The sequence below is a fragment of the Panthera onca genome, chromosome A3 (genome assembly GCF_046562875.1).
Source record: "Panthera onca isolate mPanOnc1 chromosome A3, mPanOnc1 haplotype 2, whole genome shotgun sequence".
Classification (NCBI taxonomy): domain Eukaryota; kingdom Metazoa; phylum Chordata; class Mammalia; order Carnivora; family Felidae; genus Panthera; species Panthera onca.
In genome coordinates, this window is record NC_138341.1 from 123,229,702 (window position 1) to 123,301,790 (window position 72,089).

The following is a 72,089-nucleotide window of genomic DNA, read 5'->3' on the forward strand; positions in this document are numbered from 1 at the left end:
AAGTAAAATGGTCAAGCGTTGGTAATCATCATCGACTAAGAACAGAGATACTTAACTTTGAGACGATCGTAGGTTAACACTCAGTGCCACCAGAGATAATGTGACCACACATCCCAGCCTGACAGACCCCAAACAGAGCTTGCAGGACATCAAAGATACTCAACAAATATTAAATGAATGGATTAATTAAAGAATTAAACCTTAGTAGCTACTCAACAATGCATTTTCTCCCCTTTGCTTATAAAAGTTCACAGGAAAATCAGCAAAATGGACACAGTGAGACATAGATCAGTGATGAGTTCATTGCAGTTACTTAGATCCTAGACTCTTGGAGAGGGATGATGGTGGCAGGGATTAGGGAGAGGGTAGTAGAAATGGAGAGAAGTGGACAGATTTCAAAGATAATTAGATGAAATTAGTAGGATACGCTGATGGACTATTCATGGTGTCGAGTCCCATCTTGGACACAGTGCATCTAAGGAGCAACCCAACCTTCGAAGGGTAACATGCACCTTCAGTTTCCCTCCAGCACTGATAACATCTCTTCTTGGGGCTCTGTGTGCTCGGCTCAGCCCTACACCAGGGTAGTGCCCATTGGCTGAATGCCCCCAGAGGGTTCCCTGCTTCCATCCCGTGGATTTTCAGGAAGGCTCTGGTGACTCAAATGTTAGTTTGCAGGCTGTCAGGCGGACTTTGAAGCAGCAGGTTGGCCTAAGCAGAGAGAGGAAGGTCTCTCCCTCTCACCTCTGCATTGTCCAACTTCTGACAATTCAAGTGGCCTGGATAAGAATGTTCCCCAACCTCACCACTAGGCTTCTATCCTGACTGGATCCCCAGGGGGATCCACGCTAGAGCCTGTCTGTCACCTGCAGGACAGGGGCTGGTGCCAATTACATAAAACTATGAAAGGGTTCCTGGCCCCCAAGTTGCTAAGGAAATGCTCTGCTCTGACAGCATTGGCACGCGTCCGACAGCCAACGTCTGCCTTCACATCCCTTAAAACGGAACATAGAGGAAAACCCTTCTGTGAGTGGAAGCTTGACAGTGCGAGTGAAAATTATGCAAAAAGTGATTAGCATAATCAAATCTTTGTGGGTCACGCTGGAAATGCCTTTTCTTCAAACATGAGTCTTGCTCTTGGGTCTCATCCATTCTTTTTCTGTCTTGAAAAGTGTGGAAATGTTGGCTTTATCCAGATGGACTCACTGACTCTGGGTGGCTGCAAATGGATTCCCCAAAGGCTGTGCACAGTTGGTTTTCTTTCAGCTTTTCTTAATTTTCATTTATTTTTCTTCTACCCTCACCTGGCACTGGGCCAGTGCTTTTGGGTTGAATAAATTTAAATGTCATTACTGATAATAGGAAAATCATGCCCACCTGTGAGCCATGCCACACACTATAACTTTCCAGAAGAGGGGATTATAGGCCATCAACAGCCTCCCTCCCACTTATCCATCAATCCATCAGCCACCAGTACACCAAGTCCCAGTTTAAGTTTCGTGCAGCTCCAGGGTGCCTCCAATTATCTCAATGACTCTTGCAAACTTCTCAAAAATTTCTCAAAACAAATTGAATTTTCATTCAGTATCCAGTTAAAAATAAGTTCATATCATGTGAGACTTCAAAGCAGAGTTTCTTTGCCTGGATTGGACAGGTCTATGGAAAGAATTCAGTGATCTTTGAACTTAGGCAGGAAAAAAATTACTCTTTTTTCCCACTGAAACTTAGTATTTTCTTCCATTATGAATATGGGCAACAAACCACAGTAGTATGAGAAGGACAAGGGGCGCCTGGGTGGCTCAGCCGGTTAAACGCCTGACTTCGGCTCAGGTCATGATCTCATAGCTCATGGGTTTGAGCCCCGCATCGGGCTCTGTGCTGACAGCGTGGAGCCTGGAGCCGCTTTGGATTCTGTGTCTCCCTCTCTCTCTGCCCCTCTCCTGCTCACACTCTCTCTATCTCTGTCAAAAATGAATAAACATTTTAAAAAAAGAAGAAGAAAGACCTGGGCTTTCACCATTTAAACCCATGGATTTTTTTCATATCACCTAACAGTTGCTATATATGTCACATATTTTGAAATATTTACATTCAACACTACTTACAAATTTTTTTTATCATTTATTTATTTTTGAGAGACAGAGTGAGACAGAGCACAAGCGGGGGAGGGGCAGAGAGAGAAGGAGACACAGAATCCGAAGCAGGCTCCAGACTCCGAGCAAGCGCTCAGCACAGAGCCCGATGCGGGGCTCAGACCCACAAACTGTGAGATCATGACCTGCCAAAGAAGGTCACTTAACCAACTGAGCCACCCAGGCGCCCCTACATTCAACACTATTTCAAATTCTCCTCTAGGTTGATAGTTAAAGCATTAATAAAGAAGCACACTTACCAAGATATCACAAAATTGTTTTTCTTAACATTTGTATAACTATCTTTCAATATAATTGGTTTTCTTTAGATTCCCATGTATTTGTTACGCATTTAAAACCTTTATATTGAGCAGAGATCCATAGGCTTCACCTGGCTATTGGTGGGGAGGGATCCATAGAGAAGAACAAGTCTAGGAACTCTGCTGTGGAGGGGGAGAAAAAGGGGCACGAGGGGAAAAATTTTTAAGTTAACAACCATGGACAGAGAAGCTGTTAAGATGCCATCTTGTTCTGAGCTTACTCAAAGGATAAGATGTCCAAGGATAAAAGCAACAAGATTCCACCTCTCTTCCACCCCTCTTCCTAAACAACACTTCTCAAACTTTAATCTCGTGTGGTAAAGAACTGGGGCACTTGGGTGGCTCAGTCAGTTAAGTGTCCGACTTCGGCTCAGGCCATGATCTCACGGTTTGTGAGTTGGAGCCCCGCATTGGGCTCTGTGCTGACAGCTCAGGGCCTGGAGCCTACTTCAGATTCTGTGTCTCCCTCTCTTTCTGCTCCTCCCCCGCTCATGCTCTGTCTCTCTTTCTAAAAAATAAATTAACATAAAAAAAATAAAATCATGAGGTAAAGAATTAAGCCTTGCCCAAGGAGAGATTCTGGCCTTTGTTCCTGGCTCCTAGGAGGTAACCTCCAAATCCTTAAAATTTCCTGGGATATAGAGGTGAGAATTTGGAGGTGGTCTGTTATGCAGCTATAGGTGACTGATATACCCCTGAACACTAGTGCATACCCCACCTGACTGAACTTTCTGCCCCTCTATCTTCTGTAAGTCAGTCCCCCAAGACCCTATCCCATGTTAGAAGCAAACCTTGTGCCAGTTCCCAGCCCTCCCCCTTCACTTTCTCTGTTTCTATTTTGATTCTCATTAACTGTGTGGTCTTGGAAAAAAATATTTAACTCCTCTGAGCTTCACTTCTGTAGAGGTGTTGGGCATGTTGGGAACACAAACACACCTTCATGTTTATAAACTCTCTAGGACAATTCTCAGTATGCAGAGGATGTTCAACAAATGGTAGTGGATCAGCCATTCCAGATGGATTCCTGAGAACTAGTGTGAGCATCACTGCACTGAGGCGCTACAGGATGAGCCAAAAGCTAAGATGGATGGATGATGGATACACAGGGATCTGGTTGGATAACTGAATAGATGAATGGAAAGATGGATGGACAGAGGAGGGATGGAGGGATGGATAAATTAAGATGTGTGTACCTTTGGAAGGGCATATAAACAGATGGTTGAATCATTTATGGGTGGAGAATGGAGCCCCTCATCCCTGTGGACACCCAACTACCTCACATTTGCTTCTTTGCCTCTTCCTTCTAACTCCCACTCATTCCTCGCCTTCACAATCAACTCCTGGGTTTATTTTAAGTGTCCTATTGAACAAATCACAAAACCTAAATTGGCTGGTTGAGGGTTTCTAGCATTCTAATTGTGAAGCATGCTTCTGAATGACTTAGGAGCTGAGGGGAGCTTGAAAAAAGCCCAAGATGCTGAGAGAAAATGAGAAACATGACATTTTGAAAAGGAAGCCAATTTTCTTTAACTAAAACTGTTGCCTCTGTAAACCATATTATAAATCCAATAAATTCACATAATTCTATGGTAAGTCCTTCACAAAAGAGAGAGAGGAGGGGAAAGGAAGAAAGAGAAAAAAGGATAAGAAAAATGTTGCAGATTTCCAAAGCCTTCCACCCTTTAAAAACAATTGCTTTGAACCTTATCATAGTTATTAAGAGTTAAACTACCTGAATTCAAATACAGGCTCCATCAATTCCAAGTGGCATAACCTTGGGTAAATCATGTACCCTTTCCATGCCTCAATTCCTTCATTTATAAGATGCAGATGATAATAATACCTGCTTCATTGGGTAGCTGTGAGGATTACTGAGATAATATAGGTAAAGCCCTTAGAAATGTTCCAGGTATATGGTAAATTCATGGTAAATGTGAGCAAATATTATTACTATTACTCCCACATACAGTCACTAGGTGAAGAACACAGCAGTAGGCAGGACTTGGGTGACCTAGATGCCCTAGGGAATACAAATGAACTTGTCACTGCTCTGAAGATTCTTATCATCCCCTACAGCTTCACATATTGATATTCTCTGCCCTGATTATCACCCCCAACCATGATCCTGACGTCATGTAACCCAAGTATGGATGTGGATTATGTGGTCCAGTCTCAACATAATGTTCTATTGAAAGAAACAATCCAGGAACCAAAAAATAATTTAAAGTATTCAAATATTTGCTCAGCATCTCCAAGAATTTCAAAGGGAGACATGCATTAACACACAATAAGCATCTTTAAAACCTCCTCTCACTGCTGCTTTCAATCTCTCACACAGCATCTCCCCCGAAATTCACCCTCTCTCCTCACTCTCAACCTCCCAGCCATGAGGCTTTTCTATTTCTTACCCCTCCATGTATTCCCATATTAGCTCTTCACCACGTAACCCATCTCAACCATCTGACAGCATTAGTGCCTTCTGCCCATTTCCTACTTTACCTGGATTCTGAACAACAAAGGTGAGCTCAGGAGGTGACAAAGAAGGCCAGAATTCTTACCAGAGAATCAGGGAAAGTTAAAAATACTCATTCATAACTGTTGTCTCTGCTACACCAAGTTCTCTGAAATCTCCTGCCTTGGCTCAAGCTATTTCCTCTGCCTAGAATGCACTTCAATTCTTTTGAGAGGCTTTTGGTTGGATCTGCATCTGTGTTGTAACAGCTGGGAATGAGGCTGGGATGGAGAACAAAGGAGGTGTGAGGTCTAGTCGGGGCAGTCTGACTAATCTCCAGTCTGGTTTGGAAAATGCAGAATGTGCTCCCACATAGATTGGGTGACCCCTGGCTGAGCATGTGGTCCAGGAGACACAATGGCTAGTAAAGAGTTGAACTAATTGACCCCCAAAAACATAGGTCTTATGGCATTTAGGACAAAAGAGCCCCACGATGGGGACAAAAGGGAGGACTGGGAAGTAGGGCAATGTTCACCCACAGTGGTCATAGCCACCAAATACCACCCACTAGTCTCGATGAGGCAAGAGCCTCAGACTCGGAGGGTAGCACAAGATTCTCCAGACCAGCAGGCCCATGGTGGCATCTCTGTATCTTTACCTCCACCCCCTGCAATGTGGAGCCTGTTTCCCCTAGACCAGACCTTTGGAAAAACACCTTAGCAAGTTCATCTTTCACACTGTAGTTTACAGTTTTCAGTCTACTTTTACCTTTGTCCACATGAACCCATGAGACCACCAGGAGTGGAATCCCAGCTCTGGCCATAGCTCCATTGACTTTGAGCACGTCACTACCCCTCTCTGGGGCTCAGTTTTCTTACCTGAAAAATGGGAGTGTATTAGGATAAATTGAGCTATGCTGCATAACAAACAAGGCTCAAAACTCAATGCCTTTATACTACAACAACTTATTTCTTGTTCATAATATCCAAGGTGAGCCTGTGAAGAACTCTGCTCAACACAATCACACAGACTGAGAGTCTGTACCCTCTTGTAGCTGAACCATCTGAAACACAGGCATCTATATTCATATGGCAGGAGAAGAACTAAATTAGAGCAGGCTTCTAACTACCTCAGAAGTGACATGCATTACTCCCACTCATATTTTATTGGCCAGAACTAGTCACCTGGCTCTGCCTAATTCCAAAGAAACCAAGAGATATAAGAAAAAAAATGGATCTTTAGTAAGCAATACTGTCTCTGCCACAAGGTAGAATAATAATACCTCCCTTACAAGGTAACTCAAAGGATTAGATGAGCAATTATATTTCAAAAGGATTTTAACATTTAAACCTCAGTAAAATATTTACTGTGCAGCTTCTATCTGCTAGGCCTGATGCTCAGCGCCAAGAATATCCTCATGGAGCTTACAGACTAGTGCGTGAGACAGACAAAAATCAGATAATCCCACCAATGAGAGTGTAAGGAAGCACTGAGACAGGTGCACTGACAGAGAGAGATCCATGGTGATGTAACAGGGAGCCCAGAATCATCTGGGGGTCCAGGAAGTATTCTCTGAGGTCATTGTTGAGTTAAGATCTGAAGGATCAGCAACCATTAAGTAGACAAGCAGTTAAAGAGAAGGTACAAAGAGCACTGATAGCAGAAGAAATAGTATAGACAAAGGCCCAGTGGCAGGAAAATTCCAGCTTGCTTGGAGGACTGAAAAAAAGTCCAAGAGGCTTGAGTCCTGAGACCAAAGGGCAGCATGGCATGAGAGAGAATCATTGAGTTCAGCAGGGGCCATACCTTGCAGGCCAGGACAAGGATTTATCAAACTGTGATAACAGTTAATTGTGGTCATTGTTACCACTTTGCAGAAGTAGAAACTGATCCCCTGAGAGGCCAGAAGACCCAGTTAGAGTCACACAGCTATCAGAGGAGGAGCTAGAAACCTGATTCAAGTCCTAACTACTGTGTGGCCTCCTCCAAAAGCTTCAGGGCAATTCAGGACTAACATCCTTCTCCCCCATCAGGAACAACCCTAGATCCTTCCTGGGGCGCATTCAGCCTCCCAGCCAGTGATGCATGCCAATACACAGTGTTGGCCTGGGCTGGGCCAGCCCCACGGATGGCAGCTAGGATGGCTGAGGCCAAGAGCTGGGAAGAGACCACAGAGACCTCAGGCACTTCCCTTCCATACCAGCTGCACTGCTGTTGCACCACAGGGCTTTAGGCAAGTAATTTCCCCCTTCCAGCCCTCAGTCCCCCAATCTCTGAAATGAAAACATTGAACCAGATGGTCTTGAGGTCCCTTCCAGCAACAGGAGGCTTAGGTGTGTTTTCCAGCTGAGTAATGAAGGGGGAAAGTGAATAGGCTCTGAACCCAGTCTTTATCTGGAGAACCGCAATTTGCCAAACAAGAAAATCAAAGGGAAATTGCAAAGATGATGAGGGATGAACCTTTTTTAGGAACAACAACCTAATCACAAGTCACTGCTAGAGAAGAAATGTCACAAAAACCTTGATTTGCAGCTTTAGGGAGCAGCATGCCATGGAAGACAGGCAATTAACAACGTGAGAAGCTTCTCAGAGGCACAGATGAATCATGGAAGGCAGTGCCTATAGGCTGGAAAGGATGCCAGACAGCACGTGATCAAAATCCTAGTCTGATTCATAAAGTCCTTGTGGAGCTGCTCCAGCAAGAAGCCAGTCTGAATCTTCCTGAACTCCCCTTGTAGTAGGAAGCTTCATACCCATTCCCCTTTTGGACAGTGGCCAGCACAGTGCAATGCACACAGAAAGAGCTCAATACATAATTTTGAATGAATGAATGAATGAATGAATGGCCCTGGTGCTGCTCAAATAACTCTCTTGATATTTTCACCCAGGAGTCCTGGTGCTACTCTCCGGAGCACGCTTGGTGTCATGACTGTCTATCTTAGGAAGGGAGCACCCAAAGCAGACCCTGGTTCTGGAGGTGCTTTTAGGAACCTCTAGCTGGAGAGTGGGGAAATAATTTAGGGAAAGGAAGGAAGCTAATAGGGGGACATTAATGAACAGGTTACCACTGTGGGGAATTTTGGCTTAAAGATTTTTGCTTAAAGAAGATGATAGGGAACCATGCTGGCCAAGATGGGAGCCACGAGCCACGTGGAGCTATTGAGGACTTGAAGTGTGGCTAGTTCAAATCGAGATATAGAGTAACTATAAAATACACACCAGATTTTGAAGACCTAGTATTTAAAAAAAGTAAAATATCTCATTGATGATTTTTGTATCATTTATGTATTCAGGGGACAACATTTTGAATATATTGGGTTAAAATATAGTATTAAAATTGATCTTACGTGATAATTTCTTTTTGCCTTAAAAGAACATAGGTGGCTCACAATTATGGCTCACGTTATATTTCTATTGTTCGATGCAGACATAGAACATACCTTAGAGTTACTCCTCCCAAGGGGTGAGAGAGCTGAACTTCTACCGGCCAGTTTCTATGCATCATCGGTTGAGTGCTGCTCCCAGGGGTTAATTTCCCCGGCATTTCAACATGCCCCACGCACCAGCAAGTATCTGCAACCAGAGAAAACCCTCAGGCGGAGTTGCAGGATCTTGCCATAGGAAGCCACCAGCATGCGAGTGTAGGGGATGTGGGCGGAGTACCAGTAGCACCTGCTGTGCTGTGCCTTTCATCACAACTAATACACACCCCCAGGAAGCGGTAAGCCAAATTCCCTATTACACCATTATTACTCCTTCTTGCTCATTCAGTCATTCACGCATCTAGACAAAAAGCATCTGTACTATGGGAATGCTGGCACACCAAGACAGCCACCAGCAGTCTTATTTTATCAGTGCCTCGGAGGAGAAAAGAAAAGGAGGACGGCTCATGCACTGTTAGCAGAGCTCGGGGGGTGCTTGGCGTTGGGCCCTGGATCAAGGGAAGGAGCAGGGACTAACCTCAGAGGTGAAAGCATGAAGGCTTGACCCTAAGTGGTGCCCTCTGGCCCAGCCCAAGGGGAACTTGGTCTGAGAAGCTCTAAGGTTTAATTGAATGAAACCAAGACAAGTTCCATTCTCCAGAGAGCCTAACATGACAGCTGCTAGGCATGGCTGGGGAGACAGTATGCCTCAACCACTCCGTTGGTGGGGGAGATATTCCTGCCCTAAGGTCATGGGGATGGACGGCTAATCTACCACACTCGACACTGGACAGATACGCTTGACGGCAATGTGTTGATCACACATACGGCCCAGGTGAGGAGGACACTGCATGTCACACAAGGCCACATGGGCATCGTATGCCAGGACAAAGTGCGCCACCAAGGGCTGTGGGTGGCAGGCCTGTATTCTCAAGAGAGCGCGGTGACCCTTGGTTCCCACGAGAAGATGTGATTGGCTTCCTTGAATAACCCCATGATCTGGCAGGGAATTGAAACCTGCTATTCAGGGATAAGAGGGAACTGCACCCGGTCCCCTTGAGAAGGAGGGTTGCTCAGCAAGGGTACCTTAACTGTGGAAGCAGAGTGGAAAGGGGAACTTGCAGTCAGGCCAGGCAAAGCCTCCCAGTTTCACCAGATGTAAACACAGCACACCACACTGTGCCTTAATTTTAATTAGTGCGCCCCAGGGATGACAACAGCAGTAGCCACAAAACTCATCTGGGTTAGTGGTGTCAGCTCAGGTAGCCTCCACATGCACAGAATGTCAGACCCCCCCATTCATTAATACTCAGTGCTGCCCAAAGTGGGCTCAGTGCTGTGCTTCAGCCTGAGGGGCGAGTGATGGAGATGCTCCGTTATGGGCACATTGCTGACCCTCCTGTCTCCTCCTAAATCTCCCAGCCCCAGCTAGGTCAAACATCCCCACCCCCGGCTATTTGAATCCCTCGCTTTCTTTCCTACCTCTTGCATTTGGCACAAACAGACATTAATACATCTGCCCTTTGCTCCTTTAAGAAAACAGGCCCCATAACCCAGACATTTAGTTTTGCCCTACAGCACTGAACATGGAAGGAAGCTGGCTGTCAGTAATAAGGGTCCAACCTGGGACCCTGGCTTCTAGACCCCACCTCCCATCCTTCCATCTTGTCTGCTCCCGGTGACTTAGCACAGCCAATCAGAGGGCTGGGTTTGCTTTCTGCACTGGCCTTTCTCAACTTCTATAATCAATGCCTGGCTTGAGACACCATCTAGACTGAAGCCACAGAGAGATGCACTTTGTTCTGCTCTTAATGTAGCCCAGGCATCCAGCTAATAAGAGCTTCAGAACACTGCACCTCAGAGAGATGACCCCCTGAGGGCATATGCGAGACCCTATGTGGCTACTACTCTGCTTGGGTGGGAACTCCAAGCTACCAGTGCTTGAAACCCACCCCAGGTACCTCCTTCCAGCTGCATTCTGGAGGTCAGGTCCCACGCAGACCCACCGTCCAGTGCTGATGGGGAGTGATGTCTGGGAACCAACTTGGGCCCCAAGCATCTGGAAGCATTCCTAGAGTCTGGCCAAATCTGTGTTGTTTACCAGAATGCCCCGGCTGGTAGCCTTATTAAATCCAATTTCCATCACAATCTAGCAGTTAGGTCAGACCTGCCACTCTGGGCACCCGGGGACCATAACCCCACAGTCCAAAGAGGGGTTGAGAGACTCTATAAACAAGGCACTAAAATTAGGCTTCAGATTCCTGGAGAAGCAAACAGCACTGCCAAAGCTTTGCCGTGACCTATCCAGTGGGCAGCCTGCTAGGAACTTAGACTATGCTTCTGTTTCTGGGATCAGGGTTTTCTCTGCTTCAGTCAGAAGTCACCTTCTCTTGGGGCACCTGGGTGGCTCAGCCAGTTAAGAGTCCAACCTCGGCTCAGGTAATGATCTCATGGCTTGTGGGTTCAAGCCCCGATGTAGGGCACTGCGCTGACAGCTGAGAGCCTGCAGCCTGTTTCAGATTCCTCTTTCTCTGCCCCTCCCCTGCTTGCACTCTGTGTGTGTGTGTCTCTCTCTCTCAAAAAGAAATAAACATTAAAGAAAAAAGAAGAAATCACCTTCTCTTTCCTGGGAAGGTGGGGGGTGGGGCTCGTGCAGAGAGTGACCCCTCTGAGAAGGAGAAGAGGCCAGTTTGGGAGGTTCTGATAACTAGTTTGCTGGGGCTGGCACAGACAGGATGGCCCAAACAGCAGAAAGTGAATTCCTCCCGGTTTGGAGACTAGGAGTCCAAGATCGAGGTGTCAGCAAAGTTGATTTCTGCTGAGGCCTCTCTCCTTGGCTTGCGGATGGCCTCCTTCTCCCTGTGTCTTCACATGGTCTTTCCTCCATGTGTGTGCATATCTATGTCCTAATCTCTTCTTTTTTAATGTTTATTTATTTTTGAGAGAGAGAGAGAGAGACAGAGCGTGAGCAGGGAAGGGGCAGAGCAAGAGGGAGACACAGAGTCCAAAGCAGGCTCCAAGCTCTGAGCTGTCAACACAGAGCCCAATGCGGGGCTGGAACCCATGAACCATGAGATCATAACCTGAGCTGAAGTCGGACACTTAACCCACTGAGCCACCCAGGCGCCCCTGCTATGTCTTAATCCTTTAAGGACCAGTCCTAGGGGATTAAGGCCCACCCATATGACCTCATTTTACCTTAATTACCACTTTAAAGGTCCCATCTCCAAATACAGTCACATTCTGAGGTCCTGGGGGTTATAACTTCAACATATAAATTGGGGGCAGGGGGCACAATTCAGCCCATCCCTGACCCTTCCTCTTTCAGAGTCAGCAAGGTCAGGATGCCTCGTACAGGGCAGGGTTTTATTTTCCTAGGAGACCAACAAGCCCCACCATGGAGTAAAGAATCAGAAGAATGGCCTCTGTGTAAAATGGCCTAAAGAAGAGGGGGCAGCACCCCGAGAAGGAGACTGAGTAGAGGGGAAGATGAGGGCATTTGGATGGGGGCAAGAGATTAGGTCACAAGGTCAGAGCATTGATGTGAGCACATTTCCCTGGCAGTGTGTGTCCAGGAAGGATGACCGGCCCATGAAGAAGCTTGCAACATAACAAGGGATATTTAGCTTTCAGAAGAAGGGGACGGGATTCCTATCGTCACCTCCCAGCAGAAGGGTAACCAGTGTGCCCCAGAGAAAATATTGGACCCGTGGGTATAAACCAAAGAGAGGTATCTTTCAGGTACAGGAAAATAAAAACATTCTAGGCATTGAAATGTTCAGCCTTGGAGTAATCTGCTGCCACCAGTAGCGACCTCCCTTCACTCCAAGTATTTCATTCGGGCTGGAAGATCATCAGGGCACTTAGGGAAGTTTTCTTGTAACTCCCGAATCCCTGTGATGTATCAGATAAGAGGCTGAGACTACATAATTTAGCTCACAGACTGCCCTTGTGGTCCTTCAGGCTGCTATAACACCAGCCCCTCTCTCTTTCCACACTGGATGAATTTAGAGTAGCTAATGACACATAATTCTGGCACGGAATTCATGACATCCATCCAAAATGTCCAAGCTACTTACTATATATTCATAGTAGCTACTACTGTAAATCAACAGATCTTCACACACACACACACACACACACACACACATACACACAACAGCAAGACAGTTTACCTAAAAAGTGTAAAAGAACTTCTGGGCCCTATCAAGAAATTAAGTCTTTTGGAAGAATTTGGCTGTGTGTCTATTGGGTCAGAAGTACAACATCACTTGGGGCGCCTGGGTGACTCAGTCAGTTAAACGTCTGACTCTTGATTTTGGCTCAATTCATGATCTCAGGGTCGTGAGGTTGAGCCACGTTCAGCGTGAAGTCTACTTGAGGGTCTCTCTCTCTCTCTCTCTCTCTCTCTCTCTCTCTCCCCCTCCCCTGCTTGTTCTCTCTCTCTCTCTCTAAAAAAAAAATGCTAAGAAAAAAACCACAATATCACTCTAGAAGTCCCCCAAATTATGTCTACATCCCAATCCCAGTGAATAAATTTTTTTATTGAGGTAAAATTCACAGAACATAAAATTAACTATTTTAAAGTGTACCATTCAGTAGCATTTAGTGCGTCCCCACTACCTCTCTCCAGCTCCAAAACGGTTCCATCAGCCCAATTGCAAACCCCCTTCCCATTAAGTCACCCCTCACATCTCACAGCCCCCAGCCCCAGGCAACCACTGACCTACTTTCTGTCTCTATGGATTTACCTCTTCTGGATATTTCATATGAATGAAATCATACAATGTGTGACCCTTTGTGTCTAGCTTTTTTTTACTTAGTGTAATGCTTTTGAGGTCCATCCATGTGGTGGCACGCATCGGTATTTCATTCCTTTATATGGCTGAATGATATTCCATTGTCCTCAAACTTTGAATAAGATGCTTCTCTTTTTCACTTTGAAGTGGGCTCAGAAATTATGAAGCTGGTCTCAGCTGGCTGTCATGGGGGTTTGGAGCCAGTCACGCTCAGCAGGACTGCCGCCTGCCCTCCCTTCCATGCACCTTGCGCCATACAGCCGAAATGGTCTTCCTCGGGGAAGCCTGACCATGTCCCTCCCTGTGTAAGATCTTCCCACAACTGCCACTCATCTGCCCCCAGCCTGTGTCTCAGCCCCACGGCTGTGGGCCCCAGCTCTCTGAAGGACCAGGCTCTGGTGACTCTCCACGTGTCCCTCCTGCCCCCACCTCCCCCCTCAAATTGGTTCTAAGGTCCTAGTGCTCAGAAATCAGGCAAAAGTGGTGGATGGGCCATCAGATCAGGGGTGACAAAGCTGCAATTTGCCTCAAGGCTGACCTTCCAGGAAGACAGGCTGAGAGATTGATGAGTCCATTTAAGCTTTCACGCTGACACTTTTGGGGATCATGGCGCTTACTTACGAGGGGACTTATGTAACCAATGAGATATAAATAAGCACATTAAAGTATTCCTGCTCCAGCCCAGCTTAATGGCCAAGAAACTAATTGTCAGAAATTGGAAAGGGTCTGAAATAAATACGGCACTTCATGTCACATAGGGAACCCGGCCAAAGACGTCAGATTAAACGCAGGGATGTTGAGAGCATGCTTCCAGACACCCACAGAGCAGTTTTTTTGTTTCATTTTGGTCATTAGGTTCTCCACTTTCTCACATCAACCAACACAGAACAGTAACCGGCACCAGCTTGATTCTACCTCCTTCCAAGAGCCAGGAGAGTGAGCCAGAAGCCGTGGGTCCAGAGACCACCCATCTGGCTTGTCCTCTCAGTGGCTGATGCCTCTATGGTCAGGAGTGTGTGACATCAGAACCTCAACCGTGAACAGGGGTGTCACAGGTCAGCCTCTGTAGACTGGGCTCCCAGTTGTCAAAGCCGACACCTGCCACCTCGGCGTTCCCCTGCTCCTCACCAGGCCCTGGGTCACCACCTCCAAGGTCTCACTCCACCAGGGCAGCTCTCTCCTGTCTCTCCCCCTCCAGATTCCTTCGTGCCACCCTTCAGATGGGCTTATCTCCCCATCCAGACAGGAGCCCCCTGCCCTGGCTCCACCTTTCCCCAAGCTGCCATGTCTTCTCCTCCCCCCACCCCCCGCAACCGGCCATCCACATCTGGATGCCTTCTTATCCTCCTTATTCTTATCCTCCTCCAGGACCTCCAGCCTCCAGCTTCTGGAGTGCATCCCTCCTCCACACAGAGACCTTTCTGAAGCATAACACAACCCAACACCCTCCACCTAAACCTTCCAGCAGCCTTTAATCCCCAAGAGGAGGCCACATCTCAAGCTGGGCATTCTAGGACCATCTTGGCATGGCCTCCTCCCCCTCATCTCTCATGTGGCAAATACCCTGCAGCACCTCCCACCCTCCTCAGGCCCCTTGCCTGCTCATCCTTCCCAAACCGTATCTCTCCCCCATTCATGCCCCACTCCCTATTTCCTGCCTTCCACCCCTGGGAGCCTTGGCTTCCCTATCTGTAAATGGATAGGTTTGGACCAGCTAATCCCCAAGGTTCCTCCCTCTTGGTTCTAAAAGAATAATGCAGCTTACCCTTTGTTCTGAGTATCTAAGTGCTTTCCATGGAAAACTCAGGAACAGCCAGCAAGGATCCCAGTGGAAGCAGCGGGCGTTTTCTCTCTCACGCCTTTCTCCCCCTCACTACTTTCAGTGTATTTCACCATCTCATGAACAAAAATAACCTGGTTTGATTCCCTAAGGAAAAAAGAGGAAGCTGAGAGTTAAATTAGTGTCCACTCTCAGAAAATCAAAAGGAAAAGTAGAGAGAAAACAAAACAAAGCATAGGAGACATCAAACCTATAGATTGACCAGATAACTTACCCCCCAGCAGCTGGGGACCCAAATGGGGCCAGAGGGACTGGGGAAGTTGAGGCAGGAAGAAAGGTTTGCCCACGGTTCCCTCATGGGATCCTACTCAGAGGTATCATGAAACATTGACACCTGTCAGTTCAGCTCAGACATACAACCATTCCCTTCTTACTTGATGTATCAGTTAAGGGCAAGCGCTCCCGCCAGTGGGAGGTCTGATTCTCAAGACGTAAAGTGTACAACTCTGTATTTGGGGAAGTGGCAGCTTATCTCTGTCTCCTGCTTGATCCTCAAAGCAGATGTAGTCCAGCCTTCTGGGGAGGAAGAAGGATGGGCTGGTGTGTCTTCAGATCATAGAGGACAGGGACCCCAGCTGTTACCTGTGGGTAGTACACCAGAGTTGAACAATAAAGAAAGGGACTTTTATTCCTATTCTTTTGTCACATGGTAATTATTTGGTTCTGTTTCAATCAATATATGCAGTACTTGGCTTGGGTGTTGTTTTGTTTTGTTTTGATTTGTTTTGTTTTGTTTTGTTTTTTAATGCGCCCACAGATGACCAAAGTTTTATTCCCCGGGTTGTTCAAGGAAACAAACTGATCCTGGAAGGCCAAATTACCTGTTGGTCATCTCCAGTGTGTTAAACTATCATCTATAGCATGGTCTGCAAACTATGTGATATAAGCCAAATCCAGCCTGCCATTTGTTTTTGTAAGTCCCACCAGCTTAGAATGTTTTTTTATTTTTTAATGATTTTTTCTTTTAGTCCAAAGAAGACTAGTGAAATGTGAAAATTACAGAAAATTCAAATTCTGATGTTCACAAATAAAGTTTTATTGGAACACATCTGTGCACATTCATTTGCATAGTGCCTGTGGCTGCTTTTGCACTCCAACAGCAGCCTATGTAGCCCTTAAAGCCAAAAACGTTTACTATGTGGCACTTCACAGCGTTTGTCAACCCCAGCTCTGTATTTCCACATCCTGTTATTCAAGTATTAAAGAGTTAAGAATATATTTAAAAATGAAATTTTAATCAAACATCTGTGGAACCTTGAGTATATTCTTGAGGAACACTATTTGAAAACATACTTAAGGATTTTGTTTAGTAATGTGGGGTTTTTTTAGAAAAATCTTTTCCTCTTTAATTTTTTCGCTATGGAAAACTGTAAACATGTTCAGCAGTATACAGAAAATATAATGAGCCCCCATATACCCACCACCCAGCTTGAACAATTATTGATTTATGGCTGATCTGGTTTCATCTGTATCCCACCCACCTCCCCCTCCTGCATTATTTTGAAGCGAATCCCCAACAGTATATAATTTCATCTGTAAATATTATGTGGCATACGCAGTTTTAAAATAAACTTTTACAACTGGGGAGACTGTGACAAGCTGCATATAATAAGGAGATTTCTGCTAAAGAGTCAGAAGCCCGTGGGGAGGGAGATAGGACACAGACTTTCTAACTGATTGAGAAACGCATGTCACTACCTGATTTTCCAACCAAACTCCAGGCTGGGTGACAGTCACCAGCCATCAGGATAGGGCAGCCTCTCCCTCCCCCATCTATCATGATCAAGGAAAATAAATTAGAGCTAGGGGCAACAAAAGGGGGCTGGTTAATATAATTCAAGACTGCAAAAGAGACAGACACACTTTCAGCTTAATGAGTTTGGAAAGCCGTATGAGTACTGGCATAAGACGCACCCTGGCAGTGGGTGATGCTGGCTTTTTTTTCTCTTTAATAACCAGGGTCAACAGGAAGGAAGGAGAAGCAAGCTGCCTTTATGCAACCAGACTCTTTCTTTCATCTTCTCCCCTCTGCCACCTCAAGAACCCAAAAGACACCCCCAAATTCCGCTACCCATGGTGGGGAGGGGGTGGAATAAGAAAAACAAGAGCCATGCAGGGGGTCAGGAATGGAGGGAGAGGCAGAGGGTGTGAGCAGGAAGCTTCCCCAGAGGTCAGACCTAGCTGGTCACTGTGGCCTGCATGCAAGGGGCCAGTTAGCTGGGTTAGGGATGTCATGCCCTAATAAAATTGGAGGGACAGCGTTTATCTGTCAGCTTTATATGTCAGCTTGGCTTGGCTACAACACCCAGTTTATTTAATCAACCACTAATCTAGATGTTGCTGTGGAGGTGTTTCATAGATGTGATTAACATCTACACTCAGGCAGAATCCTTTACTTTAAGTAAAGGAGATCATCCTCCATGATGTGAGTGGGCCCGCTTCATCTAATCAATTGAAAGGCCTTCAGAGCAAAACTGAGGTTTCTCTGGGATGAAGACATTCTGCCTCAAGACTGTGGCATGGGCTCCTGCCTGAGTCCCCAGTCTAATCCCCTGCCCCCCAAATGTCAGATGTGCCAGCCTCTGCAATCACCTGAGCCAATTCCTGGAAATAAATGTATGTATATAAATATATAACTGAAGAGAAGGATCAAATGTTAATTCATTTTCTCACAATTTTACAATCTGTAAAATTGTCCCCATTTTATAGATGAAGAAACTGATGCACAGAGAGGTTGGGATCACTGTGAGCCTTCCCTAAAGGGCTGATGGAGCGATGGAGCGTGAGAGCAAAGGGGAGGGAAGCATTTGTGCCTTCCTTGCAGGCTCACCTGAGAGGCTCCAGTTCACTCCAAGGGAGGCAAGAAGACACCCACCTGGAAAGGGGGGTGGACAGGAAGAAAACACTGAAAACCAAAGCAGATTGCACTTTCTGACCCCACTATAGCAGCATCAACAAAGCCCAGAGAAATCCCCATAAGTTATCCCGTCACATTTCCACGTTACCACAATGAACATCTAATATAGTAAATCTTTTCGTGTTCTCATTTACACTGTGTCCCCAATTTTATCTTACACTGTGCTTCAGGAGCTACTAATTCAATCAAAGAAACCTTGATCAAGCCCTCTTGCTGCGGGAGAGGGAGAGAGATCATGCTGAAGACATCCATAGGAGGAGGCAGATGGTCCATGACGCCCAAGGAATCTTTGCTTGAGGAACCACATCCAGGGGCCCTGAGACGGGTGGTCTCTCGCAGGCATGTCATCCAGGCCCCTTCTCTGCTCCAGCTCCAATCTGCGGACCCAGCCATGCCTGTGGATGTGTCCCCCACCCTCTTCCTTGGAAACATACCTGACTGTTTTGTATTCCAAATGCAAACAGTCTGACAAGGTGTCAAAGTACCCTGAAATGCACAGAGATACCCGAGGAACACAGTCAGAGGAACGGTTCCTTTAGTAGGGCCAGCCCAGTGGGGGGCTCTCTAAATAACAGGGTCTGCCTGCTGGACAACCTCCGGAATAAATCCTAGCTTTCCGGAAACTAGAAGAGCAGGAACTTGTTTTCCCAAGTGGAAGCCTCATCCACACATGATCTTTCGGCCCACAAGAAAAACCCAGTCTGGGGACACGAGGGGAACCCCAACACAATTCAGGCCATGGAGAACAATGCAGCCCAACAAGCCAAAGGCTCTGCTATTCCTGAGCTCACATGCTGGGGGTGAGCTTTGGAGGGCATTCCTCACGTGGCCCTCAAGGCAGCAGGACCCGGGGAACCTGGAAAAAAATGCCTCTTCAGCGGCCTTTTCTCCAGGTCTAACACTGACTCCTAAGCTCTCCCCACCATCCATTTCAACCACACCCTCTCTTACATCCCACCAGGCATCCTCCTTTCTTGGACTCGAGCAGCCCCCTGGGTGGACCCATCACCCTTACATCACACTGGCCTGTTAGCAGGAGGGTGTCCCCATGGAGCCAAGAGCTCTCTAGACTCCCAACCCAGGCAAGCTGTGCCTGATGTCCTCCCTCCCCGTCACCTTCTTCACCTTCCCCTGACAGTCACAGGGTTTATTCTATGCCAGGACCTACTCTGGGTGCTGGAGAAACAGGAGTGAACAAGACAGACCTGGTCCATCCCCTTCTGGCGATTCCATGCTATTCATTTGTTCAGCCAACAAATACCGATAGAAAACCCACCACTATGTACTGGACACAGTTCCAGGTGCTGGGGAAACAGAAGTGAACAAACAGAACAAAAATCCCTTCCCCCATGGAGTTTACATTCTAGATAAGACACTCCATAAATCATTACACAAATTATTAATTACAAATGTGTAGCTGCTACAGGGGCAGAGCTCAGGACATGAAGAAAGCATATAGCCAAAAATCTAACCTGGTGACCCCTTAGGAACCACATTAACAAAGGCTTCAAGGAAGAAGGGGAATCAGCTGGAAGGGTGAGGGTGGAACCTGAAATAAGGTAGTGGCAGGCTTGGGGTCTCCTGAGGCTGTGAAGAAGAGATCTGTTCCAGACCTCTCTCCTTGGTCTGTGCATGGCCGCCCTAAATTCACACGACCTGTCTCCATAAGGACATGGGACATACTGGATTAGGACCCACCCTAAAGACTTCATTTTCACTGGGTTAAAAAACAAAATTCAGGGGTGCCTGGGTGGCTCAGTCAGTTAAGTGTCTGACTCTTGATTTCGGCTCAGGTCATGATCTCACAGTTCGTGAGTTCTAGTCCTAAGTCGGTTTCTGTGCTGACAGTGCAGAACCTGCTCCGGATTCTCTGTCTCCCTCTCATTCTGCCTCTCTCTCTCTCTCCCTCTCTCTCAAGATAAATAAACTTTAAAAAATAAATAATAAAAAAATGTTTTTTAATTCAAACAAGTCCCTTTGAAGATCTAATTGGCTTTATTAAGCAGTTCATGAGGCAGGCAGCATCCCGCCTAGCAAGCAGAGAGAAGGTCTGGGTTGTACAAAATGGAAGGTTTTCAAGGGAAGGAGGGTGGGGCAAGGAGGTTACTAGCAAAATAAAAGAAAGAATCAGACCAGGACTCCATCTATTCTCACAAAAGGGACCCAGGGTTATTGTTTTGCAGATGACCTTACTGGTGTTGATCAGGAAGTTTCAGATTGACCCCTAAAAGATCACATTCCTAGGATCTGTTGACACGCTAATATTTAAGTCTCAGTTTGCCATCATGAGGTGGGGTGGCAAATGACTCCATTTGGGGCTTGTTTTTCTGTTTTCGACAACCAAATTACTTCTCTCAAGACCCTACCCCAAATAAGGTCACATTCTGAGGTACTGGGGGACAGGACTTCAACATGAATTTTGGGAATGATTCAACCCATAACACTGACTAAGAAAAGTTTGGTGGGGAGTGAGAAGTTTTCACAGCCTTTCATATTTTTAGAGAGACTCGGTCAAGAAAACCCCTATGTACCCTTTTTAACTAACTTGACGGTCTGATTGTTTGTTCATCTGGGGCCATGCTTTACAGAGAGGACCACACCGTCTGAGATTCCTAGTTCCCAGGGGTGAAAATCCTACCCCACAGACATTCCTGCCGGACACTTCAGCCAAGGATGGAACTAAAGGTTTGTTACCCAAAACTAAGTTTGCCTTTTAGTGGGTGTCAAGCCAAAAGAAAACAACCAAGCCGCAGAATAGGAAAGGCAAGGGTTTTACTAGCAACAGGTAAAGGAGAACACCAGAGATATCTCCCAAAGCAGTGTCTCCTTGAGCAACAAAACTGGGGAAGTTTTAAGGTAAGGAGGCATACCTGTTCATGAATCAGCTTGCCCAATGGGGAATCCAGCATGGAATTGGGGCAAAAGTCATCTTAAGGGGACAGAGTTCAGGTCAAAGTCATGAAGGCCAGCAACGGTCAATATTGTCAATTCTCTGGCTTTAGTTGGTCGGTGTCTGAATACTCAAAGGGGCTTAGATCCTGCAAAGACAGAACATGCTTCAGGTCAGTCTTTACTTCTGAACCAGCACTAGAAGCTTTACCTCTGAACATTGCCCCTGATATGATTAGGCTCTCTCCTGGCCTGATAGTGGCTCTTATATTCTTTTGTTCCCCTAAAATCATTATCTACTGGGGTCTATTTTTATGCAATTTCAACATATCCCAGGAATTTCTGTAAGAAATGTGCTTTGGGCATGGATCACAAGATGGGCAGAGACCTAAAACGACTTTTTCTATGTCTTGAAAGCTTTGTCTTTTATTTTTCCTGGGACCCCTAACTCTTTCTGCTGACAGGTTGGGCTAGCTACAAAGCATGAGCCAGTGAAACGTAAGCAGGGCATTGGGGAAGGCTGAGAAGGAAGCACAGTAGATTGTCCATTTTCCAGTCAGTTCCCAAAAATGTCTGGAACTTTATCTACAGTAAGACTGTCTCCTGTCAGAGGTCCCCCAATCTGAACCACAGTCACCCAGGGAGCTTGTTAAAATACAGATTCCCGGGCCCTGCTTTGGAAAGACCCCAGACGTGTAATTTTCTTACATGCCCCAGGTGACTCAGGTCTCCAGTGGATTTGGAAGCTGCTGGCACACAGGCCCTTTCTTCCACTGGGCCTGAACATAAACATGTACTCAGGGCTCTGTGGAACCCAGTGGTTTTGATCTGTGGGGAACTGGCACAATTCCTAGCCCTTGATTATCCCACTAAATTGTCTCAAGACAGATTCTGATTTCCATTTCTATTCCTGCCTCTCAGCTCTGATTACTTCAGCAAATGCTTTTCAATTGCCCCATTCTTTTCTTTCTTAAAGAACAGCCTCTAACTTCAATTTTTTAAAAAATATATATCAGCCATTTCCCACATTCTAGAAGCTTTGTGCTTTCTACCTCGGGGGAGGGTTTAAGAAAAGATTTTATTTCTCCTACTTTTGATTCCTTTAAGTCAACAGAGGTACCCTTACACAACATTGATCGAACCTTTTAAATGTGGTTAGTTAGAGATGGCCACTGGAGAGTTACTCAGCTGACAGTTTGGATTGGCCCCATGGCTGATGCTGGCAGTTCCCTGCCCGTGGACCTCCACACACCATGGTCTGCCTAGGGCCAGCCCTGCAACTCACCTCCCGTGGCTGTGGGTACAGGCAAGACAAACCAGAGTCCTAAGGAGTTCACGTCCCTGGAAGTAGCCCTCAGCCAACTGGCAGACCAGGGATTAGTGGATAAATGCTCCAGCTTTTCTGTTTCTCCACGTAGAGAACTCAAAGCCATGTTCTACACTGGATCCCAGAGGTCCCTGGCTGAAATGAGGTCTGGTTGCTCACAGTGGCAACCTGCTCCATGATACACCTCTTACTGACTTCCTGCCCCTCCCTGTCTCACTTTCTTCATGCTTTACCAGATGCTTCCTGGGGTCACCTCCCAAGGAAATGACTTGTACTCAAATCTTTGTCTCAGCCAAAAGGAACTCAAAGCAAGATAGGCACTGTCCTAAACTGTTCTTCCTGTGCTAGATGACAGCTCCTCCTCAAGAACTCAAATCCCAGACTGTACCGTATTTTAAATTTGATTACAGGATATTTAAGGTGCAACATCATAGATCACAGCAGGTCTTTCCTGGCCATGCTAAATTCAATCCTGTAATTCTATCTGAATGTTCCTCTGAGACTTGGGACCAAATCGGGCTTGAAGCTCAATAAATTGTCAGCATCTGCATTTCAACCAAAAGGCCAAAATAGAGCTTCTGGAGATGGGGTTGTAAAGTGGTGCACCCACTTTGGAAAGTGGTCTAGAAGTTGCCCCAAATGTTAAACAAAGTTATCAGCTGATCCAGTACTTCCATCCCCAGGTCTATACTCAAGAGAACTGAAAATATGTGTCCTTATAAAACTTGTATAGGAACCGTCATCGCAGCGATATTCATAATAGCCAGAGTGTAGAAACAACCCAGGATCACCTGCGTGGCTCAGTTGGTTAAGCATCTGTTCATCTGTCCCACTCTTAATTTCAGCTCAGGTCATGGTCTCATAGTTCATGGGGGTCATAATCTCAGGATTCACAGGTTCAAGCCCTGTGTCACGCTCCATGCTGGGCTCCATGCTGGGAGTGCACAGCCTGCTTAAGATTCTCTTTCTCTTTCTGCTCCTTCCTCTTTATCTCTCTCTCTCTCTCTCTCTCTCTCTCTCTCTCTCTCTCTTTCAGAATAAAGAAATAAACTTTAAATCTTTTTTTTAAAAAATGAACTACTGGGACCTCATCAAAATAAAAAGCTTCTGCACAGTGAAGGAAACAATCAGCAAAACTAAAAGGCAACTGACAGAATGGGAGAAGATATTTGCAAATGACATATCAGATAAAGAGTATCCAAAATCTACAAAGAACTTATCAAACTCAACACCCAAAAAACAAATAATCCAGTGAAGAAATGGGCAAAAGACATGAATAGACACTTCTCCAAAGAAGACATCCAGATGGCCCACCGACACATGAAAAAATGCTCAACATCACTCATCATCAGGGAAATACAAATCAAAACCACAATGAGATACCACCTCACACTGTCAGAATGGCTAACATTAACAACTCAGACAACAACATATGGCAAGGATACGGAGAAAGAGGATTTCTTTTGAATTGTTGGTGGGAATGCAAGCTGGTGCAGCTACTCTGGAAAACAGTATGGAGGTTTCTCAAAAAACTAAAAATAGAACTACCCTACGACCCAGCAATTGCACTACTAGGCATTTATCCAAGGGATACAGGTGTGCTGTTTCAAAGGGACATATGCACCCCCATGTTTATAGCAGCACTATCAACAATAGCCAAAGTATGGACAGAGCCCAAATGTCCATCGATGGATGAATGGATAAAGAAAATGTGGTGTGTGTGTGTGTGTGTGTGTGTGTATATATATATATATATATATATATATATATATATATATATATATACAGCAATCAAAAAGAATGAAATCTTGCCATTTGCAACTATGTGGATGGAACTGGAGGGTATTATGCTAAGGGAAATTAGTCAGAGAAAGACAAAAATCATATGACTTCACTCATATGAGGACTTTAAGAGACAAAACAGATGAACATAAGGGAAGGGAAACAAAAATAATATAAAAACAGGGAGAGGGACAAAACAAAAAAGACTCATAAATATGGAAAACAAACAGAGGGTTACTGGAGGGGGTGGGGGAGGGAGGATGGGCTACATGGGTAAGGGGCATTAAGGAATCTACTCCTGAAATCATTGCTTCACTATATACTAATTTTGATGTAAATTTTAAAAAATAAAAAATAAAGTTAAATTCTAAAAAAAAAAAGTATAAACAACCCAAACATCCATTAGCTCTGGTGATGAATCAACAGCATGTGATGTGCCATCAACTGAATGTCATTCAGCCAAAAAGGAATTAAATATTAAAACCCACTACACCATGGATGAACCTGGAAAACATGATGCTATGTGAAAGCAGCCAATCACAAAAGGCCACATATCAGATGATTCCATTTATATGAAATGTCCAGAATAGGCAGACTCACAGAGACAGAAAGTAAATGAGTGGTTACCAAGGATGTACGAAAAGTGACTGCTAACAGGTGTGGGGTTTCTTTGGGAGGTGATAAAAATGTTCTAAAATTAGACAGTGATAATGGTTGCACAACAATTCTGTGAAAATGCTAAAAAAAAAAAACCCCACTGACTTGTATTCTTTTACAAGGCAAATTTTTATTTTATGTGAATTATAATTAATAAAGTGGTTATTTATTTAAGATGGAAGAGTGTGTATTTCTGAGATCCCCTGTGGAACTGTACGTCTAATTTTTTTCTACAACTTTCTCATTTTCCTGAAACATCTTTTCAAAGCCATGTCACAATCTCAGAAGAAAACGAAATGAAAAGTCTGACCGTGAGTCTTGATGTTGCCAAAGCTAAATTCCAAGCAGAGGCTGGACCCGTGAGCACCAGCGGGCACAGCAGAAAGAACACAAGGGGGTCTGGCTCTGCATCCTGGGCAGCCACCTGCTGCTTCTGTGACCTCAGCAGGTGGTGTCCGGACACAGAGTTTTAAAAACATTAAATGAGCTACATCTAGGTGAAATATGTCTCAGCCAGGCAGAAATGAGTCTTCTTAAAGCAACATTTGTGGGACAAAGGTTGTTCACCCATTTGCTCATTCAAGGCATCTGAATCTTGACCACAAGGGACCGGCTGACTCAGATGTCCCTCTGTAATAAAGCCAGAGGGACTCTTTAACCCAGGAAGTCTTAAGGTCACAGAAGAATTCATTCAGAAAGACCGAGGTCATTCCCTGGGGTGAGGGCACAATACAGTTCAGCATGCAATTTCAACATCATGATGTTTAACCAACTATAAAAGTCTTAAAGTCTATAAAATCATCCCCACTTCAAAGAAGAGAAATTGAGTCTTAGGGAAATCAAATGAGTGACTCCAGGTCACTCAACTAGAAACTGGCAATCCTGGGGCTTAAACCCACATCTCCAGCCATACACCATATACACAGGCAGAAGTCAGGCAGGGCCAGGGCTTGGGTGGGATCAGGCTAAGGAATTCAAGGAAACAAGGATGGGGAAAAAGTTAGGGCCACATCCAAAGCTGCTTCCTCCACCAGAGAGGCCGTGAGCATGGCCATCTGAGATGACCATTGGAGGGAAGCCTAGAATGACCAACCATCCAGACTGGGACCACAAAGCCAGACAGCTTCCCAGAGAAGGCACACAATAGCCCTGTTCTGTGGAGATCATAAGGTAAGTGTGTGCACGTGAGGAATGACAGGACTCACCCCAGCATGCAGTTAGTACCTTGGGGAGGCAGAATTCAAACGCAGGCCTATATGACTCCAAGCCCTATGCTCTTTGCCCCTTGGTACCTATTTGGGAAACCACTTAAAAAATTCTGTTGAACTTAGATAGGGGTGAAAGGACTGGAGAATGGCCCCAAAAGTAGCAGCTGCTTCTCAATTTGCAAATTATTTGTTCTTAGCTATAAAATGAAATAAAACCTATGCTATGAGGGGTGATGAGCTGACTGACATAAAGCACCTAGCAGGTGCTTGGCACATAGTAGATAGTCTAAATGCTGACTCTTTTTCCTCAGCAGGAAGGTTGGTGGTCTGAGGTCAACAGCCCGCCCCTCAGTATAAATAAAAAGACAGAGAGGCACAGTTGTAGCACACAGAAATTACAAAACAGGTGGGCAAGGCCTTGGGGAACATCCAATCCTATCCAGTAGATGGCGGCTTAAGAAACTGAGACTCAGGTTAAAAAAAATAAATTAAATACATAAAAAAGGGGCACCGGGGTGGCTCAGTCAGTTGGGTGTCCAACTTCAGCTCAGGTCATGGTCTCACAGCTCATGAGTTCGAGCCCTGTGTCAGGCTCTGTGCTGACAGCTCAGAGCCTGGAGCCTTCTTCGGATTCTCTCTCTCTCTCTCTCTCTCTCTCTCTCTCTCTCTCTCTCTCTCCCCCTCCCCTCCTCTGCTCATGCTCTGTCTCTCTCTGTCTCAAAAATAAATAAACATTAAAAATAAATTTTTTTAAAAGAAAAGAAACAGACTCAGGGGTGCCTGGGTGGCTCATTTGGTTAAACATCTGACCCTTGGTTTCTCCTCAGGTCATGATCTCCTTGTTAGTGGGTTCAAGCCCTGTGTCTTCCCTCTCTCTCTCTCTCAAAATAAGTAAATAAACATTGAAGGAAGGAAGGAAGGAAGGAAGGAAGGAACTAAGGAAGGAAGGAAGGAGGAAGGGAGTGAGGGAGGGGAGGAAGGAGGGAAGGAAGGAAGAAACTGAGAGGTGACAGCTTGCCCATGGTCACCCACTAAAATGGCTTGGTCATTAAGAGATATTCCCAAGTTTTTTCCCTCAACTATGAGGAGCAAAAATAATTTCTCCTCCAGTAATCCTTGGCAACACTTAATAAAAACACTTCTCTGGCATAAATGCTAAAATTGCCTAAATATGGCTAACTCTTGGATAATGCTGGTTAATCCTGGCTAATGTTTGATTCTCTAAAGCGTCTTTTCCCATCAATAAACTTTTTTGTGGGAAACTCTCATTTGCCTTGTGTTTCTTATGGAAATGTGATTTGTACATACATCCTTTCTGCATAAATATTTAGCTCATCATTGTGCCGCACAAATTCCCTGCAAATTAGGTGGAAATCAGCCTCAGCTGACAGAAGCATCTATACTCATCCTAGGAAAAATCATTATTGTTTAGAACTTATTAAGCCCCGACAGTAAGTACTGGATAGGCCTAGGAACTTCAATAAATATTGAATGCAAATGTGAACCAAATGCTTGCGCTAAAGTTGTTCTTGTGATTTCTACCTACTAGGCACCAGCTAAGGTTGAGGGAAGAAAATGGGTTACAGCTTGGCTCTGCTAATTGCAAGCTATTTCAACCAAAGCAAATCACCAAGTACCTCCTCATCTATGAAATGGGTCTAACCAGCCCTATCTCATAGGGTTTTTTATCATAAAGATTAAATGAGATTACATGCATCAAGTACCCTGCATGAGGCCTGGCACATAGCTGATGTTCAATAATTGTCCATTTCTAACAAACTAATAAGCCCCAAGTGGGTGACATGTGGAACTGGTAGCTCACAAGTTGTTTACAGTTGTATCCCACCCCCCATGCTGCAAACATAATTGCAGCGATCACAACTATTGGAAGATTGCAGTTAACTCCACCAATACGATATAAAACTAAGCAGAGGACCAGTTTCTAGATAGCTTGGAATAAGAATCTACATATTTAGGGGTGCCCTGGTGGCTCAGTCAGTTAAGCATTTGATTTAGGCTCAGGTCATGATCTCACAGTTCATGAGTTCTAGCCCCACATTGGGCTCTGTGCTGACAGCTCAGAGCCTGGAGCCTGCTTGGGATTCTGGGTCTCCCTCTCTCTCTGCCCCTCTCCTGCTCGTGCTCTGTCTCTCTCTGTCTCAAAAATAAAAATAAACATTAAAAAAAATTTTTTTTAATCTGAAAAAGTGACCTCCCCGTCTGCCCCCCCACCCACACACAAACTTGCTCCTGAATTTGGAAACAGCCCCATCATCCACTTATCCTCCCAAGCTAGAAACATAGACATTATCCTTGCTTTTCCTCTTTCCCTCCCCTGCCCCCACCACTTCCAGCCATTCACCAAGTCCTGCCAACGTGACCTCCTAAATCTCCCCTGGACTCAATCGCTTCTCTCCATCCCCATAACCACTGAGCCAAGCAAGATAACCACCATCTCTGGCCCGGAATATTGCAGTAGACTCCCACCTGTTGTCCCATACTCACCTTGGCTCCCCACACTTCCTCTCTCCATACCACAGCTGGAGGAATTGCTCTTTCGAACTGTAAATAATAATTCTAACAATTAATAGTGAATGCTTACATTGTGCAAGGTATTGTTCTAATCTATGACTCTTCAGCCTAAAAGCTTGTACTTCCCATGGGACTTAGAATAAAGCCCCCAACTCCTTGCTTGAACCCTTCAAGGCCCTATATGTCCCGGCTCTCCCTCTTTTCTACTGCTCCTCTCATTATTTCCCCTGATGGATCAAATCCCAGAAGGTCTCTTCCTGACCAGTAATTTGTGAACAGTTTTGGAGATCACCTTTCTGCTTTTATTTTTCCATGGAGAACTGGTAAAGATAAACACAGCCAGCAATTCATTATAGCAGTGAAAACAGATTTCATTCAGTACCCACTGACTGTAGGGGAAGTGCTGAGCTTGATTCTGATTGTGCAGAGGTGACTGGGCATCATAAAGGGAGAATGGGGAAAGAGGGAAAGGGAACACTCATGAAAAATTACAAAAAGTGGGAAGGGGATGTTGGTCCACATGAAACCCACATGGATTTGCTAACCGGTGCCTACCAAAGTCAGGCCCCTACCCTCCCGCACAGGCTGGGAGTCAGGATCCCTATCTTGTTCCAGGTGTTGGCTGGAACAAACAGCAAATTCATTTGGCAGCCTTGATTTTTCTCAGGCAGGGACTTTAACAGGTCTGGGGTCATCCTAGTGATGTTGCCTTCAGCCATTAGAAATTATGTTAATGTTTGTTCAAATCTTTACAGGCCAACGTTGAAGCTTAGTCAAGAAGAAGATTCAGAAGAGGTTGGTCAAAGAGAGAATCTTTGTCAGTGACACTGAATGTCCATCTGTGCCAACTCCCCATCCCCATTCCAACTGTCCACACGCACCCCAACTCCCACCCATCATCTTCCCAGGCCCTAGTTTAAAGCCTTCTTCATCAGGCCCCTCACTAGAGCACCTGCAGTGATGAGTATGAGACTAAGGGCAGTTCTGTTTATCCCTTTTAACAATCCATGTTTTGTTTTGTTCTGTTTTGTTTTGTTTTGTTTTCATTTGGGAGAGAGGGAGAGAGAATCCCAAGCAGGCTCCACGCTTAGCACAAGCCCAACACAGGACTCGATCCCACCACCATGGGACCACGACCTGAGCCAAAATCAAGAGTCGGATGCTCAACCAAGTAAGCCACACAGGCACCCCTCCATAGGTTCTCCCCCGCACCTCCTGATGGCCTGGTGCACAACCCAACACACAGTAGGTGCTCAATGAATGTTTGTTGAGTTAATTAACAAAGCCCTCCAGTCTTCATCACAAATGTGTGGAATGCTCCTTCAAACCACCACCCCCGGGACCTGCAGTTGACTGGAAAATGACTCCCATGGAACAAATCACCCTCAGGCACTCAATAAAACTATTCAGTGCTCACTGCTGCTGAAGGAGCTGATTGCGCTGCTTTGACCCCGAAAGTAATTACGTACACCAACATCCATCTGCTGGTGGGGTGGCCTAGAAGGGGGTCCTCACCTCCACGCAGCTCTGTCTTCTAAATAAACTCAAAAGATCATACAATGTCACTTCCCCAGGATCATTGTCAGTTGTTAGAAATCAAACAAGGGGTAAGGAACATGTCCAACCATCTCCCCAAGCTCTAGCCGTGCACCCTCCATCACCTCCAACTCAGACACGGAACACCATGAGGCTTCTCCTCCCTGGGAAGTCAGCAGGAGGGTCCTGATCAAACAGCTGCTCTGCCCTCAGCCCATCATTATGACGTCTACACACCAGGCATTCCAAAAACCTGGAAGTCAGCCTTGCTGCTTGTCTCGCTTCACCCACCCATCCATCATTCACTCTTTCCACAAGCACCTATTGCTTGTAATAGGTGGAGCCTATTAGTGCTGGATTTATACTAATGAACAAGACAGGCATGGCCCTTCCCTTCATGGAGCTCACAGTCTAGAGAAGAAAATGGAGATTAACCAAATGGACAAATGTTCAAGTTAAATTTAAAATGAACGCATCTATTATCTGCTGGGTTCTGTGCCAGGCCCTGTAGGGGAAGAAGGTAGCATGGGTGGGAGGTCATTGACCAAGATACCTCAATGTTCCCCTAAGCTTGACTATACCCTAGATAGTCCCTTCCTGACCATAGGCCCCTGACTTCTCTTTTCTTAGAGTGTTTACTTTAGAAATCTTGCAATTGTAAGTTCTTTCTCTGCCCCTTTGAGATATAAATCTTCTCCCATCCTCTTGCCATTTTTACAACCCTGATATGTCTTATTCAAGGACCTGGGTGCCATCCTTGAGAAATGTGATCATTAAGAAAGATAATACTATCTCTCCCAGTCTCTGGGACAGTAGGAGCCTAACTTTAACAAATACCAATGAGCCAATACAAATAAACCAGTGCCCTCCGTTACTTTTCCATTAGCTTGAAAACCCTCTTGCCTTTTATTTCAGTAGACTTGAGAGGTCAGTCTCTCTCCCCTACTGCAGTAGTCTTACATAAAGTCTCCCTCACCTGTTTAACTCCATCCAGTGCAATGTTTCTTTGGCATCACACAGAAATGAGTAAAACATGGATCCTGACCCCCCAAAGAATTTAAAGCCTGATTAGGAAGACAAGTTAAAGCTTTCAAAATTGTAGTAAAATCTATGGAGAAAAAAAAAAAAAAAACAGAGGAAGCCATGAGAGGGTGTAACATGGGAAACAAACATAGATATGAAGGGGAATCAAGGAAGAACTCTCTGAGAAGTGATATCTCAGAAGGGACACATGGTCTAGGCAGAGGGACCAGTACACAGAAGACCTTCAGATTAAACATTCAGCTTCAGATATATTGAGTTCCTGTCCCCATCAAGTCCTGTTGTATTTGCACATGTGTCTCTTCTTTCACATTCCAACGCATGGCTCTGACAGGGTGCTCCCCCAGCTCAGCAGCCGTCCATGAATCTCCGGCACCCCCCTGAGGAAGTCTATTGCTCTTAACTTCCCCTGCCTTAGGTCAAGACTATATTCAATCTGGCTCCTTTTACCCCTCCAACCACATGGAGAGAAAGTGTCTCCGAGAAACATAAGCTTCTGGGGTGTGACAGAGGAGGGAGCTTCCTGCGCAGGCAGTCCCAAGACAAACCAGGAAGTAGGAATGCACAGCAGTAACATGACTGAAGGTCAATTCATACAGCTCAAGTACTAATAGGACTGAAAATTCTTTACTAGTGGACTGAAAATAGAGTTATTCTGCCTTATTCTGTGACGCAGGGCCTTAAGCAACTAGGAAATGCAAGATCAGTCACTGCTGAATGTATTTCTGAAGCAAAAGATGTGCCTGGCGCATGGCTGTGCCCTGGGGCTTCACTAGCCCTACAGCCCCCTACTGACCCCCAACTCATAGATACAGAAGGAGCATCAAGGTTACCTTTACAGTGGGAGAGAACTAGGGTCTTGATTACATTACTACATTTGGACACCCACGATTTCCTGACTTGTGCCTCTCCACAGGATTCCTCAGGGAGGCCTCGCCAGAGAAGAGTCACCAAACAGGACACACTACATTCTGCTGTGGGGAGCTAGGCCCCATGCCCCATCCACACAGCACAGAACTCCAAGGACCCAAGGCTGGAGCCCAGAGTTCAGGCTCATGACTGCTGGAGTTCCAGGAGCAGTGGGCTGGCTAAGAGGACACGCTGGCCTGGGAGCACCCCCTCAGGAAGGAAGGAGTGACTTATGTATACAACCCATGTGATCTCCTGCACAGGTGCATGATCTGATCACTTCACGGACTGACAACTATCAGATGGTCAACTCCTCCTCCTCCCTAGGGGCAGTGAGAGCCCATCTCCATCACCTCTGATCCTTCTTTTCCAACTCTCCCATCCTCCTGGCCCTGAGCACAGGACTGTCTCAGTCAGACTTTCTTCCTGGGTCGTGCTCTCCAACCCAGGGCAAAACCTGGGTTTTGTCTCTCCATTCCCCAAACAGCTTCTTTTCTTCACGTCTAGGCCTTGTGCCTGCTTATGTCTCTGAGCTCTGGGCAAAGGCCCAAGAACTCAGCTCCTTCCCTGTCCAGAAGCTTCCTAAAGCCAGGCCAGCAAGTATCTTGGCAGAGACTCTTGCTACTGTGATGAGCTCTATCTGCATCCCATCAAGGGCGATGAGTTACTGTGGAGATAGGAGCAGGGCTTTTTTCTTTAATCCAATTAAGCCACATGCTGACTGTGATACTTTCTCCACTATCTAAGGCAGCAGGTACCTTTGCAATTACTTCCCCTCTGCTGAGGCTGCATGCCAGCCACCAACCGGGAGTCTCTGAGAGATAGAGAGAGATGAGGCTGTGCAATCACAAGGGCAAAGTGATGGGGGAGGGGACAGACCAGGGAGGGGGAGGACTGACCAGGGAGCACCTAAGATGAAGATCCACCAGGAGTGTGCAGCACAAGGCAAACCACGCCTGGGAGCCAACTGAGACGTGACTTCCAGCTGCGTGCAAGGGCCTTAGAAACAAGGGGCTTTGTCTTAATTTGGGTTTCCCCAGAGCAGACCCGGAGACAAGGATTTATGCGCAGGCAGGCAGTTTGGGAAGTGATCTGAGGAAGTAAAGTGGGAGAGTCAGGGAGTGAGACAGGGGAGCGAAGACAGCCAATAAAGTCTGCATTCCTGAGTGGGTTGGTCACTGGACAGGCCGGGTTTAATGCCACTTGGAACTCTTTAGGAGACCATGTAGAGCACACCCTAGAAGTGTCCCCAAGGGGTGAGAAAGCCAGATGTTCATTCACTGAAGTGACTGAATGGTGACCCTCAAAAAGATATGTCCACGTTGTAACCCCTGCAATCTGTTAGTGTGAAGTTGACTGGAAAAAGGGTCTTTGTCAATATAATTAAACATCTTGAGATGAGATCATCCTGGATTACCCACGGGGCGCCTAAATCGAAAGACAAGTGTCCTTATAAGAGATGCACAGGGAAGAAAAGAAAAGATGATGTGATGTCAGAGGCAGAGGTTGAAAGGATGCAGCCATGAGCCAAGGAACACTAAGAGCCACCAGAAGCTGGAAGAGTTAAGGAAGGATTCCCCCCAGAGCCTTCAGAGGGAGCAGGGCCCTGTGATACCTTGATTTCAGACTTCTGGCCTCCAGAACTGTGAGGGAAGAAATTTCTATGTTTTAAGGCACCCAATTAGTGATAATTTGTTACAGCTACCAGGACACTGATATATCCACCAACTCCCATCCCTTCTTGGTTATGGGTTACTCTTGGGGTCAACTCCCCAGCATTTCCAGCCTCTACTACCAGAAGCTGAGTGCCCTTCTGTAGCCAGAGAAAGACCTCGGGCAGAGAGACACTGGTGTTTGCAGTAGGAAGCCATCCTGTATGCAGAAATCTCCCACTGAAATGGCAGGTGACTTCTGGGGCACAGTGGGGTCAGGGGGAGAGGGAGGGCACCGGCAGCCCCTGTACAGGGTGGCTGGATTTGGATCAGGGCCACCTTCTGGCCCACCTAACTATGTTCTCCAAGGGGACCCCCACCAGGAAACATGCTCCTCCTTAGGATTAGACCCTCAGGTGGGAAGAGAAACTCACAATAGGATGTGTCAGATGTGCGCACACAGACGTCCCCTCACACACATCCTTCCAATGCCCTTGTGACATACAGAGGGCAGAATAATGGCGCCCAAAGCTGTCTGGTCCTAATCCCCAGAATCCCCGTGAATATGCGACCTTACATGGCAAGAGGGACTTTGCAGATGTGACTAAGTTGAGGGTCATGAGATGGAAGACTGTCCTGGATTGTCCAGATGGGCCCGGTGTTCTTACAAGAGTTCTTACAAGTGAAAGAGGGAGGCAGGTGGATCAGGGGTCAGAATCAGAAAGACAAAGATGCTATCCTGGTGGCTTTGAAGGTAGAGGAAGGGGCTAGAGCCAAGGAGCCTCTAGCGGTTGGAAAAGGCCAGAGGAAAAGATCTCCCCTACAACCTCCTGACACCTTGGTTTTAGGCCAGTGAGACCCATTTCAGACTTCTGGCCTCCAGAACCGCAAGATGATGCATTACATTGCTTTAAGCCACTGAGTTTATGGTAATTTGCACAGCGTAGGACACGAATACACTTTATAGACTTAAAGAAACCTTGAGATGAGCCCACAGGCTGTGAGGAACGGGATGCAGCTATTATCAGAGGCTCCCCTGGACTCTGCAGGATGCCGTTTCTGAGATGTTGCTCACCGCTGTGTCTCAGAGCCTAGCAGGACCCTTGGCGCGTGGCGGGAATTTGTCTCCTTTGCCTCATTTGATGGAATTATATTACATTTCTTGGCACACTTCATCACACCTAAGAGTGTTTCACACAAAGTAGTTGTTTAAAAATACTTGTCAAACAGTTAAATGTTTGGTCAATCGATAGGTTTTCAATTGAGTGAAACAAAACTGCTGCTCCTCGTGGTTTACTCTCTTGCTTTCTCCACTTCCTTCCCCAGCCCTGAAACAAGCCACCCACCTGAGCTCACTGCCTGGAGGACGCAGAACATCCTTCCGGTGAGCAGAAACAAGACCCCTGCCTGGTTTGGGGCTCCACAAGTCTGGCCCTTGGGGACTGAAACAAAATGTTTGAGAGGAGCCTGGCCCAAATGTCCTTCTCCTCCCCACCAGCCATGAAGATAACTTCCCCTGGGACTAAGAGGGGGAGGACTGGACAGATCCAGCAGGAAAAGGGTCCTGCACCCCAGGGAGGCAGCAGGAGCCCAGGAAAGGAGGACTGGGGATAAGACCAGGCAGGGGGCATCGGGAGGCTAGAGGGCTGGATGCCCCTGTGTATGATGTGGTATTTAAGACAGAACAGGGCAGACTTTAAGCAACATACTAAATGCTGTTGTGATTGTCATCAGAGCTGGGGGCCAGAGCAAACCCCTGTGCGTTGGGAGGGGCATGGGGGGGGGGGTGGTTCCCTGAAGGGCAGAGGTGTCTCTAGCATGATCCCAGGGCAAGAAATGAGGGGGTCTTGAACTGGACCACCAAAGACAGCCCTCGCCTGCTAAGGCCAAGGAGGAAATCTGGCTGGCATTCCAAGCCATATGGACACCTAGAAGTGCCAGCTGCTGGGGCTGAGCTGACCCTGCCCTGCGGGGGGCCAGCCAGAAACTCTTCGCTATCTCTAAGGTGCCACTTGGGTCTGTGGGCTGCAGGAGCACCTGCTTCTCATGGTAACCTCAGCCCCATGTCCTCAGCCAAAGTGGGGAGGGGGAGGGGGGCCCAGGAGGGAAGAAGGGGGATTAGCAGACATCAGCCACAAAGATATCCATGCTCCCAGAGCAGGTTTCTCATGGGGGTTCCTGGGAGCAGCGTGGCCACAGTGACAGGGGGGCCTGCCATACCCCTCCCCACACATGCAAGATGGCAGCAGAAGAAAAGAGTAGCCTTCTGAAATAACTGAGGGGACACTTTCGAGGGGCTTTATTACCAGCAAGAGGCCCAAAAGGGGCTGACGCCAGAATGATTTAATTTTCTGCAGGAGGGGCGATCTCATTTCACAGCACTAGAGAGAGGCTTTCGAGTTACATTTGTAATAAAGCATTTTATGGGGAAGAAACAAAATGAGAGTGAATTTCAATGTAAGAATAAGCAATGTTTTAGAGTTTTCTATCATTAGCAGAATTGGATCAACTCAAAACACAAACCAGGAATAATAAGCCCTCCCTCCCCGGGGACAACCTATGTATTAAATGAGGTATTGTGCACAAGGGACCCACCAGAGCCTACTATACAGTCAACAGAACCACGTAGGAGAGATCATTTTTTAACCCACCCTCTCTACTCTACAGCAAAATCATTTCTGGTAATAACTACTAATAATCTTTACTTTCCTGATTCATCCCTTAGTTTTTTTTTTTAATGTTTTATTTATTTTGAGAGAGATAGAGACAGCACAAGCAGGGGAGGGGCAGAGAGAGGGAGAAAGAGAATCCCAAGCAGGCTCTGCCAGTGCAGAGCCCGATGCAGGGCTCAAACTCAAGAACCATGAGATCATGACCTGAGCTGAAACCAAGAGTTGGACGCATAACCGACTGAGCCACCCAGATGCCCCTGGCCCTTAGTTTTAAAATGACTAATAATTATCAACTTATATATAAAGGAAATTTTTTTATCTTACATATGTTATTCAGAGTCAATAAAATACTTACTGTAGGAATTAAAATTTTTACTTGCCAAGCAAAAACTTTCCCACGCCCTATTTCACCATTCTAAATCTTAAACACAAATAAAAGCTCCCAGTGGTCATGCAGAATGATGGGATCAAAGTTGTTCAAGAGCTCCTTCATCATTTAGTTACTGGGCTATCACTGCTGATATTGAATTGGCTGTGGAAATACAGAAATATGCATACTGCAGGCATCAAAGACCCGAACTGGGCCCAAAGCAAACTTGGATGATTCTGGATCTTTAAGGAACTTACCTTCAAGATGGACACATGTAGCTGAGCCCATGTATGTAGAGGCCTGACATGGACTTGTTTGAATTAGCTTCCATGAAAAACACAATGTTTGTGAAAGTGTAAATGACTGAAATATGCTAATTTGAAACTTATGAGAACTCAGCAGTGACCACAGCCAATGAGATAATTGATCAACCGAATATCTCAGGGTAAAAGAGTGTTTCACCAATGATATGGCATAGAATCCACTACAGTTTTTGTTTGTTTTTTAAGTAGGCTTCATGCCCAGCATGGGGCCCAGCACGGGACCCATCACAGGGCTTGAACTCATGACCCTGAGATCAAGACCTGAGCTGAGATCAAGGGTTGGTCACTTAACTGACTGAGCCACCCAGGCAATCCACCATTATAGTTTTTATATTCACTACAGATAATGCTCCCCGTTACTGCCTGTGCCCAGGGTAGCGCCCTTCCCCATATGCTCTGACTGGAGCCCTTTCCCTTCTTTGGGGGATTTCCTACTTCAAAAAGTGAAAACAGGGGGCGCCTGGGTGGCTCAGTCTGTTAAGCGCCTGACTTCGGCTCGGGTCATGATCTCACGGTCTGTGAGTTCGGGCCCTCTGACAGCTCAGAGCCTGGAGCCTGCTTTGGATTCTGTGTGTGTCTCTCTCTCTCTGCCCCTCCCACGCTCATGCTCTGTCTCTCTCTCTCTCTCTCTCAAAAATAAACATTAAAAAAATTTTTTAAGTGAAAATAGTTCACACTTATTGAGTGTCTGCCATTGTTCTAAGAGCTTGACATGTATTCACTCACTAACTAGAAACTGTCATTACTCCCATTTTACAGATAAAAACATTGATGCACTCAGAAGCTTAGGTATTGTATGCGGAAGTATTTTGTACTTGCCGTGAGGGTAGTACAAATATTCCTAGGGTTGGCAGTCATAATAGTGAAGATTTCATGCATTTGGTCGTGACAATGGACTGGAAATATCAGGGAGAAAAAGCAAGGTAGATGTTTATGAGGCTGTTAACAACCTGGACAAAATTATGCAGCCAAATTCAATAGCGCCAACATTCTGTTACCAAAATGGAGACTGTGAAGACAGCAAACGGTGTGACCGTGTTTCCCGAGGCCGAGCAGTCAGCTTCCAGAGAAGCAATTCAGCTCACAATTAGGGCAATTGAAAAGTTACATAGAAATGGCCTCAGTGTTCACCAGGCCCCCGGAAACCCAGCAGCCCCCAGCCCCCACCCCAGAGAAAGTTTCACAGGGATGGTTGGCTCTGTAGCCTAGCCAGAGGACAGAACTGTGAGCAGCAAGCTCCCACAAAGCTTTTCACAGAGATGCCAAACACGGCCCATGGGCTAAGTACAAGGTGATCTGGAAAATCCATGAACCCTTCAATAGAGGCAGATAAGTAGAATAAAGCTGTTTTTTACAAAAGCACATTTCATGAACACATAGGGTGCAGCCTGGATATTTCCACCTTGCCCCTTGTTGTCTTTCATTTGTTTAATACGTGGCCCCTAAAGCCACTCTTTTCTGCTCAGTAGTGAGTACTGTGTAGAAGACAGGTCTTTAGCAGGACTGGGGTGCAGGGAGAGGACCAGCACTAGAGGTCCCAGGCTACCCACAGCTGACCCCAGGAGAAACTAAACAATCCTAAGAGGGACTCATCCCAGAAGGTCACACAGACCACCCTTCCATCCAGCGCTAGTGTGGTCATGAACCTCTGCTTGCATGCTTCCAAGGACAGGGCGCTCACTGCTGCTCAAGACAGCCTGTGGACATCTCAGATGGTGAGAAGAGGCAGACTATTGCCCGAGCACCCCAGCTGCTCCCTGTCTCGACATGCAATCTATACCTGTGGCTGAGAAGGTCTTTCTAAGCTGTCCTCTCTGAAGCACGATGCCACCCCCCACAACCTCCTGCCCAGTCAAAATGAATCCTTCCTCTTCCACGTTATCCACCCTTGTTCTCAGCACACACAGCTATCTGTCTGTGTTTCCACCTGTTTTATAGCTATCTGCCTCCTCCATTTGTTTTTTTTTTTTTTTTTAATTTTTTTTTCAACGGTTTTTATTTATTTTTGGGACAGAGAGAGACAGAGCATGAACGGGGGAGGGGCAGAGAGAGAGGGAGACACAGAATCGGAATCAGGCTCCAGGCTCTGAGCCATCAGCCCAGAGCCTGACGCGGGGCTCGAACTCACGGACCGCGAGATCGTGACCTGGCTGAAGTCGGACGCTTAACCGACTGCGCCACCCAGGCGCCCCAACTGCCTCCTCCATTTGACTGTGAGGTCCTTGAAGCCATAAACTGAGTCTTTCTCCTTGATTCCAAATAGATGCTTAAAAAGCCTTTCATTAAAAAATGCAATTCTTTAACAACAATCACCAAGTTTCCTTGGCTCACTTGCGTGTATTCTCTCTCTCTCTCTCGGCCACGTGAGGAAACTGGAAGGAGGGCCCTCACTTCTTTGCTGGACACACCCCCACAGGGCAACAGTCACCTCTTCCTTCCCACACTCTCATCCCAATTCAATTTCCAGTTTCCCTCCCCGCCAGAGAAGGGGAGCTCAAAGCAATGGTTTTGGGATCTCAAGTCAGCTTTCTAATCCAATGATCTGCCCCCTGATTCTCAAACTTGACCATGCATCAGAACCCTCCAGGGGGGCTCAAGTCACAGATTGCTGGAGCCCACCCTCAGAGTTTCCAATTCAGTGGGTCTGGGGTAGGACTTGAGAGTTTGCACTTCTAAACTCAGATGGTGCTCATGCTGCCGGTCCAGGGATCTCACTCTGAGAACCATGGTGGCACAGTGCTTCACTGAGGACAGTCCTTGAAAGACACATGGAGGCTCGGGCAATATTCTCCTTTTCTTACCCTCCAAGATGTCCACAGCTGTTTCAGGCAGCACTGAACACCTTGGAGGCATGTAAGCAGCGGCCACAAGACTATATCACACACACACACACAGCATTTCCACTCATGATTTACCTGAGCTGTGTTTATATATCTCCAGCAGCAAGATGCTCACTACTTGTGAAATTAGACTATCTTATCTTCAGTTATTTCTTATATTGAGGGACTTGTCATCTCCTACCTAGGGCTGTCGGATAAAACATAGGATACAGTTTATATTTGAATTTCTAATAAACAATGGGTAACTTTTTAGCAGTTGTGTCCCATAGAAATAGAATGATTTTTATTTGCTAAATCTGGCAACCTTATAGTCCTACCCATCAGCTCTCCAGGTGCCTAAGCCAAATGCATGCCAATCCCGAAGCAGCCAGATGAGCTCAATCTCAGGTGAAGTCACTTCCTCTGCTTCTCAAAAACCATTTAAGCCAAAGCCAAGAGCAAACAGAGTCAGCCTCAGGAAATTCACTTGGCCAGAGCTGCTCTTGGAGCCCAGGTCTTACAGCTGGCCCAGGGCTGGGTTGCTGTCCGAAACATGACCTTCCACTTGGGCTCCCAGCAGTGGGTCTCCTTGCCTTTGAAGCAGCTAGACCTCCATTCCAGAGCCCTAGCAGACTGCCAATAGCTGCCATCCATCCACAACTACGCTGTAGATTAACGTTAGAGCCCTGATGGAAACTTGCTTCTTCTGATTCCATGTTGCAGCCTTGTCAGTAATTCAAGAATCATTTACTGTGACGTAACCCCAGGATCCAGTACAGGTGCCAAGTGGAACCTTCCTGTGCAAGTCTTGTCATCTCAAAACTTCATATACCATAGATCAGAAGGGTCCTGCCCACTTTGTGACATCCTTCTTACACACCATCCAGCCCAACCACCTCATAGACGACCAGAAAAAGAAAGGGACTCACCCAAGCTCAAATTCAAGTTAACAGCAGAGCTAGATAAGAATCTAAGCCTACTGATCTCAGCTCAGCCCTCATCTTACCCTGCCAGGGCTCCCTCCAACCAAAAGGAAACTATTGACAAGTTAAAACCGCAGAGGTATACCATTTTTCTCCCACGGAGCTAGCAACAGTAAAAAATTCTGACAGTATCAAGCATTGGAGAGGATGTGGAGAAAATTGGACTCCCCTAGACTGCTGTTGGGAATGTAAATCGTTAGAGCGACTTTGGAGAGCAATTGGCAATACCTCGTAGAATTGAAAGTGCACGAACTGTACAACATAATGATTCCATGGCTTGTGACATGCCCCAGAGAAACACCACCACGTGTGCCGGACGAGATCCAGGGCACGGATGCTTATTGCAGCACTGTTTGTTATGGTGAAAAATTGGAAACAATCTAAATATGCAACAAGGCGAAAATGAGAAACAAAACATGGCCTATCCACATGACAGAATACCTTGCAGCAGTTCGAACAAATGGATTAGAGATAAATTTATCAACAAGAATAGAGGTCAAAAGTGGCCTTATGTGAAAAAGCCAGGTGTAAAGAGACCCAGAGCAAATTTATGTACATATTGAAATGCATTTCCACAAAACAACCCCATGTATCTATTATTTATAATATAATACATATGTATATAAAAACACAAAGGTTTCAAAACAATTTCTTTTAAAAGGCTTGCCCAGAAGGAAACACAGCTATTCATGAAAGCCATGATAGCGATTGATTCTGGGAAAGGGGTAAAGGATAAAATTTGAGGATGTCAATCAAAGGGCGCTTCAACTTTGTAATGTTTTATCTTTTATTAAAAATATACTTGAGGTAAATATAACAAGATGTTCACAGTTATTATCCCAGCAGCGAGCGTGCCAATTTACTACTTTTGTATTTTTATTTTGTTTTAACTTCTCAAATAATAAAGCACTATTCTGAGGCCCTGCTCTCTCCCCACACCCCAAGCCTACGTGACTGACCAAATACAAGTTTCTCAGATTTCAATAATTCATGGCCTGAAGCTGGGTGTGAGTGCAGAGCTCCATCCTTAAGGGAGAATGGAGGAACGCATTCAATACAGGCTAAAATCGCCCTCCCTCCATCCAGACGAGAGATGACCTTGGGTTTGAGTGAAATGGGAGAGGGTTTAATGTACTGGATGCTTCTCCCGATCTACTTCAGGGAGATGGAAGGAAACTTTCACCTGGTTCAATAATTTATCAGAACCTAAGCATGATGAAATGAAGAACCTTCCATAGGCAAGGGCTGTGAGTCTAGCAATAGCTCTCTGAGACCACTCTCTGGTTGGTCTGAGGGGAGGGTCTCAGCTTGAGGATGGAAAGAGGGAGCATGATCATCGTTGATGGGAGAAGTAAAACCCCAGTGGGCACACAGATCACATGGGGAGCCTGTTAAATGTAGATCTTGAGTCAGTAGGTCTGGAAGGAGGGAAGGCAGGGACAGGAGGCAGTGCTGGGCATGTTGCATTTCTATCAAGATCCCAGTGCTATGGGTGTGCCTGGTCCACGGACCCCACTTGGAGTAATGAGTCTCCACACCACCCACTGTCAACTACCCCTGCTCCTTCTCTTCATCGTCCTACTTATAAATAAAACCTTGAGTGTTGATGGTGTCTGATGGTACTGAGGGTCAGGAGAACCAGAAACACCTAACTCCTGCCTTCAGTACCAAGGGAGATGGCTACTGGGGACCAAATCTCCCCTTGTTAGAGGCCATGGGTTCTGTGAAGCAGAGGAAGGGACCTGTTTGGAGCATGAGGCTTGACTGAGGTGACCAACTGCTCTAGTTTGCCAGGATTTTCAGTGCTAAAACCAGAAAAATCTCAGGCAAACCAGAACATGTTGGTCACCTTTACAAAACCCCACTTGGAATACGAATTCACGGTTATAGAAATGAGAAAGTGGTTCCCTCTGGGATGGGGAGGGGATGGAGGCATTGAGCCTCTGGCTCAGCTACCATCTGGCTACAACCTGACTCTACTCAGGTCACCCCTGGCCACTGGGCCACAATCATTGGCCCTTTGAGGCCTGGGTCCCAAACAGCTCTTATGTTATTCCTATCTGAAAAACAAAACAAAACAAAACAAAACTAACATCTTCTACAGCATCAACTTCATGAAGGAAGCTGGGGAGACATGAGCGGAAGAGAATCTTTCCTCAAATAGGAAAGACCAGCCTGAGTTTAAATTCTGGCAGTGCCATCTGTGAGCCATGTGACGCGGGGCCGGCGAATTCATCCGTTGGGTGTTAGCTTCCTCATCTGTGAAATGGGGCTAAAAAGTGCCCCCCCCAAGACTGTGGTACAGATTAAGTGAGATGACATGAGGAAAGAGCCTAGCTCCCAGGTGGGCAGTCCATGGTCGCTGTCTCCCAAGCCCTCCATCACCCGGGGTCCGGTAGCACAGAGGGGCCATGCGTGAGAGAGGACACTTGTTCAGCCGGCTCTTCCTCCAGCTTCCTTCGCCATGCTTTCACTGCCCTTCTGCTTCCAGGAGGGGTGTGAAGGTCTCAAGTCCTATCAGCTGTTCTCCTGACTCAGCCTCGGGCAGTGAGCACGGAAATACCACAGGCAGAGCCTGTTCTGGTGACATTTCAAATCCAAAGTATCTTTCGCGTCCCCTCACAGGCTGCATCTGGTCAGCGTCCATTGCTCAAAAACTCTTGTCTCTTTTTTCAAGGGCTGTTTCTCACTCTACTTCCCTCGGGGACGTCACTTGATAGTTTACAGAGCACCGCCCCATGCCCCATCGTATTTCATCCTCCCGGCAACCCTGCCAAGAAGGAAACTAATGCTCAAAAAGGTCAAATCAACTGCCCAAACTTACCCGGCTGGTTTGTGACAGAGGCAGGATTTGTACCCAGGACCTCCTGACTCAGAGGAACTTAATTGACCACACCTGTCACTGCCCCAGGGGCCACCACCACACGGCTCCAGGCTTCCTCCAGCCTGACCCACTTTCATCACACTGCTCCCTCCCAGACCTCTCTTGCGCCCTCAGGAGCCCCTTTTTGATGTAAACAAACCCAACCCCATTTCACCAAAAGCTCAGCAACCAAGCCTTTTGTCTTGCCTGACTTCTCTGTCCCCCAGACCCCCACTTGCCCTGGGGCCCTCTCCCCTCCCCCATGCACACACACCTTAGGGCCCGAATCTGAATCCAGGGTAAGCACCCTCAGTAAGCACCCTCACAGCTGCTAGCGGCCACGCCAGGGCCAGGCTTCCCCGGGCCAGGTAGAGCTGTTTCTTCAAGCTCTCTTGTCCCCTTCTCATCACCGTCCCTCCTCCTGAAGACTCCCCACCCACCTCCAGACTCAGTCTCCCTCTCCACCCTATGTCCTGGCGCCTTCCAGAGCAGGGTTTCTCAACCTCAGTCCCATGGACATTTTGAGCCAGATAACTCTTTATTGTGGGGACTGTCAGTACACAGTAGGAGGCTGAACAGCATCCCTGGCCTCTACCCACTAGATGCCAGTAGCCTGTCCCCCCAGTTATGACAACCAAAAATGTCCCCAGACATTGTCCAATGTCTTCCAGGGGAAGAGAACCACCGGTCTAGAGCAACATCAGCATCTGGACTCCGGGTCCCGTGCCTTTGACCACTCCAGACCCAGTGACACCACTTCCATCTATCTGTCCCTTTCCTGGGGCAGCCACCTGCCTGCTCCACTGCCCAGAACCAGCCAGCAAGCAAGGCAAAGCCTGAGGACTGAATCCATCCACACCCACTCCCGCCAGGCTGCCTGCTTCCTAGCATTTCCCCCAACCTGTAATGAACTGTTCTTTGTTAGTATTTCTTCCCTTTGCCCATTCTCCTTTCTGCCTCCTCCACTGGGATACAAAGTCCTTAAAAGCAAGAACTTAACTATTCTCTTTACTGTTCTATCCCTGACACCAGCAGAGTGCCAGGCACAGAAAACATTTATGGAAGGCGGGAGAAGTGAGAAGGAGGAAAGGGAGAAAGAAAGGAAGGGGGAATAAAATCCCGAAGAGGACAGCACTGCAGAAGGCAAGGAGGTATTGATAGATGTAGCAACAAGAGTCAAATGTGACATCTGTGTCTTGAAACAATCTGTAGCTAATAAAAGGGATAATGCATCTCTAGATTCACTGACATGGAAACATCCCTAATAAAGCTGGCTATTTATATGCCCATCTGTGTATTTATGTCCAAAGAACTATCTGAAAGAATGCTCACCAAAAGGCTGAAGATATTGATCTCTGAGTGGTAAGATTTAGGGGGAGTTTTGCTTTCCCTTTACTTCAATTTCCTACAATAAGAATTACCCTCCGCAGCAGAAAATTTTATAAATCATGTGTTTTCAAAGAATGTATTTTAAGATGGGGAAAATCTCATGTGAGAAGTTTGGACAGAGGGGCACCTGGGTGGCTCAGTCGGTTGAGCATCTGACTCTTGATTTTGGCTCCCGGGGTCCTAGGATTGAGCCCTGCTTTGGGCTCTGTGTGGCACCTCCTTGAGATTCTCTGTTCTCTCCCTCTGCTCCTCTCCCTTGCTCATGCTCACTCTCTTTCTCTCTAAAATAAAAAAATGAAATAAGTTTAGATGGAAAGTGAGATACCCAAAGAAAATATTTACTATACATAATATATACCCCAATTAAAACAGCTTTTTAATTTTTATATGGAAAGAAATAAAAAAAAATGTCAGGAGGTAATCCATCACATTCCAACAACAGTGGTTCTGAGATGCAGGCCACAGGTATACGATCCCTTTATCATTTCTCCTTTATGTACGTCTTTATTTTCCAAACCCTGTAGAGCAGTGCTGTCCAATATGGTAGGAAGTAGTTATTAGCACTTGAAATATGTCATGCAAGATATGACTGAGGGCCTGAATTTTTTATATGATTTTATTAATTGCAATTACCGTTTCCATAACCTCACGTGCCTACTGGCTACTGAATACAGTAGCAGAGCTTTAATGTGAACAAATATCTTTTAATACTTAGAAAAAGAGCACTAGATGACATTTCTAAGTTAATAAATAAAAATTCAGAACAGAAAATCCAAATGCTGCCCCAGCGTCTGGCCCGATTCCAGCCCAATGCTGCATTCTGCATCTGTTTATTATAAGATCTAAATGCCCCATCCAAACTTTCTTGGCAGATGTATCATTTTTTTACACTTTTTAAAAAAACTGAAGGATGACTTCTTCATTTCTTATTCAGTAGTTGAAAGTGAGGCAGAGTCAATGAACTCACACATATTCCAGAAACTGACTTCCTTAGACCTTAACAGAAGGTACTTAAGTGCACAGATGTTTGCTCGTTTTAAAAAGAGGCCTTTGCTGCGTATGAAAAAACATTCTCCCTAATTTTTCGCTCAATTTGTTTTAAGTTGGTAATGAAATCTGTGAATCTGCGCTCCCTTTCTTTGGGAAAAATGGAATTTTGATATCTTTTAAAAATCAGAACGCAAGGGGATAATGGAGAAATCAGTCTCAATGGCACATTTCATGTTCGTTTCAGAGCTGTGATGTAAACATGATGATGCTACGCTTTTGGGGTCTTTGAGATTTTTGCCACAAGCCTAGGAGCTCAGGTGGATTACTGCCTAATGCATGCTTCTTTGGTCGATTTTTGTTAACAAATTGCACGTCTACTCGTTTGAAATAAAATCATGAAGTTGTAACGTCTTTGCACAAAGACTGCTCCATTCTGCTTGCCCTGTAGAGGAAGACTTTGTACTAATCACCCCCATGTTCTCCTGCAGTAAAGAGCTGAAGGAGGGACAGAAAGCCCACATTGATGGTGTTCTTCCCATGAGACAACTAGTCACACACAAAAGAGGTTTGAACAAGTATCTCCTCATAGGAGCCAGAGTAGAGAACAGAGAGAGTGCTGCTTAGCCTATGGTTTCACAAAATAAATAATAATGAAATAAAACACTGCACATTTGTGTCTTACTCACCACCTTAACGTATGGACTTTTGTAGATTTTGCATTCAAAGATGCAGAACAGGCTATAATGAACAACAAAAATGGTCCCCCAAATCTCACCACCCAGAGACAAAAATCATCCACTTTTGGAGAGCATTCTTCCACATCTCTCTCTATTCCAGCAGTCCTCAGTTGGGGAAGTTTTGTCACCAGGGGACATTTGGCAATGTCTGGAGACATATTTGGTTGTCACAACTGGGAGGGAGTGTTCCTGGCATTTAGTGGGTAGAGGCCAGAGATACTGCTAAACATCCTACAATGCACAGGACAGCCCCCTCACCCACCCCACGCAAAGAATTATCCAGCTCAAATGTCAGTAGCACTGAGGCAGAGAAATCCTACTATACAGATATGGATATGTAGCTCTGTGATCAAGTCCTGCCCATTCCCTAGAGGGGGCCTCATTCCATTTTTACCAGAACTCTGTAAGAAGCATTTACAGATTCTATAGCAGGAGAGACTGAGGCTCAGAGAAGTGAAGTGTCTTGCCCAAGGTTGCACAGCAGTTAGTCATAGGGCTGAGTCAGAAATCCAGGCTTGAGGGATTCCAAACCCCGCCTTTCCCATCATCTGCAGATTTCCTCCCTTTTTCACCCCAAGACCCACTTTACAAAAGACATTTGGGGACTCTTGACCACTCTTCCAGAACCAATGGGAGACAGGGCTTTAGTCTTCATGCACAGCGTTCAAGTGATTCTGTTATTTAAATACTCTCAATAATCTAATTTAGATTTTCATCAATACGATCTGTCAAGAATTAAAAGAATACTTTCAAGTCTCTCACTAATTGCTTTTCTATCAATTTCTGATTGGCATGTCCAACTTCATTTCTGTATATTTTTATAAGCTATATTGCACTCAAGATTGTTATATCTTGGTTGTGGATGAAACCCCTATCAGTTTGTCAAGTGACCTTCTTAGTCTCATTGAGTAATGTCTACCTTGAATTCCCCTTCCTCTGATAATAGTGTTGTGACCCCTGCCTTCTTTTCATTTTCATTTGTCCAATGTATTTGTGATTACTGTGCCTTAATTATTTAATTTCAGGGATGTGCCTTGAAGTGGCATCTGGCTGGATCTGGGTTGAATTTACCCAACATGAGTCATTTTCTTTTAATGGATAGAATTTTTTTTTCAATTCATAACAGATATCTTTGGCCTTAATTCCATTTTTTGTTTTATGTTTTATATGCTTCTCTTTTTCTCATTTTTCCTACCTTCTGCTAATTTGGTAAACAGAATGTTTTTATTTCTACTGTTGATTATTTTTATATCTTTAAATAACATACTTTGCATCCATCTCTGAAGATACTAATTTCAGAAACTAAAAAAAATAGCAGTTGACTCCCTTTATGAAAGATAAGAAAATACCTTCCTTCATGCATCCTCACTCTCTTTTCACCCCCTCTTCTGGTTTTTAGTGGTATGATCTGAGAGTTTTTGTCTTGATCTTTTCTAGTATAATTGTAGGGTTATTTTGTTATATTTATTTTTTATTTTATTTTTTTAAAGTTTATTTATTTATTTTGAGAGACAGAGAGAGATAGAGACAGAGAGCGCAAGCGGGGGAGGGGTTGAGAGGGAGAGAGAAAAAGAGAATCCTAATCAGGCTCCTGATTATGTCAGTCAGACGCTTACATATATATGCTCATCAGTCATTTGGGCTCTTCCCATAGTTAGGCTATAGTTGATAACGCTGCTATAAACATCAAGGTGCATGAACCCCCACAAATCTGTATTTTTTTATCCTTTGGGTAAATACCTAGTAGTGCAATTGCTGGATCGCAGGGTACTTCTACTTTTAACTTTTTAAGGAATCTCCATACTGTTTTCCAGAGTGGCTGCACCAGTTTGCATTCCCACCATCAGTGCAAGAGTGCTCCCCTTTCTCTGCATCCTTGCCAACATGTGTGGCTTCTTGTGTTGTTAATTTTAGCCATTCTGAGAGGTACGAGGTGACATCTCATCGTGGCTTTGTTTTCTATTTCCCTGATGACGAGAGATATTGAGCATCTAATATGTCTGCTGGCCATCTGGTTGTCTTCTTTGGAAAAATGTCTATTCATGTCTTCTGCCCATTTCGTAACTGGATTATTTGTTTTTTGAGTGTTGAGTTTGAGAAGTTCTTACAGATTTTGGATACTAATCTCTTATCAGATATGTCATTTGCAAATATCTTCTTCCATTCTATAGGCTGCCTTTCAGTTTTGTTGATTGTTTCCTTTGCTGTGCAGAAGTTCTTTATCTTGATGAAGTCCCAATAGCTCATGTTTGCTTTTGCTTCCCTTGCCTCTGGAGACATGGCTAGTAAGAAGTTGCTTTGGCTGCAATCAAAGAGGTTGCTGTGTTCTCCTCTAGGATTTTGATCATTTCCTAACTCACATTTTGGTCTTTCATCCATTTTGAATTTATTTTTGTGTACAGTGTATGAAAGTGGTCCAGTTTCATTCTTCTGCATATTGCTGTCTGGTTTTCCCCAAACCATTTGTTGAAGAGACTTTTTTCCATTGGATATTTTTTCCTGCTTTGTCAAAGATTAGTTGACCATATAGTTGTGGGTCCATTTCTGGGTTTTCTGTTCTGTTCCGTTGATATGTGTCTGCTTTTGTGCCAGTACCATACTGTCTTCATAACTACAGCTTTATAATATAGCTTAAAGTCTGGAATTGTGATGCCTTCAGGTTTGCTCTTCTTTTTCAGGATTGCTTTGGCTATTCAGGGTCTTTTGTGATTCCACAGAAATTTTAGGATTGTTTGTTCTAGCTCTGTGAAAAATGCTAGTGGTATTTGGATGGGGATTGCATTAAATGTGTAGATTGCTTTGGGTAGTACAGACATCTTCACAATGTTTGTTCTTCCAATCCATCAGCATTGAATATTTTTCCATTTCTTTGTGTCCTCTTCAATTTCCTTCATAAGTTTTCTATAGTTTTCAGAGTACAGATCTTTCACCTCATTGGTTTGATTTATCCCTAGGTGCTTATGGTTTTTGGTGAAATTGCAAATGGTATCAATTTCTTGATTTCTTTTTCTGCTGCTCCATTATTGGTGTATAGAAATGCAACAGATTTCTGTATGTTGGTTTTATATCCTGTGACTTTGCTGATTCATGTATTAGTTCTAGCAATTTGGGGGTGGAGTCTTTCAGGTTTTCTACATAGAGTAGCATGTCATCTGCAAATAGTGAAAATTTGACTTCTCCCTTTCTGATTTGGATGCCTTTTATTTGTTTTTATTTTCTGATTGCTGAGGCTAAGACTTCCGGTACTATGTTAAATAGTAAGAGTGGACATCCCTGTCTTGCTCTTGATGGCAGAGGAAAAGCTCTCAGTTTTTCCCCATTGAGGATGATATTAGTCATGGGTTTTCCATATATGGCCTTTGTTGAGATATGTTCCATCTATCCCTACTTTGTTGAAGGTTTTTATCAAGAATGGATGCTGTATTTTGTCAAATGCTTTCTCTGCATCTATTGAAAGGATCATATGGTTCTTATCTTTTCTTTTATTAATGTGTTGTATCACATTCATTGATTTGCAAATACTGAACCAGCCCTACAGCTGAGGAATACATCCCACTTGATCATGGTGAATAATTCTTTTAATGTACTGTTGGATTTGATTTGCTAGTATCTTGAGAATTTTTGCATCCAGGTTCATCAGGGATATTGGCCTGTAATTCTCCTTTTTAGTGGGGTCTTTGTCTGGTTTTGGAATCAAGGTAATGCTGGCCTAGTAGAAGGAGTTTGGAAGTTTTCCTTCCATTTCTATTTTTTGGAACAGTTTGAAAAGAATAGGTATTAACTCTTCTTTAAATGTCTGTCTGGTAGAATTCCCCTGGGAAGCCATCTGGCCCTGTCTTTAGTTTGTTGGGAGATTTTTGATTGCTGATTCTATTTCTTTGCTGTTTATGGCTCTGTTCAAATTTTCTATTTCTTCCTGTTTCAGTTTTGGTAGTTTGTATGTTTCCAGGAATTTGTCCATTTCTTCCAGATTGCCCAGTTTGTTAACATATAGTTTTTCATAATATTCTTTTATGATTATTTGTATTTCTGTGGTGTTGGTTGTGATCTCTCCTCTTTCATTCATGGTTTTATTTACTTGGGTCCTTTCTCTTTTCTTTCTGGTAAGTCTGGCTAGGGGTTTATCAACTTTATTAATTCTCTTAAAAAAGCAGCTCTTAGTTTCGTTGATCTGTTCTACTGGGTTTGTTTGTTTGTTTTGTTTCTATATAATTTATTTCTGCTCTAGTCTTTATTATTTCCCTTCCCTTTATTTGCTGTTCCTTTTTTAACTCCTTTAGGTGTAAGGTTAGGTTGCATATTTGAGACTTTTCTTGCTTCTTGAGGTAGACCTGTATTGCAATATACTTCCCTCTTAAAACTGCCTTTGCTGCATCCCAAAGGTTTTGGACTATCGTGTTTTCATTTTCATTTGCTTCCATGTACTTTTTTACTTCTCTAATTTCCTAGTTAACCCATTCATTCTTTAGTAAGATATTCTTTAACCCTCATGTTATTTGTGGTCTTTCCAAATTTTTTCTTGTGGTTGACTTCAAGTTTCATAGCATTGTGGTCTGAAAATATGCATGGAATGATCTTGATCTTTTTGTATTTGTTGTGGGCTAATTTGTGACCCAATATGTGATCTATTCTGGAGAATGTTCCATGTGCCCTCAAAACGAATGTGCATTCTGCTGCTTTAGGATGACATGTTCTGAATATATTATCTGTTAAGTTCATCTGTCCAGTGTGTCATTCAAAGCCGTTGTTTCCTTATTGGTTTTTCTGGTTAGATGATCTGCCCATTGTTGTAAGTGAGCTGTTAAAGTCCCCTGTTATTGTATTATTATCAATGAGTTTCTTTATATTTTTTATTAATTTATTTATATATTTGGATGTTCCAAGTTGGGGGCATAAATATTTACAATTGTTAGTTCTTCTTTTTTTAAGCTCATTTACTTATTTTAAGACAGAGGGAGACAGCAAGCAGGGGAGGGGCAGAGAGAGAGGGAGAGAGAGAATCACAAGCATACTCCATGCTGTCAGCACAGAGCCAGACACAGGGCTCTATCTGACAAACCATGAGAACATGACCTGAGCCAAAACCAAGAATCAGATGTTTAACCAACTAAGCCACCCAGCTGCCCCTACAATTGTTAGATCTCCTTGATGGACTGACTCCTTAATTATGATATAATGCCCTTCTTCATTTCTTGTTACAGTCAATCTTTGTCTTAAACTCTAGTTTGTATTAAATAAGTATGGCCACTCCAGCTTTCTTTTGATATCCATTAGCATGATAGATGGTTCTTCATCCCCTCACTTTCAATCTGGAGGTGACTTTAGGTCTAAAATTAGTCTCTTGTAGGCAGCATATAGATGGATCTTGTTTTTAAGTTTGTTTGTTTGTTTGTTTTTTTATCCAATTTGATACCCTATGTCTTTTGATTGGGGCATTTAGTCCATTTACATTCAGAGTGATTACTGAAGATACAAATTTAGTACCATTGTGTTACCTGTAGAGTTGCTATTTCCAGTGATATTCTCTGTTCCTTTCTAGTCTTTGTGGTTTGGGGCCTTTTATTTCCTACTCAAACAGTCCCTTTTAATATTTCTTGCAGGCCTGGTTTAGTGGGCACAATCTCCTTTAGTTTCTGCTTGTCTGGGAAACTCTATCTCTCCTTCCATTCTGAATGACAGTCTTGCTAGACAAAGTATTTTTGGATGCATATTTTTCCCATTCAGCAGGTTGAATATATCCTGCCATTCCCTTCTGGCCTGCCATGTTTCTGTGGACAGATCTGCTGTGAACTTGATCTGTCTTCTCTTGTAGGTTAAGCACTTTTTTTTTTCTCTTGCTACTTTCAGGATTCTTGCCATGTCTTTGTATTTTGTGAATTTGACTTCGATATATCTAGATGATGGCCAGGTTTGTTGAATTTAATGGGAGCTCTCTATGCTTCTTGGATTTTTACATCTGTGTCCTTCCCCAGATCAGGGAAGTTTTTAGCTATAATTTGCCCAAATAAACCTTCTGCTCCTTTTTGTCTTTCTTCATCTTCTGGGATACCTATGATACGAATGTTATTACATTTTAAGAATCACTGAGTTCCCTAAGCCTAACTTCATGACCCATTATGTTTCTTTTCCTCTTCTTCTCAGTTTCATTATTTTCCATAATTTTATCTTCTATATCACCAATCATTCCTCTGCTTTGCTCATCCTCATTGTTATGGCATTCATTCAGGTTTGCATCTCTGTTATAGCATTTTTAATTTTGGCCTGACTAGATTTTAGCTCTTTTATCTCTGCAGAAAGGGATTCTCCAGTGTCTTCTATGATTTTTTGTCAAGACCAGGTAGAATCCTTATAATTGTTGTTTTAAATTGTAGTTCAGTCATCTTACTTATATCTGTATTGATTAAATCCCTGGCCATTACTCCTACTTCCTGTTCTTTCTTTTGGGATGAATTCCTCTGTCTTGTCCTTTTGTCCAGGTTAAAAAAAAAAAAAAAAAGCTAGATCCTAGGTATTTTTTGGTCTGCTTGTTAAAAGAAGCTAGATCCAAAAAATAAAAGCATTATATATAATATATATAATAACTAATAATCATATAATAATAATTAATATATAATATATAAATATTTAAATTTGGGGGGGTGCCTGAGTGACTCAGTCAATTAAGCATCTGACTTCAGCTCAGGTCATGATCTCATGGTTTGTGGGTTCAAGCCCCATGTCGGCCTCTGTGCTGACAGCTTGGAGTCTGGAGCCTGCTTTGGATTCTGTGTCTCCCTCACTCTCTGCCCCTCCCCCACTGGCGGTCTGTCTGTCTGTCTGTCTCTCTCTCTGTCTCTCTCTCTCTCTCTCTCAAAAATAAACATTAAAATTTTTTAAAAAATACTTAGAAGGTTGGAGGAATGTCTCTACAGACCTGAAAATCAGACCTCTGAGGAGCCGGCACTGCTAGGCCGTGCTGGTATCTCAAGGGACCGCTTTAGGCTGGAACCAGACCTTATATTTCCTATGCTCTAAGCCAAGCATTTAACATCCCCCTGCCAAGATCTGGAACCATGACAGGTCCTATGCAGAGATACTTCTGGGTCATGGTTCCCAACTTTGGCTGCACACTGAAATCACTTGAGAAATATTAAAAACACTGATGCATAGATCCTATGCATTGAAATTCTGAGTTAACTGGTCTGGGGTACTGCCAAGAATTGAGTTTTAAAAGCTCCCCAGGTGATTCTAATGTGTAGCCAAAGTTGAGGACCACTGACCTAGAATTATCTGTGCATAGGACCTGTTACCACCTCTGACAATAAGGATTATTGTCAGACAATAAGATTAGTGTTCACAGCCCTGGTTTTATCACATCATTGTAATCACGTGGGGAAACTTTTTGAAACTGGTGATGTCCCACTTTCCCCCAGAGGTCCTGATTTAATTCATTTGAGTTGAGTTCCACATTTGGAATTTTTAAATCCCAGGAAATTCTAATGTGCAGTCAGGGTTTAGGTAGAGGAAAGACCCATAATGTTTCTTTCCCCAGTTTTGATGACTGGATAAGACATCATAAAGAGGCAAAAATGTCTAACATCATGTCAGCTTCAAGAATGCTAGGTTGGTGGGAGAAGTCTAACAATTAGATGATTTAATAGGGAGGCTCTTCACCATGAGATGTTGGAAATGGGGATAAACTCTCTCTCCTCCCCCGCCTCTCTCTCTCTCTCTCTCTCTCTCTCTCTCACACACACACACACACACACACACACACACACACACATGGTGGAGAGGACAGCATTAGGAGAAAATTATGAATGTAGGATTAAAAGGTAAGTTTTAACCTCCTTTAATATAATTGCATATTTGCTTTGGGCCACATTACCCTAGGTCAGTAGTTCCTAGCAAAGCATCATTAGCATTACCTGCTATCTTGCCTGAAATGACAATTCTTGGGCCCCACCCCAGACCTACTGAGTCAGAAACTCTGGTGGTAGGGTCCGGCCATCTGTGTTTTAACAAATCTTCTAGATGATTATCATACTCAAATTTGAGAACCATTTTCCATAGCTGTGATATCTGGAAAAGTCACACCAGAAAAAAACAAAATGCTAAAAGGCCTGTGTCCTCCTCTGCCCCAGGAACCCCTTCAGTAGACAACTACAGACAGTAGCCTACCCTCCTTCTGGTAGACCAAGTACATCACCATAGCAACATGGATGCTCCTGGTGGGTCTCAGACATTCACCACAAGAACATCTTTTCTTAGAAGAATTTGTACATAAAATCAAACTCCTGTGCCCTTTGTCGCTTTGCCTGTCTGTGACAACTAGTCCCAGCTCTTTGCCTTTTCCTTTGGCACGCTGAGAACTTATTTTTGTCTAATCCCACTTTGTCCTCTCAAATCAGTGCAGAGTCCTCCCAGATTTTGACAACAGATCAGCTGATGGTCCTAGCTTTTGCCTACTGTTGTGAATTTTGTTCCTTTAGCAATGCTTTCAGCAATGCCTCTGTCACATTTGGATTTTGGAGGGCTACATCAAATGCTTGACACTAATTGAACTCATAATAAAGAAAAGCCCCTGATTTATTTTCCATGAGTAATTCTAAGCCACATCCTCTCCATGCATTTCAGCTGTTGGTATTTTGGATCCAGGTATATAATCTCATAACATCCCATGAGATTTTAGTATGTCATTGTTTCTTGATTCAATTTTGCCCAGATAGCAGACTTTGTTCATGTTGCAGTGACCAACTGTCCTGGTTTGCTTGGGACTGAGGAGTTTCCCAGGAACAGAACTTTCAGGAATAAACCCAGGAAAACTCCCTGGGAGCAGCTTTCAACCAGTAAAAGTAGGATCTGGTGGAAAAACCAGCAAACTTGCCTCTTGGGGGGTATGATAGGCAGCCTCCAAGATGGTCCCCAATTACACCACCACTTAATATTCAGGCCCTTGTGAGATCTCCACCCTTTAAAGGTGGGCTAGACCTAGTGACCTGATTCCAATACAGTAAAAGTGATGGGGTATCATTTCTGAGATTAAGTTACAAAAAGACTGAGACCTCTAACTTGCTGGCTTCCTCTCTGATTTTCTCCCTTGCTGTCTCTAAGAAAAGACAATTGCCATGTTGAAGGATACCCTACAAATGGGTCCACATGGCAAGGAACTTATGTCTCTAGACAATTGTTAGGAATTGAAATGTGTCTCCCCAAAAGATATATTGAAGTCTTAATCCCCAGTACCTCATAATGTGATCTTATTTAGAAATAAGGTCATTGTAGATGTGATTAGTTAGATGAGGTCATACTGGAGTAGGGTGGGTTCTTAATCCAATAGGACTGGTGTCCTTATAAGAAGAGAAGGGACACAAAAACACAGACACACAAGTGGAGAAAGTCATGTGAAGGCAGAGGCAGATTTCAGCTTCAAGCCAAGAAATACCAAGGATTGCCAGCCATCACCAGAAGCATTACACGGCTACCATGAATATTTTTAACCTTCCTTGTGTCCTTTGCACAAGTTATCCCTCTCATTATGTGTCCTCTCCATCATCATCATCATCATCATCATCATCATCATCATCATCATCATTCTTGTTAATTCTTCTGTTTGCCATGGGTGACCAACCATCCAGGTTTGCCCAGGCATGAGGGGTTCCCTGAGACACAAAACTTTCAGTGTTAAAACCAGGATGACCCTGGGGTGCCTGGGTGGCTCAGTCAGTTGAGTGTCTGACTTCGGCTCAGGTCATGATCTCACCATTCACGAGTTCGAGCCCTGCATCAGGCTCTGTGCTGACAGCTTGGGAGCCTGGAGCCTGCTTCAGATTCTGTGTCTCCTTCTCTCTCTGCCCCTCCCCTACTTGCACTCTGTCTCTCTCTCTCTCTCAAAACTAAACATAAAAAAAGAAAACCCAGGATGATCCCACGCAAACTGGGATGCATTGGTCACCCCAGCTGAGCTGCCATTTTTTCCACAACAGCTACTTAGAATCCAAAGACAACAGCCAAACATTTGCCTGAGGAAGGCTCTTGCCTGTTCCATTCCTGCAGTTTCTCTGTACTTTCTACCTCAATTAGCTAGTCACTGAAAGCTACTGTTAATTAACAATATATTGTAGACCAGAACTAATTGCAATCAATATTTTATTAATTTTCAAACAAAAGGTTGCCTTCAATTAACCAAGTGTGAAAAAGTTGATTACGGTGATTTGCACATATGCCCATAGTCACCATCACCAATTAGCATACTGATGCCCCAAAAGGACTCATTAGTGCATGCAATGATGACATATTAACAAAAATAAACAGCTATGGTGCTGTGGCATCGTTTTTTTCTAAATTCCACCAAGGACAGGGAGGGAAACATAGTACTATTTATGCACGATTGTAAAAGCAGTCTTTACATATAGTGACATGAATCACAAACCACATTTTCAAAGTGTTTGCCAACTATGCGATCTCCTATAGGAGAAATCCCTTACCCGGAGATGCTACCATGTTTTGCATGCAGTCAGCACACCATAAATGTTTGTTAACTAAAGTTGTTGAACATTAGAGATACAAAGTTTCTAGAACTAATTCTCCATGATTGTGAGGCTCAGAAAAATGAAGTGATTTTGCCAGGGTAGCACAGCTATGAAGTAGAACTAGGACCAGGGCCTTATTCTACAAAAGGGGTTGTCGACCTCAGCACTGCTGACATTTTGGGTTGGATAATTCTTTTGGGGGGGTGTTGTTGCATCCTTGCCCTCACCCACTAGATGTCAATAGCAGCCCTTCACCCAATCACAACAACAAGATTATCTCCAGACATTGCCCAATGTCCCCTGGTTGGGGTGAGAGTAGAGGCAGAAGGGGAGCAGAGTTGCCCTCAGTTGAGGACCACTGTAAATGTGGACCCATGGTTCTCAAAATGTGATCCCTAACGAGCAGCAGCAGCAGCATCACTGGAAGCTTGTTAAAAATTCAAATGTTGGAAGGCCCCACTCTAGACCCATTGAATCAGAAACTCTGGGAGTGGGTCCCAGGAATAAGGCCTCCAGGTGGATCTGATGCTCCTTCAAGTTTGACATAGCGGTGTCAGTTATATCTTACCTACATAAAGTGAAAGTTTTGTCCCTATTTCATAGACAAGGAAACTGAGGCTGAAGAGTCCTCATGCCTTCCCCAAGTTCTGATTTAGTCCTGACTTAGTAACAGGATGAACTTCACTCAGTATGATACCAGGGACTGCTGTTTCTGTTCTAACACATCTCCTTGAAGACAGGCAGCAGGGGATGAGGGAAGGCTGGCTTGGGGCACGGTCATGTCTCTTTCAGACCACGAATACCACAAAGGCCAGGCCACCAGCCCCAGGACCCTTTGTAGTCCCTGTGGCCTTTGGAGTCTGAGGTAATGAAGACAAGCATCAGTGCCTGGAGGAGCTTATTAAACCTGATGATAAACTAAATATACTGAGGTCAAACTGAGCACCTTTGGAGCAAAGGCACTGGTATCTCCAGACCCTCTCCCACATGAGCATTCTGAACAAACCTTTATCGAAAAAATATTTCACCAACCCAGCTCACCAACTGTCTTTGGTGGGAGCCTTTGCCACCACTCCCATGGCTACTACAAAAGCAGACATTTCATATACTATGACCTCACTCCCCTGGCCACAGCTGGGTTCTTGACCTAAGGTGAACCCTTCCCTGGGATTTTGGACTTGGAACTAACAGAATTGAACTTATCCCTCCCTGGTGGTTGAAACTGTGAGCTCTCAGGCTCCATGTTGTTCTACTACTACAACTATTACCAGCACATGAGTGTCTTTCACTTACAGCCAAAGAGACCTGACTCAAATAAGCAAGACTTAAATACAAAAGAGTAAGTCCCTTTCATGACTAACCCAAGGAGAGGGTAATATTTTTCATGACATTCAGGAGACAAGGGGGAAATGTACTACTGTAGCCCTTACCTGTGACTCAAGGTTTTTTCTGGAAAGTTCTCTCCCATCTTCTCCATGTCCGGTGGCCTCTGAAGATGGTTCCAATCTTCCCTGAAAAACCAGAGCCATGCCAGACCCCTTGGCCCTGAAAGTCATCCTTGGATCTCCCCATCATGCCCAGCAATGATAGTTCAGACTGATAGCAAACTTCCACATGGGAAGGAGGAAAGGAAAATATGAGTCAAAGGGACTACAAGTTACAAATGGATGGAGGCTGGTTCAATAGATGAGTAGATGCAGGAGTGATGGGGAAATCAGAGGCAAAATATTTACTGGAATAGCTATGAATCCAGACCTACCAGTTTCAATGAGGAGCCCAAATTCACTACCCCCCCCCCCCCCACACACACACACCCAATATGCATCTTTGTATACCAATGGCAAAAACTATCTGTGGCAAAGACATGGCATCAATGCTTTGGGCTAGATGGGGGGATGAAGGGAGGGATGATAGATGGTGGAGGAATGAGGGATGCTGAATGGATGATGGAGGGAGGGATGGATGGATGGATGGATGGATGGACGGACGGACAGACAAATGCTGAATGAGAGCATGGTAGAACTCTAGAGGCAGAATGAGGAACACCCGGCTGAGGTGAGGCCAGTAGGCTGGTAGATCTCCTAGGTTGAATGGAACACGTAGCTATGAATGGTATAGACAGAATACTGACCAGGGAGACAAAGGTTCCCTGACCTGCCATGTGACTCTGAGCCACTCCCTACACCTCACCAAGCCTCATTTCTCTGTGTACACAAATGTAGGGCTGTCCTAGCTCTCCCTCTCTCTGGTCCCTTCTATCTCCCAGATCCAAGGAATCTTCATGAGATTGTGGTGTCCCCAAACCGTTAAAGCAGAGCCATGTTCCAGGCCCTCTGCAAAGCAGGTCTCACTGCCCATCTGCCAGTCCTGTTTACAGAGCGACACCGGGATGGGTGGGCAGTTGGGAGGTCTCCAACTTCTCTGAGAACATCTCTACAGATGCTTCTGAAAAGGGTGAGACGTGGGCCTTGCGATAAGTGAGAAGTCTGGAGTGCTGCCACTCGGTCCTGCCTGTCCCCACGCTCCCCAGACAGGCACCATCCATCCCCTGAATGCAAAGCACTGATAACTCCCCATGGGGGTTCTGGGTCCTTCCAGGAGATGAGGGCACCCTGCGCTTGCCCAGGTGTCGATGGATACATTCCTGGAAGCATTGGAACACTGGTGGTGATGGAAATGGTACAATTCTACAGCCTCTGGGGTAGCACCCCTTTGTCCCGATTCAGTGCACTTCCTGCTTCTTACCGCCCGGGGCACTGTCAAGTCTCTTTTACAAAGAGGTTCCTCAGTCCCTAAGTAATCGGCTGACACAAACGTAAACTGGTGAAGTGCTCTCAATTCTACATTCTCTTGTAAACCCAGCCAGGGCATCTTGATGCATATCATTAACAAATAATTTCCTTTTATCACCAGTCACTATCTCCTAGGTGCTGTGCCAGGATAGTGACTATGCAGGAGGTAGTCCTTCCCCAGTATTAGCCTGAGGGGTAAACTGAGGCTTAGAGAGGCTGCTAACCTGTCCAGGCTATATCATGAGCCAGTGGCAGGCCTGAGATGAGAATTTTGGTCCATAGGCAGAGCCTGTGTCCTAACCACTGGGAAGCACTGCTTCCCAGATCTTAGCACCAAAGACTCTCTGGCTGCAGCCTCACTACAGCCTTTGCAGCTCCTGGTCCTGCCATACCTCTGCTCACACCGTTTTGCCTCCCCTCAATGCTCCAGGCTCCACTCATGGGTCCCCTCCTCCATGAAGACTTTCTAACCCTTCCGAGCCACCAAGGTAAAATGAGCCCATCTCTCCTTCATTCCCCCGGTGACTCTGCAGGTATATCTGTCACAAGAAACATTTCCACCATATGTGGAAAATGTCCATCTCAGCCTTCTGGCTTCTAGGCTTCTGGGAAATGCAGTCCTTGCCTTAGCCATCTCTGTTTGCCCAGGGCCTAGCTCAGCACTAGGCACATGGAAGCTCTCAGTAAATATTGAATGAAGAAACAAATGGACCAAAAGCTCATCAGAAACCCAATTTCAAGCTACTCAGGAGAACAAGTTCACAGGGCAGGGATGCCTGGCACACGCATGTGTTTGCTCATAAAAACTTACTTCATGGTGAAAGAGAATGAATGATTGAACGATGAGCACAGCTGAGCATTTACACACTTCTAGTGAATGTCTTCCCAGGCATCCAGATATATCACAGGACTTAGAAAAAGAAACATCAGGGGGCTCCTGGGTGGCTCGGTCAGTCAAGTGTCCCACCTCGGCTCAAGTCATGATCTTGTGCTTTGTGAGTTCAACCCCCGCATCGGGCTCTGTGCTGACAGCTCAGAGCCTGGAGCCTGCTTTGGATTCTGTGTCTCCCTCTCTCTCTGTCCCTCCTCTGTGTGCGCTCTCTCTCTCTCTCTCTCTAAGCTTTTTAAACAATTAAAAAAACAAATGGAAACATTCAGGTACTTTTTAGTAAACTGACCATTAACTCTAAGGTCCCTATTACAGGCTGAATGTCTGTACCCCCCCACCCCTAAATTCCTATGTTGAAATTCTAATTCCAATGTGATGGCATTTGGAGCTGGGGCCTTTGGGAGGTGGCTTGCTCATGAGAGTGGAGCTTCCATAAATGGAATGAGTGTCCTTATAAGAAGAGGGCAGATTGCTAGCTGGCTCTTCCTCCACCACACAGGGGCACAAAGAACAGTCAGCAGTCTGCAACGCAGAAGAGGCCCTCGCCAGAGCCTAGCCCTGCCGGCATCCTGAGCCCCGTCTTCTCAGCCTCCAGAACTGTGAGAAATCAATGTCTGTTGTTTATGAGCCACTCAGCCTATGGTACTTCATTATAGCAGCCCACATTGACTGAACAGTCTCAGAGTAACTTTTTAAACCCTAAACCATCCTTCTGAGACAAGAGACCTTCAAAACACAATAATAAGCCTCAATTCAAAACCTTGACAATAGAAGGATATCAGTCACTCCACATTGCAAACAGGCTTGGCCTAATTCTGGAGGGCTAATGAAATCCTCAAAATAAAATCGTGCTCTATGAAGTCTTTTTAGAGTTGAGTTCCCCCAGAAGGGGACCCTGAGACAAGGGTTCGGGTGCAAGTGTTTTATTTGGGAGATGACCCCAGGAGGCACCAGCAGGGGAGAGGGGAGGAAAGACAGAGAAGGGATGGAACTAATAGCATGTTATCCACCCAGTTACCACCGTGGGTGACTACAACTTGATCCTACAGGGACTCTGGGAGACAGTACTGACTCACCTATGAATTGACCCACTGAAGGACAAAGGGATCTGGGTAGTTATTCTCCAATTCCAGGGGCATTAACTCTCCAGTAATTGCAGCCTGCCCACGCACCAGGGCTAAGGGATGTCCTTGAGCAGAGAGTGGCCAGTGCCTCAAGTAGGATACCCTCAGCATATTTGGGAATGCTGAGGGCCAAATAAGGGTATGAGTCATCACCAGTGTCTGCTACAAAGCCCAAGGGAAGAACTGACTGTAACAACAGCATTGGTCTCCAACTAACAAACTAGTAGCTATCAGAACCTGATGTAAACTAAGCCAGAAAGTGGGGCCCTGAGACAAAAGAAAGCTGTGGGAAGAGAAGAAGCTAGAACCTTCCATCTGCCTCCTCTCCTCCTCTCTTTTCTTTGGAGCATATATGTCTGCCTTTCGTCTGCTCTCCCTCTCCAACCTGGAATCTATTTTCTTCTTAGTCTGAGTCTTTCTTCCTCTTCCCCCTCAATATCTTCCACCCACCCCTCCTGTCCCTACTTTTCCCATCTCTTAAGAGCCCATAACACGAAAGCAAAGTATCTTGCTTAATATTTGTTTACTTGGGAACAGTGAGTTTTATGTACACTGTTCTTAATTAAAATCTCAGCAAGTTTCTATTTGTGGATGGAGAGGCATTCTGCCCAAGAAGGGGGGGCTTTAAAATCTTGGCATCTTCTTACTGATGCACCCCCAGCGCTTGGAATGAACACTTGGGATTTAGTCTTTCGTTTGGGGCCCATGAAGCTATTCATGTTCTCAGCAACACCAATTATTGGCAATTGCACTGTGTGAAGGAAGTGAACTTCCTCCCAGACATGCTGTAGTGGTGTTTCTCACTGCTTCATCTGCGTGGGTGGCCCATTAGATAAATGCTCATCCAAAGTGTCATGCAGGGTATCTACGGTGAAGCACTTGGTCTCCACCCAAACCATAGTCTGGAGTAACTGCTCTGCCCTGTGCTTTTTGGGAGTCCCTTCTAAATGACTGCATCAAGAAAGAAAGTTTCCCATTGTCTTCCAGACCCTCCTCTTCCCTTCCAATTCATTCTCTACATGCATTTCCTCAAGATCACTCAAGTGTCACCTCCTCCAAGAAGGCTTCCCTGGCTTCCTCAAGCTGGCAGGCATCCAGACCTCTGTGTTCCCTGAATTTGGGACCACTTGCTTGTGTGGCATGCCTCAGATGGTGCTGTCTGCTCAGCAGGCTGTGGACCCATAGAGGACAGAGTCCCCATACTGGTCAACTAGTTTCACTGGGGGTTCAGCAGGGAGTACAAGTTTGGTAAATGTTAAATGGATGGATGGATGCCAGGACTTATTAGAGCTTGAGACCAACTTGTAGGAACTGAACTCTTGGGCTGACAGCCAGTGAGAAATATAAGGAACCCAGAGATCAGGAAGCCCAGTGTTTTCCACTCTGAGGGGAGGGATGGGTAAGAGGGGCCAGAGGACTAAACTTCTCCCATATGGAACCAGGATGCTCCACTCCTGTTGATTTCACATATTGGGGTTCTGGAAATAGAGTTTCACTTCTCTAAAAAGTCAGAAAACCATTGCGGTGCCTGGGTGGCTCAGTCGCTTGGGCATCTGACTTCGGCTCGGGTCATGATCTCGTGGTCCGTGAGTTCGAGCCCCGTGTCAGGCTCTGTGCTGACAGCCCAGAGCCTGGAGGCTGCTTCAGATTCTGTGTCTCCCTCTCTCTGACCCTCCCCTGTTCATGCTCTGTCTTTCTCTGTCTCAAAAATAAATAAACATTTTTTTTTAAAGTCAGAAAACCATTATTCTACAGTTCCAGCTGCTGCATTTTTTAGAAGGGACATGACTTATTCCCCAGGGAGGCTGGTCTGGGACCTAAATTTACTGACTCCTGGTCCAGTGCTCACTCAGCTCAATACCACAGCCAAGTCCACCCACAGACATGGGTCTGCTTCCAAATGGGGGTCTTGCACCTGGAGGCCCAGACACAAGGGACATCTCCCCATCCCTGAGAGAGGGGTCTGGAATGAAGGCATGGGGGACAGGCAGCAGTGGAGGTGCAGGGCAGCAGGGCTGATACACTTGACCCATAGTGGGTGCAGGAATTCAACCTCCAGGTGTGGGAGGCCAGAGGGGATGGGATAGGGACCCCGGATCAAGGTGGAGCTCAGGAGCCTAGACCAGGTGGGGTGACCCAACACCAAGACAAGGTCCCTCCCCCAGCCTAGGCTGGCAGATCAGGGGTGGCCACAGCTCTGAAGGATAGAGGTCAGGGGCAGCCTGGAACACGCAGTGGAAAGGGAAAGTCCCCGCTGGACCCAGGTTCCACCCTCCCCAAACCCTGCCATGTAGGAAAGAGCAGAAACTCCAGCAGCCTCTGGGAGTCTGGGGAGGTGGCAGGGGCAGGGGGTCCCAGTAGCTCTGAAGCCCTCTAGCAACAGCCAAGGAGCAGAGAACCGGCGGCGCCACCTCCTGGAGCCTTCGGGGAGTGCAGTTCACGCCCAGCCAGCCTCAGGCCCCCCGGCACCCCCCCCCCCCCCCCCCGCAATAGGAGTTGCAGGGGTGAGGAGATGCCGTGCCCAGAAGAGCAGATCAGCCGTTTATTGTTCCTTTTTCTACATGTTATCATGGAAAACTTTAAACACACCCAAAAGTAGCGAGAACTGTAGTCACAAACTCCCAGATACCCATCACTCTGCTTCGCCAGTTAGTGCATGGCTGATCTGGCTTCCTCTTTACCCTTCCCTCCTGCTTACCCCTTCCAAATTATTTCCCAGCAAATTCCAGGCAACATATAATTTCACCCCTAAATGTGTTCTTATGTCTCTCTAAAATAAGTACTTTTACAAGGTAACCACAATACCACTGTCTCACCAAAAAAATCATATAAGTCCTTGATATCCTCAAATATCCAAACAATATCTTGACAACTCATGAATTCATAAATGCTTTTCTACAGTTTATTCACCAGAATCCTAATAAAGTCTACATGTTGCAACTACATGTTGCAATGTCTTTTGAGTCTTTTTTTTTTTTTTTCAAACAATAGCAATTTATTATTTATTTTTGCTTACCAATCTTTGGGTTTTGACTGGGCGGTTCTTCTGCCCCACATGGTGGTGGTTCCAACACCTCCCTGCATTCAGCTGAGGTGCCTGGGTTCTCTTTCTTTGGGCCTCTCCATATGGCTTCTCTCTTCAGCAGCGAAAAGAGTGGGAGGTTTTTTTTAATCTATAGGTTTCTCCTCCATTTCGGTTTTTTTGTGTGTGTTTGGGGGGAGGAATGGTTGTGGGGGGGATGGTTTTTGGTTTGTTTCACTTGAAATTCATTTGTTGAAAGAACCTGGTCACATTTCCCACACTTGGGATTTTGTTGGTTTCACCCCTATGGTAACATTTAACATGTTCCTCAGACTTCTAAGTTGTACATTCTGTCAGTGGGAGTTGAATCCAAAGGTTTATTCAGATTCTGTCTTCATCTCTTGTTATGTCTGCTATCAGGAGGCAGGTGGTGCCAACTGACCTCTCTACTGATGTCAGCAACCACCCATGGTCATTACCTAGATCCGTTATTTCCTTGGGTACTGCAGAACTCTGATATTCTAATTCCATCATTCACTGTTTACTTTTATTATTTTGTTTAATGTGTATCTATTTTTGAGAGAGAGAGGCAGAGAGTGAGTGGGGGAGAGGCAGAGAGAGAGAGGGAGACACAGAATCTGAAACAGGCTCCAGGCTCTTGAGCTGTCAGCACAAAGCCCGAAGTGGGGCTGGAACTCAGGAACGGTGAGATCATGACCTAGGCCGAAGTCAGACACTTAACCGACTGAGCCACCCAGGCGCCCCCTCACTGTCTACTTTTAAATCCAAAAGTCATTATTGATTCAGAATTACTTCCCACAACAGAACAGGCCCCTTGAGAGAAAATCTACTTCTGGACCCTGGGACAAGTCTTTGCCCTTTTCTAGAACTGTGCTGTCCAATGAGGCAGCCACTACCCACATGTGGCTACTGGACATTGAAAGGTGAACGAGCCAAATTTGAGATGTGCCATATGTGTAGAATATATTTCAAGTTTCAAAGACTTGGTATGAAAAACTAATCTTAAATATCTCATTCATAATTTTTATATGATTTGCATGTTGAAATAATATTTTGAATCGATTGAGTAGAATGAAACACATTATTAAAAACTCAATTTTACCTGTTCCCTTTTACTTTTTCAATGAGGCAACTAGAAAATTTTAAATTGTATATGCAGCTCACATTTATGGCTCACATTCTATTTCTGTTGACAGCACTGGTCTAGGATCTAGTTGTCTCAGTGAATTTGTTAACTCTTCCTTGAGCTCTTCCTGTGTGTCAGGCACTGTTCAGAAAATGGAGTAGCGAACAAAACAGACAAAGCCCCTGCTCTCATGGGGCTTGGATTCCAGAAAAGACATACAATTAGCAAATCTCAAGTACACTGGTGGTGAAAAAGGGTTGGGGACAGGGAGAGGTTAAGGAGGAGCCCTTGGATAAGGAGACCTTTGATCAGGAAACTTTTGAAAGAGGCAAAGAGTGACTTCTGTGCACATATGGGTGAAGAAGTCCAGACAGACCTTGGGGTGAGATGACAGATTGCACAAAACCAATGTGAGAACTTTGGTAGAGCTTTATCTTCCTTTTTTTTTTTATTTTTTAAAGTTGATTTATTTTAAGAGAGAGAGCGAGCAGGGGAGGGGCAGAGAGAAAGAAGGAGAGAATCTCAAGCAGGCTCCACGCTGCCAGCACAGAGCCCAATGCAGGGCTCCAACCCATGAACCACAAGACCACGACCTGAGCCAAAACCAAGAGTCAGACACCCAACTGAATGAACCACCCAGGTGCCCCCTATCTTTCCTTTTTTTAAGATGAGATACAATTTACACATGGTAAAATTCACTTTTTTGAAGTACACATTTCAGTGAATTTTGACAAATACATGGAATCATGAAACCATGACCAAAATCAAGATATAGAATATTTCCATCATCCAAAAACAATCCTCTTGCCACTTTCGAGTTAACCTCTCCTCTACCCTCCAGCTCTTAACAACTACTTATCTGTTTTCTGTCCCTATAGTTTTGTCTTTTCCAGAATGCCATGTAAATGGAAACATGTTAGTCTGGCTTCTTTCACTTAATACAAGGCTTTTAAAAGTTGCCTAGTTATTGCATTTATCAGTAGTTTGTTCCTTTTTTATTGTTGAGTAGTATTCCACTGTATGGATGTGACACAGTTTCTTCACCAGCTGATGGACAAAAGAAAACTAAAAGGTAATAAAGGAGAAAAAAAGAAAACAAAAAGAGAGCACAATTAAATGGGAAATATGAAATAAAACAACAAAAAATGAGGCCTAATATAACAGTGTTTATAATAAAGATAAATGGGTTGAAGTCATCAACCAAAAGATAGAGAATCTGGGGCACCAGATGGCTCAGTTGGTTGAGATCTGACTTGAGCTCAGGTCATGATCCCACAGGTTCGTGGGTTTGAGTCCCACATCAGGCTCTCTGCTGGTAGCGCAGAGACCACTTCAGATCCTCTGTCCCCCTCTCCCTCTGCCCCTCCCCACTCACACTCTCTCTCTCTCTCTCTCTCTCTCTCTCTCAAAAACAAACATTAAAAAAAAAGAGAGAGAATCTAAGATTGAATAAGCAAAACAAGATCCAAGATGTGCTGTTTACAAGCAAATGCTTAAAACAAAAGGATATGGAGATTAAAGAGAAAAGAATTAAAAATTATATATCGGGCAAATATGAGCCAAAAGAAAGCTACAGTCACCTTCATAGTAGCAGTCCTAAGATGTGACAAACAGAATCCAATGCAAACCATAATATCATAAGAAAGAATAACAGATTTTCAAATAACCACCCACGAGCATATATTTCCATTAAAAAATGTAGCTTCAAAATACGTAAAATGCCAACTTATAGAATTAGAGACAAAAATTATTTATTTTTTTTCTTTAATCTCTCCTGGAAATGAATCAGGCAGACAAACGAATGTTTCAATCAGCAAGCTGATCCATGTATACAGAATGCTTAACCTTAGAATCGGCCAACATTCTTGTCAAGCACACACAGGACATTTATAAAAACTGACTGTTAAAATAAACCAAAATAAATTTCAAAAGATCAAAAGATCAATTAGGCTCTTTTGCTGACCATATGCAATAAAATCAGCAAAGATAACTGACAAATTCTCTTATATCTGGAAATTAACATACTACATAACTTATGGATTAATAACTATTTGTAGAATTATAAGAATTTATAGAATTATAAAACTAAGTACTACATGTCAAAATTTGGGAGAATAGACTAAAGCAATGCCTAGAGCAAAATGCCTAAGTTGAAAAATATCAGAAACAAAACAAATCAACATGGGGGAAAAAAAAGAGAGAGGCAGACCAAGAAACAGACTCTTAACTATAGGGAAGAAACTGATGGTTACCAGGGAGTGGTCTGTGGCGAGCTGGGTGAACTAGGTGATGGGCATTAAGGAGTGCGCTCATCATGATGAGCACTGGGTGATGTATGGAAGTGTTCAATCACTAAATTGTACACCTGAAACTAATAACACTGTACGTTAACTAACTAGAATATTTAAATAAAAACTTAAAGAAGAAAAAAAAAGAATTTATCATAAAACCAGAAAGCTTTAATGCAAACAATCTAAATGTTCAGTAAGGAAATTGGAAAAGAGCAAGAGAGGTGATGAAAGCTTGGACTATAGTAGCAGAGGCGGAGGAAGAGCTAGGATACTTTCAAAGACTCAGCAAAGAAGATGCATGTATGAATGTGGAACTCAGGGGGATAGTCATAACTAGACAGGAAGACCTGGAAGCATCAGCATTTAGGTGATATTTAAAGCCACAGTCAGAGAGCAAGCGTAAGTAGAGAAAAGCATAGGACCTAGGTGAGGTGGGGGTCCCAGGATATGCTAGGCCCAGGATATCCCAGGATAGGATAGGCAGAAATGCTGCCTCAGACCAGCAAAGGTCACCAGAGCCTAGCATGTAAACCGGAATACCCAACAAGGAACATAATTGTCAGGCAGACCAGACGTCATCACCACCACCATCATCATCGTCATCCCCATCACCACTATCATCCATCCATTCATTTATTCAGTATCTCACGAAGACGGTATTAGTACCGTTGTTACATGGAAGGGGACATGGAGATTGAGCAAGCTTCAGTAACTGCTCCCAACGGTGGTCAGATTCTACTCCAGACCTTGACACTGCGTTGCCAGTACAAGGAGGCTCGTTGCCACGTTGTTTACAACAGCAAAAAACTGGACGCAACCCAAATTGCTACCATTGAGGGAATGTTCAAACAACTACAGGTGTGAGTGATAGACTGATACATTTAAGATCTACTCTAAATTCTTTGATATTTAGAGTAAGATCTACTTTACAGTCAGCAACAGGAGCATTGCCCATGGCGTCCACCGGGAGGGCTCAAGCCTTCCTCCACCGCTGATAGGCGTGTGGCGTGTGGCAAGTCACGTCACTCGTCTGAGGCTCAGCTTCCTCATCCATTCAGTGAGAGCCTCATCCTTTCTTAGTGAGGTCATAAGTCTACGGTGACAGCCAAATAGAAACAGACATGAGAGACTTTCATATCAGTAGAGGCCTTTGTAAATTTGGGGGGTGATGGTTGCTGCTTCCAGAACAGTGAACAGGCCTGGCTTTACGCAGGCGACTCCTAGAACGTGGGGGAGGCCCTGTCCTGCCGGCAGTGTGACAGGGTCAGAGTTCAGGACCTCCATGCCTCTCTAGCTTTGCACACACACACAAAGAGAATCAGCCTTAGAGTCTAGCAACCAGGGCCTCCTTGCCTTGTACTCCTACTTTAGAGGGACATTCTCTGGCCTTCCAATGGCCAATGTCCCCTCAGAGGGCAACAAATCCGAACGATCAAGAGAATGTGCCTCCTGTAAGCCGCCACTCCCTCCTAGGTCATGTCGCAGTTTCCCAGGACCCCGAATTCCCTGCCTAAATGCCTGCCTCCAGGATCTTCTCCAATCCTTCCCTGGGTCCTTCTCCCCATGGGTGCACTGACCCCAGTGTGTGCACCCCTAGTCCCAAAGGGCCAAAAGGAGGTTATTTGCAGGGGGATGAGGAGGTGGGGAGGACTCAGACATGATCGCCTGCACGGAGGGAAACCCCCTCACAGTGCAAGACAAAAGCGCGTGATAGAAAAGAGGAGGCTCCAGACCGGAGCCTCCATTTGCACTTGGCCCCCAGACCTCTCAAATACTGGGCTCGCACACAAACATCATAACCCTGATCTTACCCCTCCCCTTCCCCTGCAAGGCTGGTGATAAAACACAGGGAGCAAAAACAATCATTGCTGGAGGCCTAATTATGGCGAGCAGCCTGGTAGTGCTGTATATAGACTCCGCTTGGGGGGAAATGTGCTGATTTATGCAGTTCCCAACATTTAAAGGTGGAGACCAGACTGTGGCTGAATCAGATCTGATCGCTCTCTGGGACAAATTGGACCCTTGAGCCCTGAGCACAAGTTTGTGAAGTACTGTCTGTCTCTCCTTCCCCCAGCCTGTACTGGCTTCCCCTGGGGCTCCCTGGGTTCCCTAAGCCAAAACCTCAAGGTGGCCTCACAGGTACTGAAGCAGAAGTCAGTCATTAGCGAGCATCTGCTCTGTGCCAGGTTCTGAGGAAATGCACTTCAAACCAAGGCCTCCGGGAGCTTCCAGCCTACTGAGCTCAGACCCTCTTTGGCATGAAGGCTGTCCGGCTGTGAAAGATGGCACCAAATCCCCCTCGCATCTCGTATCTGCACTTCCTGCTATGTTATTTCGAATGCCCTCCCAGTCCATCCTCTGGGCTCAATCAGGTGACTCATGTGGGCCAAGAGGATGTCAGCAAACATGATGCGGGCAGAGGTTTGAAACACTCTTGGGCCTGGGGCTTGTCCTCTCTGGCAGCTCTCGGAAGCCACCGTGTGAAAAAAGCTGGGCTAACACGCAGCAGAATGAGAGACCTCCGGAGCCGTATGCAGAGAGAGCCCTGCCCACCATCTCAGACGACCCAGAGGAGGCCACCATAAGCCAGCCAGCCCTGGTGCCCCCACGCTGCAGACCACGAGCGAGCCCAGCCTAGCCCGCAAGAACCACCCGGCTGAGCTCTGCCCAAATTGCCAAACTACAGACCGTGAGTTCAATGGATGGTGGTTGTTTTCAACCCTCCACAGCAAAGGAGAGAGCTGAGGAGGATGAGGGGGATTTATCAGGTGGACAAATAAGGAAAAGTAAACCAGGCAGAGGGAACAGCACAAGCAAAGCCATGTGGGCTTGGAGGACTCTGTTTTCAGAGAAAGGAGTCACCCAAGATAACTGATTGCAGGGCCTCTGGGACAGATGGGGCCAGTGCCAAGCGCGGCAGTTTGGACTTTATCCAGAAAACAGTGGGAAGGCGCAGGAGGAATCCTGAGCAAGGGAGGGTTAAGGCAAGGTGCACTGTGCAAACGTCACTTTGGCAGCAGTGAGGGTGATCAGATGCCCAGCCTCCACCTCCAGCAATGGGCGGGCCCCTCCAGCCTCTGCAGGGTGTGGGGCAACAGCCCTTCCTCCCTCCCGCCCTCACCCCTGACCTCACACAGGAGCTGCCGCTGAAGTCCCAAGACAAATGCGTTTTAAATGAACCAAGAGAAATCAGTTTCCAGAAACCAGTCTCCACGGGTGAGACAAGAGCAGTGCTGTCTCAAGGCCAGTGACAGGCATGCTGGAATCTCAGAGCCAGTGAGAAGGGGGAGACAGCTGTGGACAGTGAGAGGACAGCTTCCCCAAATCATCCCCTTTTGGAGTTGGGTGGGATCTCAAGGGCCAGCTGGCCCAGCCCCCTCTGAAGTGGGTCCCTATCACATACCCTTTCTTACATACCTTCAGTGACAGGGTGCTCAGCACTATATTTGCCCAAAGTTCTTTATCACAGGCTTATGATTGGTTCATACCTCCTGCTTCTGCCCACACTAGCCCTCAGAGGTGGCAAGATGCCCACCGAAACCCCTCTTTGTCTCTTCTCCAGCCAGTACACAATTCTGGAGTGATCTGACTTGCACAGAATGGGAAGGGACAGCATGATCTCATTCCCCAAACCACATTGCTATCACCATAGCCCACATAAGCTCTCCTGGCACTTACATCGGCCCCACCCCACATCACCTCCAGGCTCCCCTCCCGGGATGAGGTGGTGTTTTATACATCCTTCTCTTACA

General features: G+C 45.3%; 1 long non-coding RNA gene across 3 annotated transcripts; it reads right to left on the bottom strand.

Moving 5' to 3' along the window:
- Nucleotides 1–8,349: 8,349 nt before the first annotated feature.
- Nucleotides 8,350–28,311, bottom strand: LOC132668996 (uncharacterized). 3 transcript variants are annotated; one of them, XR_014137373.1, is made up of 7 exons: nucleotides 28,251–28,311; nucleotides 20,753–20,920; nucleotides 19,088–19,186; nucleotides 18,317–18,368; nucleotides 15,340–15,481; nucleotides 14,891–15,052; nucleotides 8,350–8,477 (listed from the first exon to the last, which is right to left on the bottom strand). It is a non-coding gene; the product is annotated as an uncharacterized LOC132668996 (long non-coding RNA). The 3 variants fall into 3 exon arrangements; XR_013554520.2 differs by having other exon boundaries at nucleotides 15,340–15,547; nucleotides 17,796–18,368; XR_014137372.1 differs by lacking the exon at nucleotides 19,088–19,186 and having other exon boundaries at nucleotides 15,340–15,547; nucleotides 17,796–18,368.
- Between the last annotated feature and the right edge of the window lie 43,778 nt (nucleotides 28,312–72,089).